Genomic DNA, 70,731 nt, shown 5'->3' on the forward strand with positions numbered 1-70,731 from the left:
CCCTCTGCACTTCTAGTCTTTTCCTCTCCCCACTCCAAAGTCGGGGAAAGTGCAACAGGGTGGTGATAAAAACTCAAATTCTATTTATTTAACACAAGCAGTCTAAAAACAGGGCAATTACCAATTGCAGGCAGGGCACACTGCAGGGGGGAGCCGTCAGGGTCTGCGAGGCAGGGGAAGGCATGCAGGAGCAGGGCAGAGAAGGAGACTGACGCCTGAGAGGCAGACCTGGGAGGCAGTTCTGGGCCTCCACTCTCCACAGCCAGGCTTGTGGCTTTGCCTCTGTTCAGAGCAGCCTCAGGAAGGGAGCCCCCCCCTCCCCCGTGCCCGCCCAGGACTGCGAGGCAACACAAGGCTGGGGTACAAGGGGCTGGGCAGATTCTGTGGCAGATACCTAAGCAGGGCGTGGTAGGAGCTGAGGAGGGTGGAGAGGCCAGGAGCCAGGGGACCAGGAGGCGGTGTCCCAGCTGGGTACAAGGCAGGGACTGAAGCCAAGCAGGACTTTCTCCAGATAGCTATGGGCAGTTCGGAATTTCCCTAGGCAACAGGAGCTGCAGGTCCCTGGTCAGCCACCTCCAGGGACCAGTACTAGGAGAGATAGAAAGTACTAGGTACTATTCTGCCCAGGCCCTATGGCTTGGGCTTTCCAGACATGGGTGCCCTGGGTGTGTGGAGCCCTGTGCAGGTAGGTGGGAGTGTAAATGTCAGGCATTCGATAGCGCACCCTGTGATCTCCTGATAGGGATCTGCTTGCTGGCCCTGAGGAATCAGCACCTTAGCGCATGCCATGCCGGGTCCTGGGGCCCTCCTGAACTCCTTCCCCTTCTCCCAGCCTGCCTGAAGTTCCCAATAACAGCAGCTGACTGAGATGTGTCCCCAAGCTACAGGGAAGTCCAGCATCAGGAAGCATCAGGGCTCAGCCTAATACCCTCGGGAGCAGATCAGTGCTGAGAGACTCCAGAGCACAGGACTGCCCACTGCCATCCACATGGAAGGTGCCAGTGTGGGTTCTGTGGCTGAGGATGTGTGCCATCATCAAGGGTGACAGACATGTATTAAAACTGTTAGAGGTATGCAAGTGCCCGTGAGCCAGCATGGCACCGAGGTGTCTCTGAGAGCCACCCTCTGTGTTGTCTTTTGCTAAAGATGTGGTGTAGAGGGTAGTCCCCCACTTCCCGGGTCTGGAGGTCTGGTTTTGCCCATCTGTCCATACAGGCAGGGGAGAGAGTAATTGTGTGGGACAGGTCTCTCCAGGAGCCCAGAAGCAGGGGTTGTTATCCTGTCCTGCACCGATGAGATGCTCTATTTCAATCACATAGTCTGAGAATCGGCTTCCTCATTTGTGAACTGAGGACAGTCACTCTGCACTACTGACTCCACAGGGTTGTTGTTAGCATTAAAGATGAGGGACATGAGCCCTGGACACTGTTGTTCAGTGGTTAGAGCATTTGGCCCATGCACCAAAGCGCATCCAATTCCCAGTCAAGGGCAAGTTCCTGGGTTGCAGGTTTGATCCTCAGTTAGGGCATGTGTGGGAGGCAACCAATTGATGGACCTCTGTTTCTCTCCTCCCTACCACTCTCTCTAAAAATCAATGGAAAAATATCTTCAGGTAAGAATTAACAGCAACAAAAAAGATAAGGGATGTGAGAAGACTTTATATGCCGTAGAGTGTCATATGAATGTAAGTCATTTGCCTTTTTAACTTTGCTTGGGAAGGAGTATTTGAAATAACTTTCTGGTAAAGACTTTAGAGCTGTCTTGTCTCAGGGGCTCAGAATCTTATCAAGGCCAAGGCCTTGAGGACATATCAATTTGGGTTCAAAGTCAAACTATTAATTGCTAGTTGAGAGGTCTGGGGCAAATTAGCTACTTGTCTGAGCCTCAGATTTCTGTCTACAAAATGAGCACAGTCATGGTCACTTGACCTTATGCTGGGCCCTCACCTGCTCTGGGCCCCAGATGCCTGTCTGGAAAAGTAGAATAGCAACAGCTGGTGGTGAGAATTAGATGAGACAGGTGTGGGAGGCACCTGGCCCCCACGGCAGGTGCACAGTAATAGCCTCTGTTCTTGCTCCCTCAGTCCTCTCTTCTGCTTCTGTTTTGGGGTCTTGGAGCCCTTTCAATGCCCAGCTTCCCCTCCCATGGGCAAATCCCCCCTGAGGACCAGAGCAGATCCCACCTCAGACTGTTACCATCTACATAGGGTGGGTTTCTGTATCAATCATCTCACAGCCTGCACCCTCCACTGGCTCCCAAAGAGACTGTTGAACTCTAGCTCCTGGTTTACTGTTGGAGTGAGTAGAGGGAAATAGGGCCTATGGTGTTTCCCTACACAGGGTTCTGTAACCACACAGAACCTAGTTTAGAAAGATGCCTCCCTGGGAGTATCTGATTTATAAACTCCAGCTCATCCCTTGAAGCACAGCTCAAATGTCATGTTCTCTCTTTTCTTTCTTCTGCACCCATCCATCCTCACCCAGCCAGGGCTAGTGCCAGCCTCCTCTGTGCTCCCTGCTCTGTGTACAGAATAGCACTGCCTTAGCATCGCCCCTTTACCTGCCCATCTCCCCCACTGGCAGATCCTCAGAGGTAGAGTGGAAACCACATTGTATCCTATCAGAGTATCTGGCATGCAGTATATGTTGAATTGTGTTCTTTGGAGAATGATCTGTGCAAGGAAATTGCAAGCTATTTAGTGAATGCATTTCCTTGCCTTGGCCCCAAAGGCAAAGGAGGGTCAGTGTATAAGAGAGAGGCCCAGAGGGTGACAAGGGAACAAGGAAAGGTAGCAGGGAAGTGTGTGTGTATCCTGGGAGGGCGTTTGTCAATCCCCAGCCCACACAGAGACAATGACTTCTGCTTTTAAAAGATTAATTGGTCTTTAGAAAGGCACCTGTGGCTGGTTGCAGCCACTCCACCCCACCACCATCCTGTCCCGAATCCCTCTCCTCCCTGGCCTGGGACCCAGGGACAGGGAGTGATCACTGACCTAAGGCCCAAAGGGTCTGGGACAGAGGCTGTGGGGGGCCTTGGAGCTGTCTCCACCTTGCCCACCAAGTTCACCCATGGAGGGAGAGAGAAGATGAAGAGGCAGAGACTTCGCCGAGGATAAGAAAGAACAATTGGTAGGTGTCCTCTCCAGACCTAGGGAGAGGAGGGGCCAAGTCTGAGTCTTGGAAAGAGACGCTAGTCATCCATTTAGGAGTCATGCTTTCTGACCCGGGACAGGAGAGCATCTCGAAGGACTGGGCCAAAGGTCACCTTCATGTAGCCACAGGCTTTGATCTATCTGTCTCCCTCCCTTACCTCTTTTTTAAAAAAATTTCTTTATTGATTAAGGTGTTACATATGTGTCCTTATTCCCCCATTACCCTCCCCACCCCCCACCCCCCACTCATTAAGGAGAGAGATGAGGAAAAGCAGAGAGGGCACGAGCATAGAGAGATGAATCAGGGGACAGCAAGTATATCTCCATAACAGTTCCCTCCATGAATAAAATGTTAGTGGCCCATGTGCTTTCATGAGTATGCTGCTACTATCTTTTCACAATCATGTCAGGGAAACATGTCAGAAACCATCAGCTAATTCCGTGGCAGAACAGTGAAGCAAAATTGGACGTTTTACCTGTACTCCTTATCCCTAAAGGGCCCAGCTGCCTAGTGGGGACACTCATGGCAATGAGAAAGCTGGTTGAGGTGAACAGAGTGGCCCTCAGGTGAGCCCAGAACCCAAGCTAGCCACTGGCCAATGTAGTCAGTGGGGGTAGAGGGTGGAAGGGCTGGCATCTCTGGGAGGAACTTCATGACAGTCCCCCACAGTTGACTTCACAGCTCCATCAGGAAGGAGTTAGAGAAGCAACAAACCCCAGCAGAAGAAAGGAGAGGAGTGAAAGCATGTTAAAAAGAGCGTGGCCCTTTAAAGACTACTTGTGTGCGTGCGCACACATGAGCAGACCCCTGTCACAGATGCCCGGCATGCACAGGTGAGTGGGATCAGGCACACCCAGTCCCTCCAGCTGCAGCCTGGCCTTGCATAAGCCACCGCTGCCTGGGGCCCCAGGGCTATAATCACCTCCTCCTCCAAGCCAGGATAATAAAGAAGTGGTACAAGCAAAGGAAGCAGGTGTGTCCAGTCCACCCCAGGTGGCTCCTGCCTGGCTGCCGTCCCAGCACAGAGACAGGGGCCACATTACCCAAACCACTCCATGTTACCATCAAAGCATTTCTTTCCTTGCACATTTCTCATTTCCCCCCATTGGCTTTTAAGAACCAGGTAGGCCTGACCTAGAGAAGTAAATGATCCTTGACCCTGCGTCAAGGTATTTTCACAGCTATCATTGTGTGAACTCAGGTGTGCAAAGGCGCCTTGTGGAGGCCACAGTTGGCCCTCGCTCCACCTCTATTTTTCCACCCAGTTTTGCCATGTGCACCATGCCCCAGGGACCCACAAAGTCTTCCCTTCTTTGTCAGCCTCTCTAGCTTCTGCCTCCCTCACCTGCAGGACCCAGACCTTATCTAGCATTCCTTCAGTATGGCACAAGGGAAGGACAGTGACCTCTGCCCTTCCTTCACAAGGCCACTGGCAGAGCCATTCCTGGGGCTCCACAACCCTCCTGACCAAAACCTTGTCAATAAAATACTTTGCAAACAGCTGGGAGGGGACATATTTATAAAGTCCAGGGCCTCCTGGGAGAATAAAACGTCCCTCCTCTGGCATGTGAGGTGCTCAGGAATGAGAATTTTCTGCCTTCTGTATTCCGATGTCACCAGGGAGGAGGGAGATGGAAGGGGAGAATGGTAACCGATTGGGGATACCCGAAGAATTCCTGAGGCAGAAACAGCAGTTTTTCTCTGTCCCCTGCCCTTCTATCTGGAGCCCCAAATGGTTGCCCATTGGGGCAAGAGCATCTGCCGGCCACTTGAACCCTTCAGCTCCTGGTTCACTCACCTTGTCTGTCTGTTGTGCAGCAGTGGCTATGCCTGTATCTTGGCCTTTCTCATCAGGCTCTGAGGCCTTGACAGTTGCTTTCAGAAGATACCACACACCAGATGGCTCAGTAAGATCCAGTCTCAGAGCTCTGGGGCTGTGGTTGTTCTTCCCTTCTTTTCTTCTTCCTCATAATATCCACTTCTTTCTCCTCCTTCTCCTTTTCTCTCTCTCTCTCTCTCTCTCTCTCTCTCTCTCTCTCTCTCACACACACAAATATGTATATATGAAATATTTCTCAATAATCACATTTGTGATGGTGCTTTGCCTTTCCAAAGTGTTTCTACCCATATCATCTGCTCACTTTTAATGATTGCAACCCCACTCAAAGGCAGGCATTTGTTACCTCACTGGGAAAACTTAGAATAAAAACAGGTCAATCATTCATAGATTCAGTTAATAGATATTTATTTTCCACTTCATTGTACCAGGAATTATGCCACGCACTGACAACACGATGAATGAGATGGACGTCATCTTTGCCTTAGAATCCACTAAAGAAGATGGACATTTAAACAAGTAAGTACAATAAAGTTCAGAATGTGTAATAAGATGATAAAATAGATGGCCTGAGAACATAGAGCAGGTGGACTCTAGCCCAGCCTATGGGTTAGGAACACCACCCCCACACACAAACACACAATCAATGTATAATCATTGAGACCAGTAGGATGAACACGAGTTACAAAGACAAAAGGGGGAATAGGTGCAGAAAGGTAGAAAGGTCCACAAATTGTGAAAGTCAAGAAGGAGAATATAGCACCATCAAGTAACTAATAATAATATAATAATTTAGCTTGGTGACAGAGTGCAAGAGGAGAGATATGTGAGGAGGCTGAAGAGGTTCTCATGGAAGGGCTTTTGAGGCAGAAGTTGCATTTTATGAAGGTCATTTTGGCTATAGTGTGCACTATGGATCAGAGAAGACTGAAACTATACGCAGAGAGAGCAGTTAGGAACCTAATCCTGTGATGCAGGCAAGAGATAACAGTGGCCCATTTTAGAATGCCAGTGGGATTCAGAGAGGCAGAGACAAATGAAAGGGGTTGATTTTATGTCATCGTATCATGGAACAATCTTCAAAATATATTAAATGAGAAAAGCAAGAACTTTTAATATACTGTACTATTTTCCTAATATACTGTTTTCCTAATATACTGTACTATTATATGTATTTATGTACATACTAGAGGCCCAGTGCATGAAAATTCACTGCTTGCTGCCCCAGAGAGGCTAAGGGGACTGGGCGCCGCCATCTTGTGGCTGTGGGCGCTGCCATTTTTGAGGGCGTGGCAGTCAATTAGCATACTCCCTCCTTATTGGCTGTGGGTGCCGCCATATTTGAAGGTGGGGCAGTAAATTAGCATATTCCCTCCTTATTGGCTGTGGGTGCCACCATCTTTGTGACAGCGTGAGGGTCAATTAGCATATTCACTCTTTATTAGATAGGATAATATCAGCTGCCTCTTACAAACCCCCTACTAGGGATCAGATATAAAATCCTGGGCATGTGCCCTGACTGGGGACCAAACTGTGACTTCCTGGTTCATAGGTTGATGCTCAACCACTGAGCTACACTGGCTGGGCTATTATATGTATTTTTAAGAGAAACATACATACATATGCTTGGATATGCAGAGAGTAATTTTGGAAGGATAAGTAACAAACTTTTATAAGTGAATGCCCCTGGAAAAAGCACCAAAAGAGCTGGGACAGAGATAGAAGCTTCCCCTCACCCCCGTATATCTTGTGTGCTCTTTCAATTTTGTACCATGTGATGTATTATTAATCACTACTAGTTACTTTTCAAAGGAGATGTTTTAAGCAAAGAATCCATAAGACTTGAGAAGTACTGGAGGTGAGAGTTGAGACAGATGTAGATGCACCAAGGATTCAGACTTGGGCAACTTTAATTCGCTTGGAAACATCGGTGGAGGAGCAGGTTTGGTGAGGAAGAAAAGTTGTTCAGTTTGGGACATGTTGAATTTGAGGTGTCTGTAAAATATCTAGGTACATATGTGCAATAGATAGGAATCCAAGCTGTTCATGCCTGGAGCTTGGAGACATATCTAAATTGAAGATAAGGGGTTGGGAATCACAAACGTGTGCATGTTAATGCAATCTATGAAGTGGATGGGACTGTCCAGGTGGTGGAAAAAACAGAGCCTATGGACCAAAAATATTGAAGGGATTGGTGAAGAGATGCAGACAGATTGGTATAGTATGTGGCTGTGGATATGCTGAGAGGTTGACTATAATCTGACAGATGATAGAGAAAGTTCAAGCAAGACTGAGTATTTCAGTGGATTTAACTACAGGTAGATAGATAACCTTGATGAGAGTGTTATCAGTAGCATGGAGAGGTAAGGTCACATCACAATGGATTGAGGAATCTGTGTAAGGTCAGTGGAAAATAAAGTCTTCTCTTAAGAAATTTGGCCCTGAAAAGAAAGAGAAAAAAAAAAGATGGGGCAGTAATAGCTAAAAGGTGGTGGTGAGGTGGAGGGTGTTTGCTACTTGTTTGAAGATGGAAAATAATAGAGCATGATTATTTGCTGACTAGAACTAGTAGAGAGGGAGAGGTTGAAGATATACATGTGAGAACATTAGAGAAGAAAGTGATAGGCACAGATGACAGAGAGACGGAAAGAAAACTGGATCTGGAACACAGGTGGGAATATAGCTGTCAACAGGAGAGGACATACTTCCAGGGTAAAAGAAAATACAAGGGATCATGGTGACTGACTGAACACTTTAAGAACCCATGCCACCTATGTACCCTCCATGTGTGTGAGTGTGTGCATGCATGCTTATGTGACCCTTCACCGTCCCATACTCTTCTGTGCTTTGCATGAGTATCTGGGTGAACCTGTTTATGGTTTTACAAATCCCACATATCTCTTTGCTGTTATAGACTATAGTCCTCTTAAAAGTTATTATGTTTTTTTGGTGAGGGAGATGATAGGGCTAGGATGAGAAGTAAAGGGCTGGAGACAAAAAGGAGGCTGTACCTGAGTTCCTATTATGGCACCCTGGACACCCAGTTACCTATGTCCTTCCTGAAGAGGGATGGCCCCTCTTCAATTATTATTATCTACCCAACAATTCAGCAAAGGGGCAAAGGGAGTTGGGCGTGGCAGGAGACATAGCTGGGAGCTACCTCTAGTCACAAGGATGGTCAACTGCTAATGAGCCACCAGAGGGACAGACTAGGGACAGTCCCATAAAAGAAATGTTTGGGCCATTCAAGCATTGAAAGGCATCATTTGCCACACATACTTAAAAACACACCATTATGCAAACAAGATTCAAACACTTTACACTCTGAGCCTCAAAAATCAAGGAACTCAGAAACAAAGACAAAAAAAAAAATCAACACAATTCAAACATGGGCAAAGGACTTCAATACACATTTCTTAAAAAATAAAAATAAAAAAAGATTTACAGATAGTCATTAAGCACACAAAAAGGTGTTCAATGTCATTAGGCATTAAGGAAATGCAAACCAAAATTACAATAAGCTACCACTTCACATCTATTAGAATGCCTACTCTCAACAACAATAACAACAACAACAACAACACAGAAAGTAACAAGTATTGATGAGGATGTGGAGAAATTAGAACACTGTATATTGCTTGAGGAAATGTAAAATAGCATAGCCACTGAGGAAAAGAATATGGCAGTTTCTCAAAACATTAGGAAAAGATAACAGTAAGATCCAGCAATTCCAGAAATTAGGTATGTACCCAAAGGAATTGAAACCAGGGACTTAGATAATTGTACACTAATATTTGTAACAGTATTACTCATAATAGCCAAAAGGTGGAAACAACCCAAATGTCCAACCATGGATGAATGGATAAACATAATTGGTATATGCATACAATTAAATTATTTAGTCTTTAAAAAGAATGAAATTCTTATACATGGTACAACATGGATGAACCCTGAAAGCATTATGCTAAGTGAAATACACCAGATACAATAGAACTAATATTGTGTGATTTCACTTTTATGAGGTGCTTAGAGTAATCAAATTTATAAAAGAAAGTAGAGCATTGATTATCAGAGGCTCTAGAGAGCAGATAGTGGGGAGTTAATGTTTAATGGGTATCAGAGTTTCACCTTGAGATGATGAAAAAGTTCTGTAGATAAATATTGGTGATAGTTGACCAACAATGTGAATATAATTAATGCCATGCAATTGTATACCTAAAAATAGTTAAAGTGATCATTTTGTGTGTATATTATAACAATAAATTAAAAAAATAAACCAAGGATAAAGAACCTCTTTTCTTGCAGTCTTCTAGTTGGGGTTTGGCTGCTAAGTGGGGAGAGAGCCCTTCAGGGCTATAAGAAAAAGGGAAGGGCCACAACCTCAGGGCCATGTGAATCCAGGCAGGCTACACACCTTACTACTTTCCAGTACCTTTAAGAAGCAGAGGAATGATCCAGATATTATTAGTCTAGCATCCCTATTTCATATCTTTGATGGCCAAGCCCAACTTTGCTAAGAAAAAAAAAAAAAGATACCTTCTTTTCCCAAGATGTAGGGCTTTCAGAAGATGTGTCAGACAACACATGCCTATTGCCCATCTCCAGAAATGCTTAGATGAAGTTTGAGACACGGTCTTCAAATATTATTCTGTCCATCCCCTCCCATTATTAACAGCATGGAAGTTAGATACTTATATAGGAAAGTGCCTCTCTCCCTGCCTCCCACCCCAGGCCACCTGGAGTTATGTCAAGAGCAACAGGAGTTCTAATCATAGATACATATTTTCCTCTCCATCCCCCTCACCAAGCTCCAGTCCAAGATTCAAGTGTCCCAGAGTGTTGCGGCGAAGGATCTCCCAACCCCGGTGACTGCTGCTGCGGGATGTGGTCCTGGATAGGGAGGGTGTTGGGAGGGTCAGAGAGCCTCTGGCTCGAGTCCCATTTTCAACCATAGAGGGTTGTTTCTCAGAAAGGTGTTCATCCTCCCTGTCTGAAGACTTGAAAGCTTCCACATAGCGAAGCACTCGCAAAGGATTTTGATCATGGAGGCTCTCAATTCTGAGGAGGGGGAAAGGGAAAACACTCAGTTGAGGTGGGGAGAGATGGGCTGTGGGGAGGAACAGAGGTGAATGGGGCACATGTAGGAAAGTGGACCAAGAGGAAAGGGAAGGTAAGGAGCAGAAGTGACATAAGAAGAGCACCCAGGGTCAAGTGAAGGAAAGTACAATAGAATGAAGGAGCTCTTGAACTCAGGATTTGAGTGTGGGTATGATGGTGGGAGAATATGAAAGAGAAAAAGAAAGCCAATTAATAAATAATTATATAATAAAAATGAGGTAAAATTCAGGACATAAATAAGAGGAGAGAAGAGCCAGGTTAGGAGCTAAGAATATAGTATGAAGGAGGTTAGCTTCAAGGTAAGAATAGAATGGGGATCATCTGGGAATAAGATTATAACAAGTTGAGTAGCCCATGCCCACATCCAAGCATAGATACATATATGTAGTTTTTCACATGTTACTGCCCTGATGGACATATAGCTTGGCATCAGCTATCGTCATTCCTTCTACCCTCCTGGGCTCCAGCCTCCTCCCTCAAACTGGATAATGCAGGGTCACTATATAGAGTGATGACTTCTCTCTAAGGTCCAATTGGGGATCTCAAGAATGGAGAGGAGGGTGATAAATGTGGAACTGGTCACGCTTGTTCCCATGGCATCACACACATTTTCAGTTCATGCATATACATTGTTACTCACCGCAGGAACCAGCGGTCCCCTAGCCCGTACTTGTACCCACAGATCCCAGAGCGAGGCCACAGAAAGCGAGGCATTTTTCTCTCCAGCATCACGGTGGTGGCCACAATCTGGACAGGGGAGAGAGGTAGAGGAAGAACTCAGAAGGAGCCATGTGGTTCAGAGAACACAGACAGAGAACCCAAGGGCAACTGTGGAATAGAGACAGCAGATATCATTGGAGATGACAGTCATTGATCCATTCCCTCACCTGTGCCAGGCACCATGCTATCTGCTTTACTCCTAATTCATCAGAAAAGGACAGATAACATTTTATGAGTGTTTTCAATAAAACAGTGACCTCTACATTACTATTTAGATTCATGAAAAGTGAGTCATTCCAAAGTAATCTCATTTGCTCTTTCATAGGAAAGCCATAGACCAATGATCCTGACTTAAATAAAATTATTAGATAGAATCTCTATGATCTTGAGGATAAAGTAAGGCTGCTAGTGCTCAGGGAACTTGTAGCAAATTAAATATCCTAACAAGGAAAAGAGTAGGTTAATGATGGCACACTTGGCAGGGAAAATTCTAGTGGCATGTCATATGTTCTGTACTTTGCCCTGCCCTCATTAATTATTTAAATGAAACAGAAGAAAAATTTATCAAATACGCCCGTGACACAAAATAGGGAGGGATATGTAATTTGCAAGGTGACAGAAGCAAAATAAAAATGATCTCACCAGACAGGAATGCTGGGCAGGAACCAATAACATAAAATTTAAGGAAACCAAGTATAAGGTTCTCCATTTACTAGTATATTTAAGACTCGAGTGTCTGTGTAAGTACAGGAAAACAGTGAAGGAGCTTAGCTGAGTAAGTTGGGTAACAGAGATGTGGGGTTCTAGTTTATCACAAGCTCAATTTTAGATGCTATTCATGGTATAGTGTCCAAAGCAAGGAAGGGCATGCCCACTCTTTATACTGCATTCCTCTGATTATACCAGGACCATCCCAGTTTTGAAAGGTCCATGATCTATTGGGGCATGAACAGGAGCATGCAATCAGGATGGGTTGGGGCCAGGAAGCTTCATTAACTGAAATGACTGATAATCCTTTAAAAAGCCCAGTTCTCTACTTTCCATTCTTACACTCTGTGTCTTTCTAGTACTCTACACTTCTCTCGACCTTCTCTCAGTTTCCTAGTTGCACCAAGTTCCTTTCAACCTCAGGACTTTCAATCATTCCATTCCCTTTCCTTGGATAGTTTTTCTTCCTCTTTATCTTGAAAAGGACACTTTTTGTTTTCCTTGCGCTATCTTTTAACCCCCTCACCTTCTCTGGTAACAGAACTCATCTTTCATTTTGATAATCTCTCCTTCTCTACCCCCACTCCCTCAATTGGAGTAGACTTGTCTGCACACAGTTCTGGTTAATTAGTCTATTCTCCCCAGACTCTTCTTCCACTACCACCACTGTCACTATCCAGTCCTATAACTCAGACTTGTTGCAATGAGATAGAACTGAGACTGGGATTGCTGGAGGGAAGATGATCTTTTAAAGGCACATTTCACAGCATCAGGATACAACATGAATGGGTCCCTTGGCATTGTGCTATGAAGAACACCTTCTCATTCCTTTGGGAGTTTAGAGCTTCCCTTAGAAAAGCTGGACAAAAGTGAACAGAACAGAAAATCTGGTATAGTGCCTGAAATGATCTGGACTCTAATCAGACATGCCTAAAGTTAGTTTAATTCTTTAAACTTTCCATTTGTGAAGACCAACACAAACTCCTCCCACTGCTTTTCTTAAGTCTATTTAAGTTTGATTTTCTATGCTATAGCCAAGAGTCCTGATAGATACAAATCCTAATCTCTATCCTTCTTCCTTGTTCTTTTTAACTGGCTAATTCTTACCCATGTATAGGGCTCCTCTTGAATGTCACTCCATCAGAAAAGCCTTTCCTAACTTTCCTGTCAGGCTCCCCTGTTGCACCCTGCTCTTAGCATCTTCTACTTCTCTGTAACATTTTTACTACAATTGTACAGCTTCCTGCAAAGTCATTAGTTTGATGTCTGTCTTCCCAACCTCACGTAAGGTCCATGAGAATACAGCTTGCATTGGTGTGTTCGTGCTTCTATCCCCCAGCTCCTGGACACTTCCCAATTCATAGTTATTATCTAAATAATTATTGTGAAATGAATGAAAAATTTGAGGGATTAACTAATAGCTGTATTCAAATATTTAAATAGTCCTCATAGGGAAGGGTGTGTTCTGCATTATACAAGAAGACTTGGGCCAAAGAATGGAATTATATGTTTCAGCTCAATGTAACATGTGCTTTTCTAATAACAAAAAAAACCACACACTTAAAATGTGAAATAAGCTTGCCTCCTCCTAATCACTGCCCAAATCCACATGATAATAAGATCCCAATCAGCATTTAAAAAGATATTGAATGACTCTCTGACCAATAAATGATTATACAATGGATAGAAACTCAAATAGAGAACCACTAAAGGCATTTCCAACTCTAAAATTTTATTAGCCTATCATGATATAAAAATCAGAACAGCCCTGCCAGTGTGGCTCAGTGGTTGAGCATTGACCTATGAACCACGAGTTCATGGTTTGATTCCCAGTCTGAGCACAATCCCCAGTGGGGACTTGCTAAGGCAGCTGATCATGTCTCTCTCTCATCAATGTTTCTATTTCTCTCTCCCTCTCCCTTCTTCTCTGAAATCAATAAAAATATATTTTAAAAACAGATCATAGAGAAGCAGGGCACAAATTAAAAACTAGGATATATAAGAACAAGACTGTTTCTATTTCTCCCTGGACTCAAAGATGATGGCTGGATCTACTTTTCCCTTGTGATCAATATCCTCAGATCTTGGGTGTTGATCCTACCCATTGCTACCATTTTACCCTCCTTTGTCCCCTGATCTATCCAAATGTATCTCTGGGTTTTCTGTGACTCTTCTAAGAGTCATCCACCATAACATAACACTCTGATTTTTCCCTCTATCCCCTGCTCCTTAGTAAGACTAATACTAGAAAAACTTACCTGAGCCCTCCAGAGCTCATCCCGCTCTTGAGCCACTCGCCAGTGAGTGTCACCCATCATGGCTATGAACAAGTTGAGCATAAGCAGTGTGGCGATAATGGCAAAGGCCGCATAGGTGATGTTGTACATGAAAGGCAAATCCACGTCATAGTTGGCAGGGCCATCAATGAGGGTGAGGAAAAGCTCAAAGGTCGTAAACAGTGATGTGGGGTAGTCATAGAATTCCCCTAGCTTGCTTGGGTCCTCTGTCTGGAAAATGATAAAGAACGCTGCTCCGCCCAAGAAAAAGGCATGGAGATTGAAGAAAAGAGAATGATCTCAATAAGCATTCATTCTACTTCCAACATATATCTCCATACACTTACATCCACATATACCAACTTACACACCCATAAATATAGATGTGTGAATGTATACATGTAAGTTACATTTTACCTGTGGACCTGGCTAATCCTGAGACATCCTATGCCAAGTTCATCACTCTGGATAATGTTAATATTTAGCATATCTATACTAATAAAAGAGTAGTATGCAAATTGGTCAGGACGCCCTCAGAGTAACGACCGAACAGAAGACTGCGTGGGGTGACCAGGCTGGCAGCAGGGGTTAGTGAGGAATGACCAAATGACTGAACAGCAGGCTGCATGGGGTGACCAGGTCAGCAGGGGGGTTGGTGAGGGATGACCAAATGACTAAACAGCAGGCTGCGTGGGGTGACCAGGCTGGCAGTGGGGGCAGTGAGGGGCAACCAGGCCGGCTTGGGGGGCAGTTAGGGGCAACCAGGATGGTGGGGGGGGGGGAGTTAGGGGTGACTAGGTTGGCAGGCAGAGGTGGTTAGGGGTGATCAGGCTGGCAGGGGGGACATTTAGGGGCAATCAGGCAGGCAGGCAGATGAGCAGTTAGGAGCCAGCGGTCCTGGATTGTGAGAGGGATGTCCGACTGCCGGTTTAGGCCCAATCCCTGGGATTGGATCTAAACCGGCAGTCGGACATCCCCTGAGGGGTCCCAGATTGGAGAGGGTGCAGGCTGGGCTGAGAGGACCACCCCATGCACAAATTTTGCACACCGGGCCATATATATACATATATATATTTTAGTTTTACCCTTTTATAGTTTCAGCTGCTGGTGCAGTTTTTTGGTCTACTGTTTTATGGGATCCTTATTCAATAGGGAATTCCTAAGACAGGAATAGTGCCCTTTGTACTGAGCCCTGGTCTTTGGGAGTTGAGGGGTTCCTCAAATATTATCTAGTACATCCCATTGTCTTATGGATGTTCAGTTGAGGACATTGAAGACTGGATTAGAGTTGCAGCCTTTGGCTCTTCCTTCCTCTCTCTGCCTAAAAACTTTCTCCTACTCTTTTGCTTTCCCTGTCCCTCCCCCTGTCTGCCAGTTTCATGCTGTGATCCTTTCTCTCCTCCCTGACATTCTCCCACTGCACCTAGGGCCTTCGGTGAGCCCCTGCTTGCCTCTCTCTGCACAATCTTTCTTCACAACTCTCTGTCTGTTTTCCTCTCTCATTCTTCAAACTCTCCAAACATTTTTTTGTGCCTCCTTTTGAGAATTCTTTCTCTTTTTTTCAACTTTGACCACACATTTTTTCAAAAGCACATTATGGGCCTAACCGATTTGGCTCAGTGGATACAGTGTCGGCCTGCAGACTGAAGGGTCCCAGGCTCGATTCCGGTCAAGGGCATGTACCTTGGCTGTGGGCACATCCCCAGTAGGGGGTGTGAAAGAGGCAGCTGATCAATGTTTCTCTTCCTTGATGTCTCTAACTCTCTATCCCTCTCTCTTCCACTCTGTAAAAATTTTTTTAAAAGCATATTATGTGTTATTGAATGCTTTATGTTTCTTCTTCTATAGTATACATATAGAAAGCTTACAGACTGCACTGTGTCTGCCTACATCATTTTCTGAAATCCACATGTGGCCAGTCTTTCGTGTTTAATGTCCCTCTCACTACAAAGCCCTTTTTCTACATGTCCTTTAAGGATCTTGCAGGGTGGGTAGTCAACATGAATGTTATTGGCTCAGAAACTCAGAGCACATGGGTTTACCGTCTAATCCAACCTGAGTGAACCTGGTTCTATGGGTGTCAGTGTGTGTTTTGACTCACTTTCCACTGGAATGGGGGAGTAAATGGGAGTAGAAACAAGAACTGAGAGCAAGCATGAGAGAGAATATTCTGAATTGGATCCAAGGATCTCGTGGGGGAGGGAATAGTACTCTTACCTGAGGCAAATCCCAGAATAACCACAGCCATAAGCCAGCAGAAACGCAGTAAATCTCCAAAAATCATCTACAAGAAACAGAAGGGGAGAGAGGGTGGAGAGATCCTTTTCCCATTTGCCTCTCAGCGGTTATCGCTAATTGATCAGGAGGTCCCTGGAGTTCCACCAGATCCACTCTGAGCAGCATTTTTCTTTTGGCTCCCACCCTCTCCCTCTGTCTGGGAAGGTCCGATGGATGAAGCCAGAGGAAACTTTGGGGAAAGCACTGACCTTCTGAATCATGATGCTGAAGGGACCTAGCATCTGGAATCCTCGGGCAAAATATATAACGCTGCACCAGCCCAGTACCAGACCAAGGGACATGGGCACCACCTCCCCTCTGGTGTTGGAGAGCCTCATCACCATGGTCACCAGCACTAGGGAGGCAGAGGTGATGCTGGGGGGAGAGCAGAGAGCAGGAAGTAAGGGGAAGGCTGGATATTCTAGGTCCTCTCCAACACAGTCATAACTTGGGTGGTACCTACACACTTAGACTTAGTCTTTCTATCTGAAACACACATATGGGAAAAGTCAGCTGAGGTCTAGGTTCCAGAGGGACCTAGAGCAATTCTGGTGAGGGAAGGCAGGGGGCTGGAAGGGACACTCACATGATGACATGGAATGGCCCACCAAGGACAGTCTGTCCAAAATAGCGAGAGGCACCAACCCTGAAGATGTCTGGGATCTGGGAAGAGGCCAGTAAAACAAAAAGACCATGGAGTCTGCAGTTCAGTCTGGACCTTCAGGTAGATGGCCTTAGCCTGGCCCCCATGTGTACCTCACCTCTAGGATCAGCATGATCAGAGCCCCGACGACGGTCACCAGCTCCCCGACCAGCCGGATTTTATCCTGTTCAGTTACATAGGCCTCCTATGAGGGGAAATTCAGGATGAGAAATGCTTTCTGATGGATGGAGACTCAAATCCTTTTGGGAAAGTGGTCTAAAGCAAGGGTGGGGAACATCAAGCCCACAGGTTTTATAAGGCCCACAAAATCATTTGGTCTGGCCCTGCCAAAGCATTATGGGTGAGTTAATTAAATGTTTGACCAAATATAGAAGACTAATTTTTTTTATACCAGGCTAATCTTTAAGTTGATAATTTTGTATGGCCCGCAATTGATGTTATAAATATTCAAATGGTCCTTGGCAGAAGAAAGGTTCCACACCCATGGTCTAAAGTAACTAAAGTCTATCCAAAATGAAGAAAAGATCACCTTTCCACACCACCACACCCTGAATGGTCTTGTCATTGTGGCTAACTCTGTGACTGGACATTAGTCTGTGTATCCATATGTTGCTTATACTGATAACTTGAGTAATACCCTCGTACGTCATCTTTTATACATATGTTATGAGGGGTAATTTATGATATATGTACCGAGAGGCTGCAATCACATTTCAGAGCATCAGGTTTAGAAAGTTATTGTAACAGGAAGAGGTATTAGTGGCTTGGAATGGTTTCAGCTATGCAGAAATTCCAGCTTTTCCAATCCCATTGTGGTTCCTGGCAGGTAGAAGAGACTATAAACATATCATAGAATTCAGTTTCCTGTGTGGAGCCAGAACCCACTCACTCTAGCACAACCTCAAATCAGTCACTAGACCTTCCTGAGCTTGAGGTTTCTCATCTGAAAATGGAAACTCTGATGCTTCCCTCCCCAGGGTTACTGTGAAGTTGGAATTAGATGATATATTTGGTTGTACTTCATAAACCATAAAGTACTATAGATATATTTATCATGGTTTTCTTAGGACTTGGCAATGTAGAAAAGAGCAGGCAAGGTGCTAGAGACACTATATGGACTTTAGTTCTGAGGAAGGGCCCCCATCTTGTCCTGAGCAGTAAGTGTAGAAGGTATAGTTCTACGTTCAAGATAAGAAGACCATCCTTTTTTGGATGCATATTATGTCATAGTGACTCTTTGCAACATTATACAGACATAGTGATGGAATTCTACAATAATGATCCTTAACTTTTTTGAAGTTCTGAACACATCTGAGAATATAAAAAAGACTACAGACCCTCCTTCTAGAAAACGGTTCATACATATGCAGTCCCCACATAAATTTAGACAAATAATTTTAACACATTCAAGTACCCTTTACACTTTTGAGAACTCTGTTCTCCACAGTCACATATCTGAATAGTGTGCCCAAGTTAGGAGTTGAGGGACCCTGGAGTCAGTGTGAAAGTTGATGATTTCAACTGGGGGGGATATGATTGCTCATGAGACATAAGGAAAGCTAAGTAACTTTACTCTGCTAATAAACTGGAACCGCTTAGCATCCCTCTGCAGGCTACTTCGGTGGTGCACTCACTGGTCCAGTGAGAGGCATAGCTTTTGAAATAGGAAGAGATGTCATATGGTAGGAGGTGATATATGGGGTTTGATAACTTTTTCTGGTGCCCTCCCAGCTTCCTCCCAGGTAGCCTATGCTTGCTCCCCACCCTTCCCCCTGGTGGTACATGGTTGTGCTATGCATATCCCTTCTGGGCATTTCCTTCAAGGCAATGAGCTCAGCCAGCTGGCAAGTGAGAGCAATCTCATTGGGCCAATTTCTCACTGAAGTCAGCCTCTGCAGGGGAGTGAGCTGCTGACAACACCTATGCAAAAGCAGATTCACCAGATTAGTTGCTCTTCAATATCATCATCATATAGGAACTTGGTACAATATCATTATACCAATACTAGGTACAATGCTTCAATATCATTATTAGGATATGTATGAGGATCAAATGATATGGTATAAAGAAAGTACCCAGCCAAAACCGGTTTGGCTCAGTGGATAGAGCGTCGGCCTACGGACTGAAGGGTCCCGGGTTCAATTCCGGTCAAGGGCATGTACCTTGGTTGCGGGCACATCCCCAGTAGGGGGTGTGCAGGAGGCAGCTGATCGATGTTTCTCTCTCATCGATGTTTCTAGCTCTCTATCCCTCTCCCTTCCTCTCTGTAAAATATCAATAAAATATATTTAAAAAAAAAAAAAAGAAAGTACCCACCAAGTGCCCCATGGCTCAGAATGTATAGATCAGCTCAGAAGAAGCCAAGGAGCTAGCCTTTAAGAGTAGGGCCAGACTGACCAGCAGATGGTAGAAATGTTTCAACTACATCATATGGGGCCAAGAAAGACTGGAAAAGAGTTGGTATCTGTGCCTGATGAACAGTGTGATATAACAACCCGTGACTAGACTTCAGTTACATTTTTTGTTGTTTAAAGAACTGATGATCTATAAACTTCTCTGACATTTATCTGTCTTGAGAAACTAGTTAATTTTATCATATAATGGGAAATTTCCTTTTCCTTTGTTTTCAAGGAAGCTCAGAGTTCTCTTTTTATCCTCATCCCTAGAAGCTACTTTGAATACCCTCTCCTCTGTCCTGAAATTCAGTTAATGGGCCTTGTTCTTTATCTTAATGTTCCCATGACATCAGTCTCCAATTGTAAAACATGCCAACTCCTTTTGAGATCACAGTAAGTAGTAGGATAAATAAGTACGTTAACTATAGAAACAAAATAGCACTAAATATAAAAATAACTGCATCAATGTCATATACATGTCCATACAAAATTTTTGAATTCATTTTAAAACTTTGTATCTTGACTCTTGCTGGTGTGGCTGAGTTGGTTAAGTGTCGTCTCATGCACTCAAAAGGTCACTATTCAATTCCCAGTCAGGGCACATACCAGGGTTGCAGGCTCAATCCCCAGTAGGAGGTGTGCAGGAGGCAGCCAGTTGATGTTTCTCTCTCTCTCTCTCCCTCTCCCTCCCTCTCTTTCTCTAAAAATCAATTAAAAATCCATATTTTTTAAAAAATTCTTTTTAAAATTTTGTATCTTGGTTGAGTATGTCTACAAAACTGCCACCAACCTTCCCTTGGCTCAATTAAGAAGAAAAGGAAGTAACTGCACAAATTGGTCAGGTGAGTTGTGGGAATGAGTGCACCCCTAGGGGACAGTGGGAGAGTGGCACCAGCTCTTCCCCAGAGATGAAAAGGTGAAACCCCAACTAATGGGAAATGTTGGGGACAATTTCTATCACCACCACCTCCTTCTGGAATTTCCCCTCACCAGTACCATTAGCTTGTTCAGCAGATTCCATTATAGGTATACAATCCCAGCACAAGTTCACTGGTGAGTAATAGAGGTGTCCAGAGACCCCAAGTGTTGTGTCTGCTCCACCTGGGATCTGATGACCCTAAAAAGTAGTTTCCTTCACCACTTTGTTTATACCAGAGAGTAGGGTGCCACTGTCTCCTTCCTCCATCATGTTTCCCTGGCTCACCCTTACTTAATCCTCAAGATTTAAGTCACAGCTCTCCTCCTGGGGTAGGTGACTGTACTGTAGGTCCATGGTGCCACTCTGTTCATAGCCCTCACACTGAAATCATCGGAGCACTCTAGGTCTCACCAGTAATCTTAGAGTTCCCCGAGAGCAGGGACATCTAACTCTGACTTTTCATCCACAACACACAACATAGTAGGTGTTCCCATAACAAGAAAGCAAAGAAGGAAGGAGGGAAAGGAGAGGGTGAGCAGGTAGATCATAGCCGAGCATGATCTGAGTGTTGCAGGAGAATGGTCAAGGGGGACTCAGGATGTGGGAATGGGGGAAAGGGTGATAACTAATTGGGCTTTTCTTGGATTTTCAGATTCCTAGCTCAAGGTCACTTAAGTAGGTGTGACTAATATTACACAGAAAATATTCCACCCCACCTCTTTAAAAACAAGTGCCTTCCAGAAATGACCAGAAGTCTTTACATCATCACATAGCTTGAAATTTCAGGTGTTGTCAACAGCTCACTCCCCTGCAGAGGCTGACTTCAGTGAGAAATTGGCCCAATGAGATTGCTCTCACTTGCCAGCTGGCTGAGCTCATTGCCTTGAAGGAAATGCCCAGAAGGGATGTGCATAGCACAACCATGTACCACCAGGGGGAAGGGTGGGGAGCAAGCATGGGCGACCTGGGAGGAAGCTGGGAGGGCACCAGAAAAAGTTATCAAACCCCATTCCTAGACCCACTTTTCCTTCCCAAGATCCCAGTCTTACAAAGGAATGAAGCTCCAAGAAAGAGTCTTATTGGCTCATAACAAAGAGTTACTCTGATCCTCTTAAATGTACAGGGGTTTCTTACTAGGCCTGCCCATCAGAAACAAATGAGAAGATTTTGTCATGACATCCATAGCCAGGCAAACACTGGGGACTCTAACTCAATTAGTTTGGATCAGAGACTTAGCATTTTTTAAAATGTAGCTGTTTCTTCTATATTTCAAGTTGAGAACCACTAGGCCAAAAAAGAGGAAAATCTCCTAATTCCTATCTAAGACTGCTTTCCAAGGATTTATTTCATGTCTTGGTCTCTGCATTTTCTCAGAGGAGTCCTTACCACAGAAGTAGGACCTACCCTATATCCTATCAAAAATGGTTCCTATGATCAAATCTAGAAAATAGACAGTAGCTTTGGTAGCTGGGAGTGGTAGGCACTTCTGTATGTGACTCCCTGCCCTTGCACTCCAGTGTCCCTCATCTTTCCAGGGAAAGATTAGATGTGGCCAGATAAAGGTGAGTGTGCAGGCCCAGGCTCAGGGCAAAGCCTAGAGACATACTTTTCTCATGCAATGGATCCCCTAAGAAGGAAAACTGAAATCCAGCACATTGGTCTGGAGGGAGAAATGGCCTGGCTTCATATTAAAGGGGAAGGTTCAGAGTGAAGCAGACCAGAACCCCATACCCAGTGCTGCCATCACTAGATGAGTGTCTTTGCCAAAGTACTTAACCTTTCTTGATTGACTTCAGATTCACTGTCTTAAAAATGGTGATAATAATATTATTTATTAATTAGGATATATATGAGGATCAAATGATTTGTAAGTGTTTTATCATCCAAAATAGGGTCTACAAAATTAAAGCATCATCCAGCAGTGAGCCAGAAATGCAGAATCTCAGGTCCCACCCCAGCCTTGCTTCCAGAATCTGCAATTTCACAGAATCTCCAGAGCACATGTAAAGTGCACCAAGCAAGCACTCAGTAGATGCTATTTTTACCTAGCAGGTTCCCTACTTCTCTTCATCTCTTTCCCTGTCTTTAATTTGCTGTGATTGTTCCACAAGAAGTGGTTAGGACCCCTGAGCAAAACAGTGTAGAGTTGGAGATCAGTGGGGTTTTCAAATAGCTGAAATGCTCTGGGTCATTGAGAGCTTATAAGAAATAATGGTGTATAGACAGATCAATCCACTGACCATGACAGGCAGAGGATGATTTTAAATGAATGGAAACCTGCCTGCTATGTCACTCCTGCCATGGTCTTCTCCCTTACTCTCTGTATCCAATCCTTTGCACAGTAGCATTGATTTTACTAATAAGTCTCCTGATGCCAATCCTTTCTCTCAGTTTCCCCCTCATAACCCAAGGACAATCAACCATTGTCTCTTGCATGCTAACCTATAATTACCTCCTAACTGATCTCCCTACATCATCCCTGGCCTTCTCCAATCAGTTCTCCACCCTACAGAGACATTTTTCTAAAATAAAGTCTAGTCGAGGCCCTCCCTTTAAAATCCTTCAGAGCTCTCCATTACCTCTGGATAAAGAGTGTGGCTTCTCTATCAGTATGGCCTGCAAGGCCCTGATGATCAGCAAAGGATCTGCCTGGACAGCCTCATCTGGAGGCTCCTGCCCCAGCTCCCTGTGCTCCCAGCCTTCCCTCAGTGCCTAAATGTTGGCAAGGCTCTTTCTGCCTTTGCATAGGCCTCTTTTCTGCTTCAAACTCACTTTGAACCTTTCTCTCTTACCCAGGTCTCAGCTCAGTTATCTTCCTCAGGGAAGGCCTCTCTGGCCTCCCAGAATGCCAGGTCCCTGTTACAAGCTATCTTAGTGCCCTCTTCTTTTTCTTATCATGGGAAAAAATAATGTAAATTGTAACAATCACACATTGTAATGAAACATCCATTCATCTAGTTAATGTAAACAAGTGTGCAAGCTCTCAAAGGCCAGAGTTTTGCTCAGACCATGTTGAATTTCTAATACCTAGAATAATATTTAGGCTCTATGAAGCTCTCGATGATTATTTGTTTAATGAATGAATCAGTGAAATTTTTTTGGTGGGGGAAAGGACAGAGGAGAGATTGAAAAAAATTTCAAGAGACAAAAAGGAAATTTGATGATGGAAAATCTTCTTCAAGAGATAAAGAGGAGATCTGATGGTGAGTGACTAATGCCCTCTTGCTGACCAGCACATCAGAAATCTAATGATTGGAGTGATTGACTTAAGACTGGACAGCTGGAGCTGAATCAATCTCAAAGATGGAAATTGATAGTTCTCAGCCTTGGCTAAGTATCAGGATCACTGAAAGAGTTCCTTATAAATACCAATCCAGGGCCTCACTCAGACATTCTGATTTATTAGGTGTGACATAGCTTAGAACTGATATCTTTACTAGCTTCCCATGCTTCTAATGTGCAATCTTGGTTAAAAAACATTGATCTAGAGGTAGGATCTGTTAGGACTAACAACCAAGCTGCCTGACTCCCAGACTTTGAACTGTCTACCCACCTGCAAACCTAAGAGAATCAGTGCTATAGTGGATGCAGTACTGCCCAAACCAAATAGACATTGAATGGAGATAGAAAATTAACTCCACTTAATTAACAGAGTTCTTGGGAACTCTGGAAGAGCATAACTTTTATGGATGAACAATGAGGCATTTTAGGCTTAAGACATTAAGATACCTTCAAGACTAGATTGAGATGAACTCCATCCTCATATACATCTGCTTTTGTGTAGTTTGTAGTTTTTTTATTTCACTTCAACTATCTTGAGATGGTGCTCTAGGCTGTTCTCATGGAGCCCAGTGACTGCTCCAGAACCCATGAGATCCACCAAGGAAATCCTACAGTGACTGAGACTGAAATCTTGTGTGTCCAGATTGATTAATTTAATTGGATGTTAAAGTATTCATTTATCTAACAGAAAGCTCCATGGGCTAACAAATCTGTCAACAATTGCATTAATCAAATCAACACATGTATTGGTACATTTTCATTTTTCCAAGACTTTCAAGTAACAAAAAAGCAGGAAAAAAAAGAAAAATTTCTATTAGCAACTAATCTGGTGAATCATGAAAGCAGAAACTTTCAGATCATGGTAATAGGTGTGGGAGCCCCTGATCTGTTCCAAATTGACTTAACTATTGAATGCAAGGAACACAAAAAGTCCATAAACTCAGGAGCATGTCTCAAGGGGCAATGCCAAAGAATAGGAACCTTTCATTGGTGAACTTTGCTATCCAAACCCCTTACAATAGCATTCTTAACCCTCTTCCTCCCCCTTCCCCATAAAGATAAAGATATTTGTAAGTCAAGAGTCTTCTGTTTGGGCCAATAATTACTTAAATAGCAGGGGGTAGGAGACGCTTCTGTATGTGACTCCCTGCCCCTGCACTCCAGTGTCCCTCATCTTACCAGGGAAAGAGTAAAAGAGAAAAAGGATAAAATAGGAAAAGAAAAGAATAGGAGAGAAAAAACTAAAGGATGAGTAGGCACAGTCAGCTAAAATTATGCTTCACCTAGTCCTGAGGCAAGGGGAGGGGTTTTACAATATAATTTAGACTATCTGGGTCAAAGGAACATGTTTGTACACAATTAGTCCTGCCCCAAAGAGAAAGAGTCACACAGGGAGGAGACTCAGTGTTAATTAATCACTTGGCATCACCCAACTGTTGGGCCAGAAAGCTATCTACATTCCAGATCCAGAAAACCCCTAAGTAAGCTCGAGACAAAGGAAGGCTGGGAATTAGTACATCTGCAGAAATAGGGCTGGGGATGTTGAAAAAGCCCAGCCACCCCCAACTCCTTCATGTTTATATTGTTTTCTACTTCTAGCCACTCACCCATTCACTTGGCCATCTTCTAAATGTCCTTAGTTCCCCAGTTTGATCTCCATACTAGGGGTCACTCTCATGCCAATTTTGAGATGCATGGGACACAAACTCCCCTAAGCACTCATGCCCTCCTTTTTTATGAGAGACAGGAGCTCTGGATACATGAGCATCTGTCTATGTATTTAGAATTGGTTATAGAAGCAGAAGAGATGGGGTGTCTTGATCTACTTTAGGGTTTAGGGTTTGGCCCTGTTCCTTCTCTGTGCATACCACTGTCTTTGGTCTAACTTTACTCCTTGGCCTGTGCAGTTTATGTTCTCATTCTGACACTAGTCCAGGCTGAGTTATACTCATGGCTGGTCCATCCTGTATAGAGCATACATCTCCAGTCACCTGCCTCCTACTTGCCTGGCTAAATTCTTCTTCCTCTGTCTCACTTTCTGCCTACATTCCTGCAGCCCCTTTCAGTTCTTTTCAGATCACCAGGACAAAAAAGTTGTCCTATGAAAAATCAACCAGCCCAATGTAGCTATGCTAGTTGAATGCCTATCTTCAGAAATACTCATTAGAGTCTACTCACTCTGCTATACTCAAAGGAGGGTTTGCTCCCTCGAACAGCGGACTCTTACATTTCTTCCACACCTCTACTCAGTGTCCTCACTACCCAGGTCTCTGAAGGACACCACAGGATGCAAGCCCACCAGAGTAAATTTGCTCCCGAGATTATTTGCTTCGGCCTGCTACACTGTACAGGTATCCTCCTGCAGCGTATCTGACAGGTGGTCAGACAGCTGGCACATTCTTGCCAATGTGCTCATATTGACAGAACACAGAAGAGAATGGAAGCCAGAGGGCTATGCTGCCCTCACAGAGCAGAAACAGGCCCAGACGTGGACATGGAGCATGATTTCCCTCCCTTTAGAACAACAGTGTTTCCCTTCAGGTTCACATTACAAAAGGCTGGTCCTCTCCCTACACTGAAAGGAATTTTACCAATGCACAGTATTCTTAACACCAAGAATCCTTTTAAAGTCAATGAGAGAAGCCACAACTCACTGGACAAGTGTATTTTTACTCAGTAAGCCTCCTCTCTGGTGCCCTTATCTCATGTCCAACTTCTGTCTGGGTGCTTAGGAGCCTGCAGCTGTTAGAGCCCAGTGAAGGGTGTCTTCCCTGGGTATTATCACTTTGGTCTCCAGCACCATCACCCCATATTTACATTCCCTTTCATCTCCTTCTGCAAAGAGTCACCTGTATCAGCTTCTGTTCCAGAAGGGTGATATCTCGGGAATCTGTGTGATTGCCACTACGAAACTTGAGGGGACGGTAGATGCAGCACATGGTGAAGCAGCTCATGTAGAGCACATACAGAGCACCCAGAATGCAGAAGTAGGGCCTCCCATATTTCCTCCACTTGAAGCTCACCAGCTGCTTCACTGGGGTCTGCTCCAGGATCTGGCGAGCCTGCCATGGAAGGAGAATGTAGTTTGGGGTGACCAACATAGTGAGCAGTGTGGGGCTTCCCACTGGGTCCCAGATGGGCAGGGCAGTCACCAGCAATGGCATCATCATTTTTTTTACAGACAACTAGTAAGCCTCTTCTATATGCAAGGGCTATGGGTAAAGTGTTATAGAAGTGAACACAAGACACTATAACATCATTGAGGCATTGAAGAATGAGCAGCACATAGTTGAGTGAAGGGAAAGTTCATAAGATCATTCCATGAAGTAGTAGCAATTGCCAAGGCAGGAAGGTATGAGAAGCCATTTGCAGATGAGATATGGTTGGGGATAAGAGATAACCTGTTGGCAGTGATGGGCAGGAGTTAAAATGAATGAATTCTATAATGGACAGATTATCCTACATCATGAATGTTAAGGTGGGGAGTTTGAACTTTTTTTTTTTTTTTTAACATAATGGGAAGCAATTGGGAGTTCAAGCAAGGAAGTAGTCAGATTTGTTCTAGAAGTCTTATGGTCTGGAGAAAAGCGATAGAGGACCCAGGTAGTAGAATGTGGCAATGACCTCTGATGTAACTAGATAGTGAAAGGTTAAAGACACAAATGTGAGAGGGTAATGGACATCTGAGAAAGTATAAAAATGCAAATTAAAAAAAAAAAAGGAAAATTCAAAGCACAGCTGGAGAGATTAACCATTGACAGAAAGAATATATTTTCCATTAAACCTAGAGAAGAGAGAGCGTGCAGTTTCCAGATATATGTGGCAGGACAGGGCAGGAAGATAAAGAAGGTAGGAGTCTGGGTCTTCTGATGGAACTAAGGAGGAAGGCAGTGAGGGATATAAAAGGAGCTGGAAAAGAACTTTGAAGGAATAGAAAACTAGCTGACAAAGACAAGAATAAAACCTATAGGAGAATATTGAGAGTCAGCTGAAATCAGAGACCAAGGACTTGTGGTGGCACAATCTATCAGAGGAAGTAGGCTCTAACGAAGTACACCTGTTTCCAGTAATATCCTTTGAGGAAGTTCATACAAACTAGCCACTCACCTTTTCTTCTATTCATTACCACTTAGTCATCTGAGTTTATGACTCTAGAAAGATTCCTAAGAAATTAACAAATGGCAAATAACAGAAGCTATATCTGGCCACTATCTTAGAGATTCCCGGTAGTTTAAGTATTTTCTCCTCTCTACCTGTCTTTAACATATTTGCCTTTCCCTCATATCACTCAACTTGGACTGATCATTGTTTTTCCCTCTGTAGAAAGCTCTTTTTTTTCTCATCTTCCTGGAAATTCCTAACTCGTCCTTAAAGACCCACCTCAGGCACTTCTGGGACATTGTCTCTGGTCCACCCAACCTCAATTTTGCTGCCATTATGCACAGTACAAACTCCTGGAATGGTATACATTGTACTCTACTGCAATTATTGAGGAAGGGGACTGTAATTGAGGGAGTTGACAGATACGAACTGTGTTTTGTTTAGTATTTCTGTATTCTCAGTTCCTTGTACAGCATCTGGGACACAGAAAGTGTTCAATATGCTGAATGAATGAATGGTAGTAAGCAACCTCCATTTGGAGAGTTCCTTATCTGAAATGTCAGTATGAAAAAAGTTAGGGAAAGGGACTAGAGCTAAGCAGAGGGAAAGTGCAGTCAGGAAAGGGGTGTTGATTGGACTTTTCTCCCAAAGGTTCCAGGAGTCTTATCTCCATATATTACCAGGTGAGGAAGTGTCTGGAACCCAGGATCTTAGCAAATGGATAGGCTCTGCATGAACACATGACAGTCCCTGATCCTCTATCTCATCCATACCTCCCTCTTCTTAGAGGAGACTACAAGCTCCAGAAAGGACACCTTCTCTCCCCAGGAATCGATCTCCGTGAGGTCATAGAGAGTGGAGGTCAGTGGGCCGTAGGTCCATTGGATGTGCTTCCGCTTCTGCATCAGATGTTGGAACATCTGTGAGAACACAGCAGTGAGTTGGAGTGTCAGTGTGTGAGAAGCTGGTCCAGGAGAACACCACCACTGAAGAGGTTGGCATTCATTCCTCAAGACTGACCAACAGTCGGGAGGTAGCAAGCCTTTGATTACATAAACCTTCTTATTATTTTTTTGTTATTTTTCCTTTCCACAAACCTTACAAAGATCTGAAAGAAGAGAACAGGCAAAGGGACCAGAACTTTGGGTTTCCAGTAGATATTCTAAAGAATGAGTCTTAGAGATTCCTGAGGCTGAGGCTTTTAGTGACAGAGTTGGAAGGGACTACCATCCTTTTGGAGAGTTTGGGGAGAAGGATCATGAGAACATGTAGGGTTGGAGAGTGTCCCTCACCACAATGTTGCCCTCTACTCCAGCCAGCTTGAAAGGGGTAAGACCCTGGTGATTGGGTACAAGGTCCAGAGACTGCAGGTGGCCCCCACGCCCGTCATAGGACAGCAGCAGGTTGTACATCTGGCAGGCAAAAGTCTTGTTGGGCTGGAAGACGAGGATGTGCAACACTGTGTTTCCTGGGGAGGATACCAGTGTCATGTGGCTGCTGGACCCTAGTCCCCAGTGGTCCCCATGCCCACCCCACAGTGGGCCTGACCATTGTCTCAGACCCTACTCTTCCACCCAGGTCCTTTCTAAGTCCTTTCCACACTCCAGTGCTTACCCAGAGAATCCTGGGCCCGGATGTTAGCTCCATGTTCAATGAGCAGACGCACGATCTCCTCACTGCCCACGCAGGCAGCAAAGGACAAAGGGTGCTCCCCTGGGGAGACAGAGGGCTCCATGGCATGAGTGCAGGCTGGGATGGGCACCTCCCCAGTGACTGCCTGTTCCTCCACACAGCTCAGCTCTGGACTTGGGGACACTTGTCAGCAGAACCAGAGGCAGGGATGGTGCAGAGGCCCTGGGGGAATGGGCTCTGGCCTTAAGCCCTATAAAGGCTAATCCTAGTCCACCCCACCCCCTCAGGCACAGAGCTCTCCTCATCCCATCCTCCCCTGGCTCTTGCCCAGCCCAGGCTCTGGTTCTCACCAAAGTAGATATGGTTGTGGGGGCTGAGGTGGAAAGCTGTGCCTGTAGCTCTGGCAGAGACGCTGGCCCCGTGGGCGAGCAGGGCTCGTACCAAGTTCACATTCTGGTTCATGATGGCCACGTGCAGTGCAGTCTGACCTGGTTCAGAGAGAGCCCTCAGTCATGGGGTCTGTCCCCATTTCTTCCAAAGCACCATTTCCTGGCTTGCTGGAGGTCCCTGCCACATCCTTGAATAGATTTATGCCCTTACCTCTGCAAACTGGGCTGTGGCTGAGGGCAATTAGTCCCTCAGGCTGTTTACTCATTGTCCCTACCTCTTGGCTTTTGGGGACAGGGCATAATTGCAATCACTCTAGTGTTGCTGTGAAAGAAATAGAGTCCTGTCCTTCAGGGAACATGAAAGGAGTTGAAGGGAAATAATAAATGGCTTGAGGAAGCTGTGGAAGCCAAGACCAGAACCTATGTATTCTTCCCAACTCAGGCCCATGCGAACAGACCCTCCCCTACATGTTTCCACCTTGAAAAACTAAAGGCTCCTCACCTACAAATGGCTCACACAGGGTGGGCTCATAGACCAGTTCCGGGGCAGCCTCCATCAGCACCATGGCAGCCTCCAGGTTGTCATAGAGGGCCGCTATGTGAAGTGCTGTCTCTCCCAGGGCTCCTGGAGAACAGTAAGACAGATGCATCAAACACTCCCCTCAGGTAACAGACCCCTTTGCAGAAACTCTGGGAGTTCTGGGCCAGAGGGGCTCCATCTCTATTACATTAAACTCTGAGCTTACCTCTTTGCCGAAAGTCGCAGCTTTTGTCCAGCAGAAGTTTCTTTAAGACACACAGGTCATTGGCCTTGGCAGCCTGAAGTAGTGGAGATTCTTGAATCCTGGGAAAAAATGAAGATGAGTGATGCAGAGACAGAATTGCAGTGAAGCTGAGAGCAGAGCTGTTATATCACACTAGGTCTTCCCATACTGGGGGCCTGGGATCATTGATTGGGAGACTCAGCAGAGGCTTGTAGTGACCAGGGGAGGAGGGCCTGGGCTGCAGAGTGGGTAGCCCTGGTGGCCAGGAGAGGAGGCCATCAAGCCTGGCTGAATCCATCTAAGCTGTGTAAATGTTTCAGGAACCTGGGGAGTTGGAGCAGGTCAGGGAGATGGAAAGTTGGTCCCCGGTTGACACTGGCCTGGGGAGTTTGTGAGATCAGAACTGGGCAGAGAGGATGAGGTGGGCCAGGTGTGAGAGCCGCATGTGTTTGTGAGTTGCTGACATTCTGATTACCCCTCTGGATTGTTTAGGTTCACATCCATGTGGGGGGCAAAAAGAGTTTGGGGTGGATTATGGAGAATCTATTCCTTCTGGTTGTTGCCCTCAAATTGAAGGGTCTAAATACCCCTGTTGTAACTAAGGGGGAACACAACCTGGAGCTTCTCAGACAGAGCAGCTTGGAGTGAGTGGGGGCACCCTGTGAGAGGCCCATCCCAGGGCACCTCTCTTAGCCAGCCTTTGTTTCCCCTGCCTGGATGAGCCAAACAAGAGACAAAGCTGAAGCCCACCCTGTTGGACAAGTCAGTATTAGCTGGCTGTGAAGATGACCACAGGGTCTGGCAGGTTGAGGGTCATGAGGGAGAGACAAAAGGCAAACAAATTGACTTGTGACCATGATGTCCCCCAGCCCCAGATTCCTCTTCCAGTGGCCCCATGAGCCATTGGAAAGGGTGTTTTACTTAGCGAAGCAGCTTTTTTTTTTTTTTTTTTCTCAAGGCAGAGTTTAGGTCTGTCTTCCCTAATTTAAGGAAGCACTTTCAGGAGGGATCAGCAGAGAAAGGGACAGCCCCTGCCCCATCTCATCTGGACCCTCAGTCCCAGCCCCAGCTCAGGGTGGCCAGGGCTAGGCTACCAGAGTTCAGCTCTGTGCTGAGGGCACTACACACAGCCTGTCGCCCCAAGCCTCTAGCCCACTGCCCCCTGCAGAGGGAAGGTCTGCCCTAATCCCAGTCCAAAGCAGGGACAGAGGTGGGAGGCCAAAGGTTCCATCTCAGGGCCTGGGGTGGGTGCTGCTGAGCAAGCAGAGAGCCTTTCCTGGAATGAGGGTTCAGATTGCACCCAGGCCCTGCTACACAATTTGCAAGGCCTGGTGCAAAAAGAAAGTGCAGGACCCCTTGTTTAAAATATAATTATGAATTTCCAGATGATAGCAGTGCATTAAATGGAGTGCGGGGCTTTTCTGAAACCCAGAGCCCTGTGCAACTGTAGAGGTCACCTGCCTGTGAAACCAGTCCTGGCTGGACCCCTGATTTGCCAATGTGTGCTCAGCTCATTGCCCAAGCTCCCATGTTCTCCCATGGAAGACAAGTCCCCCAAACACTCCAAGGCAGAGGCCCGCCCACAAGATAGGTCTTTGCCCTGCATGTGCTTCTGGGATCTGGACCTTGGGGCTAACTAACCAAGAAATGACCTGCCCCCAGGTGTATCAGCCCCACCTGCACTGAGTGTCCCAGAAGCAGACACAAGCTTTATCAAGGGCTATATTTCCAGTTCCCAGCACACCACCGCACATGCCCCACTCAATAAAAGGCAGGTAAATTGGTCACCAACTGGTGGTCCAAGAACCACTGGTGATCCGTGAGATCCTCAAGGTTGGCGACCACTGACTGAACTGAGGACTCTCCAGTGTCACCTGGGTTTCCCTCCTTGGCTGTCAGCTCCAGGTGAACAAAGTTCTCCTCCTCTTTCCCACCAATCCATTTCCATTTCTACTAATGCTTATTGCTCCCTTTTTCTTCAACCCACAGGGTCTCATTCCTTCCCCAGCAACCTGTTCTCCACCAACCTGCACTTGCCTGCAACCCCCCTAACATACTAGCTTCTTCTCTCTGGTCCCTCTTGTCCCCACCCTCTTCTCCCACCAGGTAGGCAGATGAGATCTCTGCCTCTAAATCTATGGAATACACATCAAGGTCTCCCTGTGTGGCTCAGCTCCATCCCCCACCTGTCACCACTAAGAGGGGCAACTTGGGTTTTGTGACTATAATGGTAGGTTGGGAGAAAGGGCACATCCAAGTGCCTGGCACTGAACTCTGGGGATAGACTGGAGTGGGCAGGAAGGTCTGTGGATCAGTGAGAGGTGGGACGCCGTGTGACTGGACAGCTTACCTCTTCTGTTGCAGCATGTGGGCCTCATCCAGACGCTGATCCCAGTCTTTCTCTCTGAACATCCATGAGGTCAGAAGTTTCTGGAGGTGGGTCCAGGGCCCTTTCACCTTGGGTGGAGGAGTCCCCATGTCTTCTCTTTGCAAGCACTGCCAGGTGATGGGACGTGGTGAAGAGGCAGGTCCAGGACTCAGCAGCTAGTGAGGAAGTGGCCAGGTTTGCTTGGGGTTGGGAGTGAGAGTGAGTGTAACTCCCGTGCTATTTGTGTGTGCAGCCTGTGGTTGTGGGGTGTGTGTGTGCATGTGCACTGGTGACTGGCTGCCCTGTCACGAGAGAGCAGCTTTACCTGGAAGGGGAGGAGCTGTTTCTAGAGTGAACCTCTGGGACACAGAGCCTGCCCTACAGCCAGGAGGGAAGAGGGGAGGGAACTTTGGCAGTGGGTTGGGGCTGAGACCTGGACAGGTGAGAGGCGGGGCAGAGCACTCTGAATGGGGAGTAAAGTGAGAGACCTGGAAGCTGGCTCCCACAAGCAAGGTGAGCAGTCAGTGGGATGCAGCTGATTAGAAAATCATGCCTGGTTTGAATCCTGGCTCTCTCAGCCCTTGCAAATCAGTTAGGTGAGCTTTCTGTGCCTCAGTCTGCTAATCTGTAAAGTGGGGGGAGCACCTCAGCTCTCTCATGGAAGTGGCTATAAAGCATGATCCTAAGAACTCAATGATGTTTATTCTCCTTCCAGAGATGAGCTTAGAAGCCCCTGGGGCTGCTTCTCTGAGTGGTGGTCATCTCTGTCCTCAACCCTGCAGCCCTGACTCACAAAAGGGGTCCAGGCCACCCCTCCTCTGTGAGAAACTCACGGTAACTCCTCTTCTCTTCCAGCTACTTGGAGACCCCATCAGAGGAGACCTTCAGAGGGCCCTGTATTTTCACAGCAGGAAGCTAGGGCAGGTGAAGGAGGTAGACCCACCCACCTTTGGGTCCCTCTCTGGGAATGAAAGAGCAGGAGGAAAGAGTAAGCCAAACTGTCTGATATGACAGTTTCTATTTCTCCTCCTGATTGTTTTCAAAGCAGTATATACCTACAACTAAACTATAGTCATTCAATAGCCCTAAGACGTAGGCAGGGAATAGGGAGGGTTCTCTTTATTTCATAAGTGAGAAGACCAAGATGGAGCTCAGACAGGGAGTGTGAGTACCCACAGCAAGCAGCAAAACTGGAACTAACTTTAAAGTTGAAACCTTAGCTCCAGATCACATGCCAGACCTTGTTGCTTCTTGGGAACCTTCTGCCTATAAAGATGTGAGAGATTTGAGTGGAGATAGGCAGGGGACCCTCCCCCTTGGGGGTCTTCAGGAACAGGGGAATGCTTCCTTCTTTGCTGTAAGAATGAAGGTGTTTTTTCTAGCAGTTGCAAGGTGAACAAAACAACCTTTAGAGAAGGACAGAAGTTGAAAGGAAAATCAAAAAGGCAAGGAAGAGTAGATGCTGGAGACAAGGAGAAAGCATGCTCTCACCCTAGGGAGGGGGAGGTGTGGGTTGACTAAGGGGAGGGAGTCACCTTGTGGGACATTTTTCTGTTGCGCTGGGGGTTAGGCAGGGTGAGGTGGTAATAGCCTCTGAAGCCTTGGGATTAGTCTAAGGAGATGGAGACAGCGATAAGGTTGAGGTGGGGGTTGTAGATGAGCTGATAAGCAGGGGCAGGCACAGGAAAGTAGCACCCAGCCTATAAAGCTAATCTTGGAGGGGGTGGGAGAGGGCAGGCCCAGTCAGAGCTGCACAGAGCAGGTGCACAGGGTCTCTCACCAAGGGCAGTGTCCTTGGGTCAGGGAGGAGAAAGGGGGCAGGCTCTTCACCCTCTCACTTGCCCTTCTGTGCCTGCACTGTGCTCTCCAGTCGAAGGGGCAGGTACCAGCAGCCTGAGGGGACCAGGTTGTCCTGAGGCAGGATATAAGAAGCTAGGAAAATTCTTTGGCAAGTGGAATAGGGAAACTGAGATAGATAATTAAACAGCAGTTTGCAGCCATCTAGTAAATTCTATCTTCCCTAAACCAAGGATACTTAAGAGTAAATGGTTTGGTCCTGGCCACTGTGGCTCAGTTGGTTGGGCATCATCCCATGCAACAAAAGGTTGCTGGTTTGATTTCTGGTCAGGGTAGCCAATCAATGTTTTGCTCTCATATCAATGTTTCTCTCTCTCTTTCCCCTATCCCTTCCTCTCTCTCTCTAAAAATCAATAAAAAAAAATCTTAAAAAAAAAAAAGAGTAAATGGTTTGCACTTCTCTCCAACAAGAGGTTAAGTAGCTTAAATCACCCTACTCAGGGAGACAGATAACAGAAATCCAATTAGAGCCATTTGTCAACCACACCCAAGGACAGATGAATTTAAGGGAATAAATCTCATTTTGGCACATCAGCATAGAACTGATGAATATTCTATTGAGATCCTCCGCTAAGACCTTCCCTAAACTCCCAGCCTTTAAAACCCCTCAAAACGAAGGTCCCAGCTCTTGCTCTCCCTCCCAGAAGCACACCCACACCTTTTCCTTCCCTTCTCCCTCTTCTTTCCCCACAGGTGTTCATTGCCTAAACTCTATAAGACCCCATGAGGCTTGCAACCAGGGGAGCCAGGGGCAGTAGCAGCTCCTCCTGGGTTAACCCTCTGACCCTGTCCTCAAGGCCCTCTTTCTCTGACTTCCCAGTGAGTGAAAGCAGCCCCACCTAGGCTAATTTTTCCCATCTAGGCCCTCTCCTGTCACTTCTTCTATGCTAAGCCCTTCCTGTGTTTCACTGTCCTGAGCTTTAATAACATACTTTCAAAAATCACCTGGACTCGTGTTATGGAATCTTCCCTGCCCAAGTCAAGAGCCCACACACTACCAGCTGGCCCTAGACAGACTTGCTCCAGGCAAGGTCCCCTTTCCAGTAACAGTCCCACCTGTCCCAGGGGTAGACTAGAGATTTGGAAACTGTTTTCTAATCTTTAAGGAGTTCTCTCTTCTCTTTTCCAGCTTTCTTCCCCACCACTCCTTCACCTCTGTCATCTACCGTATCACTACACTTTCTGTCCCTTTTCTCCTCTCATTCTTTTGCATGCTTTCTCAGCTTTCTGGGGCCAAAGACACCCACAGTCTCTCTCCCTCAGGCAGCAGCTTCAACCCTATGATGATGCCTTGACATCCATCGTGACTATAATGCCTTCCAGGTGCCCAGGAGGAGCAGGTCAGAGCAATGTCAGGGCCCAGAGCCGTTTGGTACCAAAGCAGCCAACCCCTATTCTGATGCAATAAGGAGGAATGCACACCTGGATTTTAATTGATAGGAAATATACTCCTACCCACATGCCCACAGCCACATAGGGAAAGGATTTGAATACCGTCCTTGAAAACATTAATAGTGATGCTCACTGGAGGGTGGAACTATTTGCCCTTTTTGTTTTTCATATTTCTTAAATAGTTCTTATTAAGAAAACAAAATTTAAGGGATTCTTGGTTCCTCCAAGGATGTATTCTTTTCAGCGTGGGAAGCTGGGAAGGAGGGTGTTCATTATAACCCGGTTCTTTCCACTCCTGCCTCTTCTGCAAGACACTCCCCACCACGGCTGCCTTCCCCATTTATGCTCACAAGTTGGGATAGCTTTTTTTTTTTTTGGCCAGGAACCAAGAGGCTTCGTCCTCCAAATAGCCAGGAGGACATTAGTGATTTTTTTCTACCCATGCATCGTTCCCTGGATCTGCAGGTCAATGAGTTCAAGGTAGGAATGAGCAGGGTCACCTGCTTACTTTAATCTTCCCACCCCCACCATCAAGTGACTTCTTGTGCCATTCCTCAGTCAACCAGTCACCTGGCTTGGATCACCAGGAAGTATATGAAGTAGGCAACATGGGTAACATCTGTGGAAATAAATTTCCACACGCAATCCCCTCTCCCAGAAAGATATGTGCTTCTGCACACATCCTTACCCCTGCATTTGGTGGTTCATTCAGGTGTGGAATGCATGGGCACCAGGAGTGATGTGAGCTCATTGGGATAGATCAAATGTGTCTAGATTTATCTTCTCCCACTCATCCCCATTCACGTACCTCTCCTGTATCTCATGACATATATCTGTTCAGGTTTTCAGAACAGCCCTCTATACTGTTTCCCCCACCTCATCCCACCCTGCCCCACCCCATCCCAACTCACCCTTAACCATCGTCTCTGTCCCAAGAAGCAGAGGAAAATTAGCCACAGCCAGTTACTTCCAATAGGTATGTGCTCACCAGGTTCATGGGCAGGGTGGGCAGTGGGCCACTGAGGCAGGTTTCTTGAGATCTGTTAGGTGGACTCCTTGTCTCTCTGCCACATTGCTTCTTCTCTGAGGACTCTAACTCCTTCTACCAAACAAGAAGTTTAGTGAATGAGCCTCTAACAAAGTTTTCTCTGTGACTGAAAGTACAAGAGGATGTACAATGAGAGAAAAGGCTGTTCCAGTCTATCAGTACAAGAGGGCAAAGTCTAGGAATGAGGACAGTTAGGGGAGGAGGAAGAAGGAGAGAATAGGTTCAACTTAGGCCCAGGATACCCTGCATTCTGTAAGTCCTATTTCCCTTTGTGTCTGTCTTTCTTTCTTTTTCTCCCTCTCTCTCTTTCTTACACACACACACACACACACACACACACACACACACACACACACACAAGGCCCAGATGGACTCTTTTTCCACCCTCTACCTCTTCCCCTTCCCCTCCTTAATTTTCAATGGACCTGAGTTTTAAGCACAGCCCAGAACTTGAGGATCCTTATTTCAGGCATCTGGTCTCAGCCCATCCTATTCAAGCCACTTTCCTTTGAGAAAGGCTGCATGGAAGAGTGGGAAGCTGTGACATTCAATAATCCTGCTCTGCCCCTTATTTTCTCTGTGATTGTGAGTGGGTGAGTCATTTCTTTTGTGAACTTTAGTAGCCTCATCTATAAAATGGGATGATGACACTATTCCTTTGAGACCTGGCTGCTGTAAGGATGCAATGGATGTGAAAGCAGTTTGCAAACTCTTAAGTCATCTGTGTTGATCTCCATAGTCATGCTCAAAGGCTTGGTGGTCCCCTGCTGACTACTCGCCACTTTTTTGCCCAGTGATGGAACTCTCTAGTGAGCTGGAATGAGTCATCCCATGGCTGTGATATCACAGAGCTCATGAGGTCAGAGGTCCTATAGAAGGGAAGGGAAGAAAACGGTGCTGGGAAGGGGTAAGGGGTGGGACTGGGACAGGGGAGGGAGGTGGCAGGGAGCCTGCTGGGCACTGGGGAGTGGGGAAGGCCACAACAGTGGATGGGCAGACCCATGACTTCCCTGGGCTCCCAGCTCCTCAGAGCAGCATTACTGGCAGCCATCTTACTGCTGCTGTGGGTAAAGGGGGTGAAGCCTCAGGGAGGGAGCCCAGGCCGCAATGAGAGGAGTCAGAAAGAACAAATACCCTCTACAGGTAAGTAGAAAAGGAGGGCAACCTCGGGAGGCTAGGGACCGGATCTGTTTGCAGTCACTCTTAGATGATTTATCAGGCCAGAGAGAAATCTGAGATAGGTTTGGGTTGTGATAGAATATCCAGGTCCCCTACTATTGTAGTGTGAGGGTGTCATGTGAAAGGGTCTCGAGCAGGGGAGAGCCCTATTCAGGGGAATACTCCAGGATGGTGAAAATTGCATGGAGCTTTCATGGACATGCATTTGTCTGGGAAGAGTATTTTTGATTTTCACTCTTTTTTAAGATGGTCCCTCACTCCCAAATGATGTAACACTTTGAAGGACACAGTTGAGTTGGAAATGGGGTGTTTGTGCTCTTGGGTTGGAGCTGTGGTTTCACACAGATAAGAAGGGACCCCCAGATGAAGCATCACCTCTCTGGTCAAGGACAAGGATATGGATAATTGAGTAAAAAGCCGCAGGACCTAACTTTCCCCATATTCTCCAACTTCTTCCCATTTCCTGTACAGGGGCAGGTTAGGATCAGTGTTTCAGCACCTTCCCCCTCTCCCCTGTTCCAGACCAAAATCAAGAGCAATTCGAAGAGTACTTTGTGGCCTCCTCAGTGGGTGAGATGTGGCAGGAGGTGAACATGGTCCAGCAAGAGGATGACAAGACATCGGAGATGGAGAACACAGCTGTTCGTGACCACCTATTCGACCTAGCCTTGTGCTTTAATGTGGCCAGTGTCCTTGTTTTTTTATAAGAGACATTGAAGATGAGGTGGCAGCCTTTTTCCTGGATGAGGACCTGGATATCTACCTCGGTTTCATGATAGCTTACTGACCCTCTCTCCCCTGGGCTTCAGGTCATTACTCCCAAGGAGACATACACACAGTGTCCTGCCCCTTGTCTGCCCCTGCTCTGAGCTCCATCCTTCAGGGCCAGATACACCAGACCTGTGCTCTTCTCTCTTCCACAACCCTCCTGGCTTTGTTCAGCACAGCAGATTAGGGGGAGGAGATAGCTACAATAAAAGTAATAGCAATAAAATCTTGAAACAATTGGGGGCCATATTCCTGAGACTTAACCAAAGCCCTCCTATTTGAACTAGTCTGTTTAATCACCCAACCTCTGACCTTTAGACCTACCAGTTCACCAATCATTGGTTCTTTCATTTTCTCATGTCTGTGGAACTCTGCTTCAAAGTTTCTCCTTTATCTTTTCTGACTTTTAGGTAGTGCAAATCAGGAAAGAGTCTTAAGAGATAGGCGGAAACCAAGTACCAGATTTTATTTTTGGAAAAGGGGAGAGGAGACATCACCCTGATTCCATGGATGGGGCAGGGAGATATTGATACATGTGTATTGAGGTCTCTTTGGTAGCCAGGTTACCAGAGTTGGCAGCGTTCTGAGGGGTTCAGGAGGGCACCACGTGGACAGTTGAAATGTCTAGCGAAGGCTGGAATGTTGCTGAGAGGCCCATGGACTCGAAGGGTGGGAGGGCTGTGAGTGTCCTGAGAATCCTGTGTGCTGAGCTTCCTACACATCACCTGGGAAGAAAGAGGTTCACAGAGAGTAAGGAGAAAACCAGGATAGATAAGGGTCAGTAGGTAAGACCTGGTGATGAGGTGGTGCTAGGAACAGCAGACAAAGACAAGCAGGGATGGGAATGACCAAGGACCATGAGGAGAGAGGAAGAGCATTTTCCAATTGTAGGTCATTTAACCTGGCACTAGGCATTCAGGGAAGGACCCCAGGTGTGGAATCAGACCACTTGTAAGTGACTGAGAGGTGAGGTCTATTGGAAGAACTCTGTGACAAGGTTTTTAAGTATATTGAGGAATTGGGGGCAGTGTCTATTGAGGGAACACATGGTACTTAGGGGCTCACACTTGGGAGTGACATCTTTGAAGAGAAATGTAGCCTATAGACAATCTGTTAAGACTTGTTTTTCATGGGTTTGTATTTTCAGAAGAAATAAGAGGGGGTGGGCCAAGTTGAGCTCATCCCAGGGAGGGATTTAGAAGTAGAGATTTTTTTGTTATTGTTTTTTGAAGGAGATGCTAAATTTGGCAGAAAAAAAAATTGTGATAACCTGAAAGGATGGGCCCAAGCAGACATGTATGAAAGGACATCTGTGGCAATGGTGGGAGCATTTGAGAAAATGTGTATCAGGAGGCGGAGATTCTTTAAGCATTACCAATAGGGTATTTATCTGACATGGAGCAAGTCATAGTGGGAGATGGCGACCACCTACCTGGGCATAGCTTCGGAAGAAGAGTTGCTGGGGGGTGAGGTCTAGTTTGGGCAGGGTGGTCTCCCCACGGTGCCATAATAGCATCTTGTTGTATGCCTAGATATGGGGGTGGGATGAAGAGTAGCCCTTAGGCTCCAAACCTGTGCCATTTGGAGGTCTGATGCCCTGTACACAAAACCCCAAACCAGTTCATAGTCCCCTTTCCCAAGTTTTGCACTGACAGACAGGTCTGAGCCAGGAGAAATGTACTTGTGAGAAAATCTATGGTTATCCTAGAAAAGAGGGATCTATTAGGTAGGAGGGGGATCCCCAAGTGACCATTGTTCAGTGGGGATGTGATGGGCAGAAAGCTTTACAACTATGTATGCATGAGAGATGGCAGAAGGAAAAGTCAGGGACAGGGTGTCTATTTTGTTAGTGAAAAGAGATTCTGACCTTTGGGATGTGAGTTACCTGCAGTGCCATTGCCAGCCCCCCCATGTCTGCAGCATTCTCCAGTACTGTGTGGGAGCTATTGAAGGAAGTTACATTGTATAACGGAAAGGCAGCATAGTGGTGCTCCAGACACAGCAGCGCCTCCTCTAGGGCATGGGTATCACAGGCTGGGCAGCCCCCAGGGAGTACTGTTGAAAATAGGGCAAGGCAATGGAATGTTGAGGCATGGTGCAGGGGTGAGGACATGGGAGTACCACAGGCTGGGCTGGCTCCCCAGAGCATTGCAAAGGCTCAGGACTGTCCCACTCAGAGCCCTCACATACTCTTCCTTTCTCCTCCTTTAGGGGCCTTCACCTGGGTTCTCAATGACCACCCCCCAATGGCCCACTGATACCCACAGAGCTGGTCAAAGATGTGCAACAGCTCCCGGGCCATGATGCTGCCAGCAGCGCCAAAGTTCACGGCCCTAAAGAGACAGGGCTTATCTTACCCCCAGAACCCTTCAACATTTTTAATCCTAATCCTCCAACCACAAGTCCCATCTATTGCCATCCCCCCACCCCCCCCCCCCACCCCAGCTACAGCTGCTCATCACTCTTAGGAAACATCCTGCCCACACTCATGGAATGGCCCATACCTGGGGTAGGCAGGATGGAAGAATGGTGGTTGGAGGAGTCCAGCTGGAAAGACCACCATGTGGTCAGTTATTGAATAGTAAGCATTGACCCCCCAGGGGGACACCTGCCACCTGTGGGATGGGTACATATGAACACCAGCTCCATCATTTATTTGCCCCCCCCCCAAGATATATTTAGTTGCCCCCAACTACTGTCACTGTTCCTGTTTCCCTGAGCCCCTAGCTTGCTCTCTTGCTAATCATGGATGTACATCTCTGGGACACAGTGTCTGTATCTCCTTTGCTCTCATACCTGTGGTGGGGAAAAGGCTGCAAGGAGCTCTGGACAATTCTAGCTTGGCGGGATCGAATACCACTCAGGAAGGACTGCAGGAAACTGGGTCCGAGGTGTACCTGGGAGGAGCCAAGAGGTGACTAGTGTACATGCACACTGACATACCCTGATGGCTACATTTGAACCCAGACAGATTAGCCCTACACACAGACATCCCCAGTACAGTGGAAACCAGCACACTACCACCACACCACACATGGGCTAGACAGGCTTCACATGTGTCGCCACACAGATAAACACCCTCAGGCAAGTCACAAGAATGCACATGTGCATGTGTGCACACACACATTATGACCTGAAAAGGTTCCATTCCTCTGCTGGCAAGACCCACAGTATCTTGCCCATAAAGTCCAGCTAGCAGGAGGGCAAGAAGGGGTTGGTTCAGATCACCAAAGGAAAATAGTCTGCCATTTGGGTGGGTCAGGGGTGAAGAAGTTGAAGACTAAGGTGGAGCTGTCAAGGGCAGGGACCCACATCACTGTATTCCTGTCTGGCCAGCGCTGGCTCCATGGCCCATTCTGGGCCCCCCATCTTCACCTGCAGCTGGGTGACCTGGGGAGAGACACAGGTAGAAGGAATCTAGCTACCCTGAGTCTATCAAAGGGAAGTTTTCCTGCTCACTACCCTGTCCCCACCTTTCCTATTGTCACTAGGGTATGTGTGCCACATGGTGGTGGTACCCTTGTGTCTTGGGTACTCTCCTCCAGCCACTGTGATCTCTTGATACAATACTCAATCCCTCCCCCAACCCCAACCCCACTTACCCCTGCACATAATCAACCTGTCTTTTACCCCAGCCTCACCCTGTCCTGGGCCTTTCTCCGGGTCTCCTCATCCATCCAGGGAATCCTTCTGAGGCGGGTGATGAGGGCATCCTTGATGGCAGTGAATAAATCCATGGCCTGTGGATGCGAGGGGGCAGGGACAGAGAAACAGGATGAGGGCCAGTCTTGGTCTTGGGTCCTGCCCACCCCAGGTCTCTAGAGGCCTTGGTTCTGAGGAGCTGCCAGAGAAGGGGGCAGAGCTCAGGAAGAGAGTGGAAAGTGGTAATCCCTAGGTGGCCAAAAACCCAGAAAGATCTGTGGAGACAGAAAGGGAAAGTGGGAGCTGGCCACTCCTGAGGGTTGACAGGGGAAACAATGTCTTTTTGTGGGAAGATCTCAGCCTGCCAATGGAAGGAGACGCCATCCTTACTCTGGGCCAGGCAATTCACTCAGACAGTGGAGGGAGATGAGGACTATCTCTGCTCTCAGGAACTCTTGTCCTCACACCCCCTTTCTTTCTCTTTTTTTCCCCTCACACCTTTTTTCTTAAGGCATGCTTTTCCTCTTTCCATCTTCCTGGGGGTTTCAGCATCCCAACAAGTTGAAGTCTCACTAGCTTTACAACCTGACTATAGAGTTATTGCCATTTACCATCTCATGTATAGCTTTTCTTAATGGAGGGAAATGGATGACAATATCAAAACCTGAGTTCAAGTCCTAACTGCTATTTGGTAGCTTTGGGCAGGCCTCTCTGTGCTTCAGTTCTTAAAGTATTAGGATGATGCTTGTACTTAAAGTAGTTCAAAGGAAGTTCTTACAAGAGTACCAGGCACATGATAGGTACTCAAAAGTATTCAGTAGTTATTTATTTTCACTTCTTAAGATTATATCAATCCATCCTCATGTCGTTTCATGTGTTGTTAAAAATCATAAACAGGGAGTAGCCTTAGAGGTCATGGAGTTCAGTTTTCTCATTTTCTGGTTGAGGAAACACAAGAGCAGGAAAGTTGGGTGACTTGTTCAAGTTAGTGCATGTTGTGTACCCTTTATGTCTCATAGTTAAACTGTGTAAACCCTGGGGACATAGCATGTCCTTCTTTGGGTTCTCTCTCTGTGACTGCCTGACTCCTTAAATACACAAACCACTGAGAAGGACACAGGCAATAGAATTAGGAGAGGATATGTTGGGTGGGGAGGGGTGGAGGGACATGGGCTGGGGAAGAGCCCTCACATACAGCACTTTGGGTGCTTGGGCTGAAGGCCTCATGAACAAACAAGGCTGCCAGGGTAGGCTCGAAGAAATCTCCAGTATCCTCCACGCACTTCATCCATCGAGGGTAGGCGGGCTACAGAGACAAAGTTGGAATGAGATGTTCCCATCAAGGGTCTTCCTCATCTGTTTTCCCAGGCCAATCTTATCTAGTCCTCCTCCCAACAGAGACTGTACTCTTTTCTGAACGTTCTGGGTTTGTCTCACTTTATTCTGTTATCCCTTTTGGTGGTATACATGGGTTCATTGCTACTTAGCTAACCCAGGCTTAGTTCTCTAAGATTAATCTCAGAAGCCTGGGTTGGGCAAATCATACTTGTTTATTGCCTACTGAATTTGAAAGCAAGGCCTCTGGGAGGTATCCTTATGAAGGATGGAAAGGCTCCTGGAAACCTCTCAGGTCCCTTGGCCACCTTGTCCCCACCTACCACAGGCACTGCTCTGGAAACCCAACAATGACTCCCCTTCCCACATTTCTTTGCTTAAAATGCAAATTAGAGAAGGTCATTTCTCCCTCCCTTCCACGACCCTCCCCACTTTCCAAATGGTTATCATGGATCACATGGCAAGATCTTGTCTTATAAAGAAGAAAATTATCAGAGTAAAATTATTGAGGTTCAGATAGGAGAACCTTGGTAGGAAAACAGTACTAAAGAGAAGACTAAAAATGTGAATTCAGAAAGCTAAGAAACTTGCAGCCAAAGCCAGATGAAATGAAGAGAAAATAGGATGAGACGGGAGAGATCTTCAACCTTAAATGCAGAGAGATGGTTAGACAAAAACTCAAGAGGCCCTTGGCAGCTGGGGCAATTTTTAACAGTAGGACAGAAAGAATAAGAAAAAGAGGGATGCTGGGGAGGTTTTGATGATGGACTTGTATGGTTTTGAAAAGTTGACCAAGATACATCTACACAATGGAATACTATGCTGCCATAAAAAAGAAGGAATTACTACCATTTGTAGACACCTGGATGGAATTAGAGAACATTATGCTAAGTGAAATAAGCCAGTCAATGAAAGAAAAATACCACATGATCTCACTCATTTAGGGATAATGAAAAACATTATAAACTGATGAACCAAAAGATAGTTACAGAGGCAGTAAAGCATCAAACAGAGTGTCTAATTACAGCGGTAAGGTTAGGGAGAGGTGGGGGAAATAAAAGATCAACTGAAGGACTTGTATGCATGCATATAAGAGTAACCAACGGATGCAAAACATTGGGGGGTGAGGGCAGGTATGGGAGTGGGGTGGGGAGGGCAATGGTAAGATATGTACACATATAATACCTTAATAAAAAATTTGAAAAAAAAAAAAAAAGAAAAAAGAAAAGTTGACCAAGAGGAAGGCCCAGAGATGACACACGGCAGACTGCGAAACATGACCAATGGGCCACAGTAGGAATATGAGAGCTGGCCTACTGGAAAGCTGAGCTGAGACTTTGAAAAACCAGCTAATATGCTAAAAATTGTGGGGTGAAGTCACAAGATTTCATTCCTGTAACTTATTTACTCCCCTTAGATCTCCTCTTAGGATGCCACTAAGCTTTCTGGCCCTAAGACTGGAGAGAGAGTTTATGGGGCTCCCACAAAAGAGGGACCAGAAAGAGAAGGCCAGCATTGTCTTCAGTGAAGAAGAAAGTCCTGAGCCTTGCTGTTAGGACATTTATCATTTTTTGGGTGGCTCCAGACCTGGTTGCCCACACTGTGTGTTCTTGTCCCCTCACTATGAGGCCTGCTAAGGACCTTGTGAGGAGAAGGCACTAAGACACTTTCTCTAGTGTATTAGTTGGAGCGCTGAAACACAAATTTGAAAAGCAAACACAAGTGGAAAGGAAACCCCGGTCTGATAGTGAAATGACTGGGTCAAGTGCAGGCTCTTCTGACCATCTTTAAGGTCCATCCCCCACAGGCCTCCCTATGTCAAGCTTGGGGTGGGAGCTGGCACAGAAGCCAACAGCATTGGCCTTGTGCTTGGTGGTGCCTCCCCTTTTCATACCTCCTGGTTCTTGACTTGTTCCCTGATCCCTTTCTCCGGTGCCTGCCCCTTTCTCCAACAGCCTTTGCCTGCTCCATGCCTGTCTCCATAGCCCGGGCCATGGCAGGCCTTGACCTGATTCCTGGAGAGTATAGATGCCACCTCAGACTACCCATTGTTCACCCCTGTGCAACTCTGGGAATCATTAAACTGACTACTTTTTAACACTTGGAAAATTATGTGCAATGACTAAGGGCTAACGCAGGATCACTGAGCACAAACAAGGTCAAAATAATAGGGATTTCTGTGGTTAACAGGTTCATCACGTGAGGACATACTTCAAACCAGTAGTCACAAACTCAAATAGGGGCCATGAGGTGACATAACTGAGAGAAGCTATCCAACATCAGAACCACATGGAGGGGTGATGGCAAATGGGAGAGAACATGTCCAGTCTGGGCTGAACTGCAGTCAGCTGTTGCCCTGGAGAAGGCGAGCCCAGCAATACACAAGCTTCACGTTTACAACAAAGGGCTGAAAATCAGATTACTGGCATGCCATCTCCTAATTTTTGAATGTTGGTGATGAATTAAACATCTATAAAAAGCTTTAAAGACCAACAAAACACATCGATAGGTTAGATGCATCCTCTAGGACCACCTCAATACCTCCTCCACACAGAGAATTCAGCATTTACTAAATGTTGATGTTTAACTTAAACATTGGTATTTCAGATACACCAGCTACAAAAGTGAGACGGATATCTGTTCTAACTTCATTACAGAGTTGTTTAAAAGATGAAGTAAAAGAATCCATTGAAAACACTCTGTAAATTCTAAGATGTTACTCCTCTGGCATTATTTTTATTTCAAGGAGGCATTTGGTAAAACCACAAATTAAATCCTTGAGAATTAGATTGGAGAAATTTATGTTAGATGATAGTATAATTTGAGTGGATTCTCAACTGGCTGAACTATAACAAAACATTGAAAATTAATGACTCCAAGTTTGTATGAGGTTCCCTGACCAGGACTACTGAAAAATCTTTCTTCATCCATTAGAATATAAGTGTCTGAGCACAGAGATTCTTGTCTCTTTTGTTCACTGCAGTCTAAAGTTCCTAGAGAAGGGTCTTGTATCTAGCAGGTGCTCAATAAATATTTGCTGCATAAATGAATGGATGGATCTATAACCAGGTCTTCAACAGCCTGACCTGATACTCTTCCTTTTTCAAGATCTTAACAGTAGTCTAGATGAAGATACACTATAGAATGCAAATGACCCAAGGTGGGGAAAAAAGGCAATATAATGGGTGATTGGAAAAAAAAGGATGAAATTACCTGAATACATTGGGAAGCTGGGCTGAATATAAACAGTTCACATTTAACAGGTACAAATGTAAAGTCCTACTTTTAGTTCCTCAAATTCAGCTTCTCAAATATAATAAAACCTGGATTAATAGCCATTTTATTGACTATATATTCACAATTAATCAACAAAATATGTTCATATAATGAGACCTAACAGTCTTTCTAAATAAGGACACTATAAAATAGAATGCATTCAGAAGAATATGGTCAGAAATCTGTACTTAATAACCATAGAACAGAATCATGAATCAGATCAAATTAAGGCTTAAACCTTGGTAGTGTCTGACTCATACCACGCATCTGTCAGGAAACCCTGTTGCTTACTTTCAACTTACATTTTGTTTAAAAGAGGAGTGAGAAACATCTGGCGAGCGAAATCATTTGGTCTGGCCCTGCCAAGGCATTAGGGGTGAGTAATTAAATGTTTGACCAAATATAGAAGGCTACTTTTTTTCCCCTTTCTTTTTAATTAAAAAAAAAATTTTAAGGCTAATTTTTAAGTTGATAATTTTGTATGGCCCATGAATGATGTTATAAATATCCAAATGGCCCTTGGCAGACAAAAAAGGTTCCTTACCCCTGTTTTAAAACATAAAACAAATAAATCCTATAGGCCCCTTTTTCATGCAGAGAAAAGCCAAAGTCTCTACAGTGACCTATCAGGCCCTTTATGCTCTCTGAACTCCTCCCTATTGTTATCTCATTTCCATTCTCTGTTCCAGTTGCACTGGCTCCTTGCAGATCCTCAAATTCTTCAGCATGCTCCCCAAACAGCAGGCATAGTCCAGCCTGCTCTTCTCAGCCAGAGCCACCAGGAGGATCTGTCATATTACACCACATTTTAGCCAGCCTATCCCATGCCTTGTCTCAATGAAAACTTCAATTCTCTAGAACCTATTTCTATTCTTCCCCTTTTGTGGAGATCCCACTGTTCTATCAAACCGACGCAAGTCTCTCCCTGTTGGGAACTCCAAGAGTATCTGTTGTCTAAACCAGAGTTTCCTTGGAATGCAACTACGCCCTTTCATTTATTTGTTGTACAAGAACAGAGTTAAGTGGTTACAACACAGACCATATGGACCACAAAGCCAAAGATTTTACTCTCTTGATCTTTATAGAAAGAACCCATTTTCTGTACCACCCACTTATTTCTCAATTCTGCACAGTATGTGGTTAAAAACATGGCCCTGTGAGCCAGGCACATTGTTTTGGTGTCTGTTTCTTTATTTATGAGCTGTGTAGTCTTGTAAAAGGTATTTGTTCTTTCTGAGGTCCTCTGAGTGTTTCTGGGAGGATTAAATAAAACAATTTATGCTAAAAGTTGCATGCAATGAAACTATAAAACAGTAGGTACACACTGTGTATCAGCTCTTATTATTATGTGTCATATTTGGTACTGTTGCTTCAAAGAGGTGAAGTGGCTTCCCCAAAACCACACAACCATTTGTTAGTAGAGCTTCATTCAGCTTTTCAGTCCACAAATAACTATATACCATATAGGAGATATATATATAGATAGATAGATATAGATATAGATATAGATATAGATATAGATATAAATATAGATATATCCTAATTTTAGCCATTTGTAAGCCTTCTGAGTTCAAGTGTGAGTTTCAATGTTGGCACTCTTTCCCCATTCAAGACGTGCCATCAGGACACTGTTCTAGAATTTACAGGAAGCTGTTGCCAGGGATTTTGTAGCAACCCCAACTAATAGGAGTTAGGACTCTGTTCTTCTTCATCTAAGTCAAGAGAAGGCTGAGCAGAAGGAACCTACTTGGGGTCTTAAGTGAAAGTACTAAGAAGAAGAGTTTTTGTTTTGTTTTGTTTTTAGCACAATGATTAATCACAGAAACTCTGGAGTCAGACTGATAGAGTTCAAATCCTAGCTCTATCAGCTTACTCAGTGTACTACCTTGATAAGGTTTCTTTTGTGCCTGGATTTCCGTCTATAAAACAGGGACGAAATGGTGTGTCTAACTCATGGAAAACTTGTGAAGATTAAACCAGCTCATCTATCCAAAAGACTTAGAAAAATGTCTAGCACATTATAAATTCTCAATAAGCAATAAATATACTCCAGTACCCTGTGCATACATCTTCCCTCTTTGTATTCCACAGATATTTCAGGTTGCCAAAGCAGTGAGTTTCTTCAAGGCAGAGAAATGGTTCATAAATTACTAAGAAAAAACCCCACAAAAATGCAGTGATTTTTAAGACTAAACCGAGGCCTTTGTAGAGGTTGGGGTGTCTCTAACATACTAGATACCTCCAATTGCATTTGGATGTGTCCAATCCAGATTTCAAAGTTCTCAGTAAAGAAGTGTCTCCACATCTTATAGATAAGATGTAGACTTCGATTAGTGAAGTGTGTTTGCTATACAGCCCCTTCCTCGGATACATCAGGATTTGCACCACGAAGCCCATAGTGTGACTCAACAGATACCACCGGATGTCAGAGATGAATTCTTTGTGAAGAATATGAGCAACAAACACTGGAATCACCAGACAAAGGAAAAGCCACTGCTAGCTACATCTGTCTCTCATCCCGTCCTCAAGTCACAGAGTTCAGGATAGCTAGGAAAATAGTTTAAGGGAAAAGCAGTTCTTGATAATTTTAGAGCTCTATATTCAAACTTTAACACTCAACAAAAGGCCATAGGCTAGACATAGCCAGATGTGTGCCTAAAAGGTCTGGTATTTGGTACCTCAATTCTCAAGGTAAGCATTGCATGCCAAACCTGTCTGCTTCCATAGAAAGCCCAGACATTGAGAGGCATCTACTCTTGTGTCCCCTACCTGAGAGGAATAGGCCAAAATTTACCCCTCAAAATGACAGATGCTCCTTTAGCCCCCAATCTGGGACAATTCATGCCCTCCTGTCCTCACCACGGGTGGCCGTTCAGTCAGCTCCCGCAGTTTCTGGTTCAGGGATCTGCGTGCCTCCTGGAATTTACTGTCCAGGGCTGGAGAAAGGGTCCCCACCAGCCCAAAGATCATGTGGCTCTGCAGAAAGTCCCTGTGGAGAGAAAAGAGACCCACACACCTCATGGCTCTGGTGATCCCTCATGCAAAGTCACCCCTTGCATAAGTTTCCTGGATTCCTGGGAGAAGCCCCTTCCCTCTGTATTTATAGAGAACTGTTTGTGAAAAGTAAAAGAGAGCTTTTCTTGGTTTGGGTTGGAATGGGGTTGAAGAATGATGAAACAAAGAACTAGGCAGACTTCTCAAGTCACAGGGAGAGAAAGATCTGGACTAGATGAAAACTGGACTTAGATTTCACAAAACTGATTCATCTACTTCTATAACCAAGATCTCTCTCATCTTAAGATGTATCTTCTAAGCACAACAAAGCTGGGATCAGGGACCTTTCTCTGGCTGCTGGCAACTCTCTTACACATTTGATCTGTGCCTTTATGTAAATCTGCTCATGCACATGAATGCTTGTCTGTTTCCCTCAGAAAGCATCTCTAGATGTTGCTGTCAATGAGTTACTATGAAAAAGGGCCCAAGTCCTTGGAAGAAGCCCCTTTAGGTGGTGGCCACACAGGTATCAGGGATGGAGGAAGGCCCAACACAGAGCCTCACCCTCATGTCCCCCACCTTCTTTGACTTCCTGATCTTTCCCACAAGGCCTTCACATATGAGAAATGGCCTCTGCCTCAGCTTTTCCCCCAGAGCACCCCACCCATTATCTCCTCCATCTATTCCTCTCATATGCCTCTTCCTCCCGCCCACACTCATCAGCAGCTGACGAGACACACATGGACAAGCTAGTCCCATGACTTGCCTTCCAAAATCTCCTACAACTCAGAGGCTCTTCACAGGCTTGGTTCTACTCCAGCAAATTCTGTGTCTTGCCAGACACCAGTATTCCTCATTTCATGTGTGTTTTTCCTTCCCCAAGCCTCTCATCTTTCCTCCATTCCCTCTTGGGTTGTCAACCCCAACCCTTTTCTGTCTCATGTGTCTGTGAATCCCTCCCATCTTCCTGGGAGGCCCTTACCAGCCTTCATTCTCCAAGTTACCTGTGTTCCTGAGACCTCTGGGTCTTCGACTCTTTCCTCTGCCCTGTACCTCCCTGATCCCACTTGGAGCAAACCTGTGGCTCAATAGCTGTTTTTCCACCAGTTGTGACATGTTTTTCAAATAATCCAGGTCATGTACCATGATGGTCTGGGAGGGGCTCAGGGACATCGGTGTGAATGTTGCTTGGAGGCAGGATAACCAGTTGATGGCAGGGGCCATTTCCTTAGAAGAGGGACACAAAGGCTGAGGGGAACAGAAAAGGAGGAGAGAAGGAAGAAGGGTTTCCCCACCTTCAGGGTTTGAGGGGGATTGGGGAAGGGGGTGGTTAGGGGAAAGGATGGAGCCAAAAATGTTAGCGATGGAAAGGAATTAAGGGAATGAGGAAAAAGAAGACAAGGAGGTCAAGGAAGTTTGAAAGAGAGGACCTTATACCCATCCTCCTCCAGTCCCCGGTTCAAGGCACCTGCAGTTGGTCTATAGTGACAATCTGGAAGAGCTTTCCCTGTGCCTGCTGCTGCCCCAGGGGCTTCAGAAACTGGAACAGTTGTGAGGTAATGGAGATGGACAAGGAGGCATGCTCTTGCACCTTGCCTGGGTCTCCTCCCAGCAAGGTTCCCAGCTGATTCAGGTAAGTCAGGTATTCCCGCACGATCTGGGGGAGGGGTAACCTCAGTCATAGGCACTAGTGGCCCCTGTCTTTCTCCTAGAGTCAAAGGTCAAAGCCTTTGTCCACCGCTCCATCTTACCTGGGCATAGATCTTCTGTTCCTGCTCTTGCTTGAGGGGGATGTCAAACTCTGGCTGGTCTATCTGGACACAAGAGAGACTGGAGAGAAAGGGGTAGTGTGGAGGAAGGAGAGGACAGGTGTGGGGAGATGGGGACTGTGCCATGGAAGACAGCCTCAGGAGATGGAATGCAGAGGGCACAGAGAAGGAGTGAGAGTACAAAAAGAAGGAAAGGACTGGGTGCAAGGGGATGGGGAAAATGTGAAGAGAAGGTGGGTATTTCAATCAGTTTTGGGGGTGCTCAGTAAGAGAAGCATGATAATGGTGTCCTGAATGAAACCATGTCTGTGCTAGGGCCAGGCCTAGAGTATAGGAGTGAGATACCATCTCAGATGCAAACTTTAAGAGGTAAAACTCAGTAATCAAGGCAACTAATATCCTAATTGATATTTTTAAAAATAAAAATGAATGCTAAAAATCCATGCTGAGTAAAATAACAAGGCTTTGTTCACCATAGATTTTTTTTCCCCAAAAAATGAGGGGAGAATATGAGCTGAGCCCTGAAGTGTGTTTGATTCAAATGTATTTTTTATTTACTTTTTAAAAAAATTGTAGATGTTTTTTAAAAAGTCTACAATAGAGTTTTAATCCATTTTGGGGAAAAATGTATTTTTTTTCAAAAAATCCACAATATACAAAAATTTGATATTTTGTTTATCATGGATTTTTCCATTGACTTTCAGTTTTTAAAAATTTCATTAACTATAATTTATTACGACTACTGAGTTTTAAGGACCCTTTTAAATTTTGCATACTAGCCAAGTGGCTTGCTCACCTCCCGTGCCTCAGCTTGGTTCTGGCACTGGCATGTCCTTGATTCTATTCTGGATTATTTCTCCTACACTTTCCTTGTTTTTTTTTCCAACTTCAATATCCCATTCCCACCTTGAGCTATCTACATTTCCTTGACCTTGAAAAAACTTTCACTTGACTCTCTTGTCATATTTTATGTCCAAGCTAAAGAACTAAGTCATCTATATCCCTGCTTCAGCTTCCTTATCTTCCTCCTAAACTCTGTATGACCTGTGGCCATTGTCATAACCCTTTCTGATGTTGTCTCTAGTAGGTTTCCAAGGCTTCCTTCTCATTCCTTATTCTCTGAGCTCAGAAATCTTAGAATCAGAAATGACTCCTCTTTCCCAAAACTGCCTCCTCCCATGTCCTGTGTGGCTCACTTTGTGGTTAGTCTGACTCCTACCTCGTTGCCTATTCTTGCTCCTCTCTGTCCCCACCCCCTCACTGGAGTGCTCCCCCTGCAGTCTATTCTTTCTACTCATTCTACTCCCCAGAGTCCAGCCAGTCTCAAGTTGATAGTAACCACCATCTTCCCATTCATACAAAATCAAAACTGGGAAGACCACTTTGCAGCTCTTCCATTTCCTTTATGTACATTCAATCAGTCATCAAGTCCTCTGGACCATGATCACAAGGATAAAGTCACTTAAACCCTCACATCTGGCCTTTCCTTTCCATTTCTACCATAAGCATCTTAGCTTGGAACCTCAAAATTGCTCATCTCGATTCCTCAGCACCTCTAGGTTGGCCTCCCAAACTGCTGACTCTACTTAAGTTCAGTGCACAACCATTGTATTTGAAAGACTTCAGTTGCAATTTTTTTTTCTATTATGTCAAAAGTTATCACCTAGATCTGGCTTCTTAGGTATGGAATAATCAGCTCAACCTCATGTCTTCGGGCTTATTTTTACCTCTGACGGCACCCCATCCCATAGCCTCTGTTCCCCACCCCACAGAGGAGTCACACCATTCCAGGCTTTTTTCTTAGTTCAGGACTTCCCCTAAAAAGCCCCTTAGGTGAAGCTAAAGGACTCTTCATGTTCTTTAGCTTCGCCTTTACCTTTATGAATCAACCACACTCCAGGGCTCAGCTCATATTCTACCCTCTCTGAGCCTTCCTTAACTATTTCAAATTTTAACTAATCCCCCAAGTTCATTAAACTTCTGAGCACACCCTTTGGAACTGAAGTCAGAATACCATATACTGATTATCAGTTCTTCTTGTATATTTATCTTTTATAAACTTGTGAAGTTTTTGAGAATGGGGTCAAATATATAGCATCACATTGCCTGCCACAATACCTATGCCTCCAATGTTTTTATTTATTTATTGCTCAACAAACACCTGGTATAGGCCTGGCCTTGTGCTAGGTCCTGAGAATCAAAGGTGAATAAGGTGTGGCCCTGTTTTTAAAAGGCTCACACCCTTCAACACAGTGTTAAGTGCTGAGGGCATGGAAAAGGGGAGGTCGAATGGGTTCTCTATCTCAAGTCAGGATGTCAGTGAAGAGATAATAATGTAAACCAAAATTTGACAAATATGTACATTTTCCAGGCTGAGCATGGGGAATTGGGGAGTAGTGTTGTAGGCAAAGGAAGTCATATATACAGTGGACTGAGGAGTTGTGAGTGAGCATGGCTTGGAATTTAAGGGGCAGAAGGAATGTGGCAGGAGATAAAGCTGGAGAAGTCTGTAGGGATCAGACTAAAAAGGCTTGCAAGGTTTTGCTAAAGATTAAGAACTAGATGACCTGGTGAGTCAGGGAAGGCATTTAAGCAGAGATAATAGCATAATTAGCTCTTGATGTAAATAAGAAAAGGGTGATAATGGAGATAGGGGTCTAGTTAAGAGGCTCTGGGATAATCAGATAAGCAATAAGGAAGACCACAACTACTTATGTCTTCCTTGGACTGGCCTTGCTGCTCTTTTCCCTAATCTTGCCTAGAGTGCCTAACTCTCACAAAGAATAATTTGCCATAAAGATAGGTCTTTTCCCTACATTGCACATTTATCCTTTCTCCCCAAACCTGCAACCTTCCTCTAAGAAACAAGAGGTTAGAACTCCAGGCAGGCCCAGGTCTCACTGTGTTTTTGCCAGTACATCTCTCACCTGGATGACTGGTGTGTGTGGAGGGATGGGATGAGGTCCCAGATAAGCTCTGAAGAATGGGAAGTGACCATACTGACTCATCAGAAGTCTCAGAGTTCGGTTAAAGTCTAAGGAAGTCCAATTACCGGAGATTGGCCAGCCTCCAAGCTGGGAAGAAGAGAGACAAGGCTCAGCAAAGGGGTCTCATCTCTGACACCTGTATCCCATTCCTCAGATAGCTACTGCTTCCTGACTTTTACTCTGAGCTCTTTGATCTCTCTAGGGCTCCACCTCTATCCTTCTTTCTCCAATTTGACCCAAGGTCCTAATACTTCCTCAGGGCATTTCCATTTCCATCTTTCTCCTAGAACCTGGGGATCCACCCTCTAGAAAATAAAATGGCAACCCTGAGCATACATTGATCCTACATAACATGTATCCATAAGAGTCATGCCCCATGTCCTACCTCCTCAATCACTTGTCTGAGGGGACCAGCCCCTGCAGCCTCAATGGCACTTGTGTCCATGCAGGAGTTGTAGAACTGGAACGCTTTCTCCTCCCCAGGCCCCAGATGCCAGGATCCTGGGGCCTCTGGAAAAGAAGCATGGGTGAATTAAAGGAGTAAGGCCAGTGCAGAGACAAGCAGTGAAGGTATGAGTCAGGGAGCTTATAGGAAAGAAAGGAAAGGCTCATGGGGAAAGGGAAAGAAAGGGAAGAAAGGAGAGGTGAGGAAATTTGGGGATATGGGAAGACTGGACAATTTGCACTGGATCAATTAGATGGAAGAATAACAGCAGGGAAAAAGAGTGTGGAGACAATGAGGAAAATAAAGGGAAGGTGAGAAAGAAAATGAGGAAAATACAGGGAACAAAAGGAAGAGAGAGAAATGAGTGAGATATGAATAGAGGAGAGAGGGTAGAAATTGAAGACAGGAGGGAGATGAATAAAGAAATTAGAAAAATTTAGGACATCAAAGAACTTTGAGGATTGAAGAGAGGAAAGCTCATAATGAAAGGGTTAGCAAAGAGAAGAAACAGGGTAGGCTCCCCTAGTTCAGACTACTCACTCTTTGATCTCCCTAAAATAAACAAACACATGACAATAACCCAAACACATATCCATTAGAATCATCCACCCTCTAATATCTAACACCTCTCCCTCAGTCCTTTTGATATCTTTTCATTCCATTGTAGGCAATAGAATTTATCCTAAGCTGCCCTAGCTGGTGTGGCTCAGTGGATAGAGAGTCAACCTGCAGACTGAAGGGTACCAGGTTCGATTCTGGCCAAGGGCACATGCCCGGGTTGTGGGTTCGATTCCCAGTGGGGGGCATGCAGGAGGCAGCTGATCAGTGGTTCTCTCTCATCATTGATGTTTCTATCTCTCTATCCTTCTCCCTTTCTCTCTGAAATCAATTAAATAAATAAATAAATAAATAAATAAATAAATAAATAAATCCTATATAATAAAGAGGTAATATGCAAATTGACTGTCATGCCCTCGCACAAGATGGCTGCCCCCATGTGGTCACAATATGGCCACCACAAGATGGCCAGCAGGGGAGGGCAGTTAGGGGTGACCAGGCCTGCAGGGGAAGGCAGTTAGGGGCAATTGGGCCAGCAGGGGAGCAGTTAGGCATCAATTAGGCTGGCAGGGGAGTGGTTAGGGGGTGATCAGGCTGGCAGGCAGAAGCAGTTAGGGGCAATCAGGCAGGTAGGCAGGCGAGCAGTTGGGAGCCAGCAGTCCTAGATTGTGAGAGGGATGTACAACTGCCGGTTTAGGCCCGATCCCACAGGCATCGGGCCTAAACCGGCAGTCGGACATCCCCCAAAGGGTCCCAGATTGGAGAGGGTGCAGGCTGGGCTGAGGGACACCCCCTCCCAGTACACGAATTTTGTGCAATGGGCCTCTAGTAAATAAGTAAGAAAAAGAGATTTTTTTTTTAAAAAAGAATTTATCCTAAGCCTATTGTTTCTTTTCATCTCTGTACCTTAAATGAAAGCATGCCCCCTCACCAAGCCTACTTCTACTCTCTGCATCATAAAGAGAGCACAGCAATGCATTTATTTTTCCTAAATTCCAATTGGTACCCCCAGGGTTTTTAATTTTGTTCTGTTCTTCATGCCTATCTATACTCATTCCTTATACACAGCCATATAAAGTCTCCTCTATCACTTCTTACCCCACTATGCCACTTCTTTCTCACCATCATCTCCTATCATCCATCCGCATTATCCCACTTCTTCAAGTTCAGCTTGCACTCCATGGTCCCAGGTTTTAGCAGAGAACAGATGATTGTCAGGGAATGGGGAGTTTATGGGAGGGAGAGGATAACATGATAAGGGGGCATTATAGACAAGAAGGATTTGAAGGCTAGAGACTGAGAGTGATGGAGAGAAGAATTAAAGTGCAAAAGCTCTTGAGGAGGTGCTGGTGGGGAAGATACCAAGCATGGGACAGAAATTGAAAATGTAAGGGAGATAACAAAGAATATGGAGGTTGGTAAAAGGGAGGACTTGGAGAGAGTGTAGTAATCACAGATAAATTGGAAGGAAAAGAGGATGGGATTTAGATAAAGACCAAGTGAGGGACTGGAAGAGATGGATCAGAGATGGTATCGAGGTGAAAGGTACAGTGAGAGAGATGCAAACCTGGGGAGTGTTCTGAAAGCCCACTAGTGATGGTGCAGACCAGCTGTTCCACAACCACACAGGTTTGGGAGTCATGATGATTCTAGGTTCAGTCACCCATTTTCAGAGAGAATCTTTGCCCTGCATTCCTTACCCAGTATTCTCCGAAGTCGGCTCTTGTTCTCCTCAGCAAGGGCCTGAAAAGAATTACTGGTTCCCTTGGCCTTTCCACAGGCAAAGCTGAAGAAGTCAGTGCAGGGTGCTGCACTGGTGTTCTCAGAGGCCAGGTAATGATCCAGGAGATGCAAACATATGGGCATCTCACAGGAGCCTGTGGGGGAAAAGCTCAGAGCTGGGAGAAAAGAGAGATAAGGGCTCCCCCAAGGGCCTGGGCAAAGGAACACCTGGTGAGGACCAAGGAGAGACCTGGAAGGGGGTTGATAGAAGGGTCAGGATGAGTGGTGAGTTAAGTCAGTGGGCATGGAGCCTCAGAGTGATGGACAGATGACTGAGTGAGGGCTGATGGGGTTATGGGTTAGGGGTTCCAGGATCCTGCTTACGAGGTCCACAGCTCCGGAAGATATAGAACAAAAGGACAGAAGAACCAAGGAGCAGGCCTAAAAGCAGGACAGCCATTAGCATCCTCCTGGCCATGGTCCACCATCTGCTCTGTTCAATGGGCTGCCCCTCTTCTGGAGGTCTCTGCATGCAGGAAACCAGGTGATGAAAAACACAAAAGGGAGGGGAGGATGGAGGAAAGGTACAGGGAGAGGGGAGAGAATAAATAAGTTAGTGCCAGAGCCCCCTTGTTTCAAGATCATTCTTCCTAGCTGGGCCCTATAAGCACCCCTGGGAGATGCATAGACAAGAGATGCTGCCTGTCCTGGGTAAGGACAAAGCAGGCCATGAAGGGTGGGATGCTAAAGCTGGAAGGGTGTCATAAATCTGCCCAGTGCAGGTCAAGGACATCACTTACCTCCTGGCTCCAGAGAGTCCCCATTCCACTCAACAGGTTCAGTCCCCGTGGTCTCCTCACACTTGTCCCCACCCTCCTGAACTGGGTGAGCAGGAGGAGAGAAAAGCTGGGTACATTAAGGAAGGGGGTACATTAAAGAGAGTTATATCAGGTCATTTTCACACCTCCTCCATGCATATTTTCATCCCAGGACAGTGTTCCCAAATGGGCTTCAGAATGAAACTCTCCCAAGGATGTACCACTAGTCCCCTACCCCCATCGTCTCCTGTCCTTTCTCCTTTCTACTCTCCAAGCCTCCCACATCCTCCTCTCCAGTGGCAAGCAGGGCATTCTCACACAGCAGCTGCCCCCACTCCCCAGCTGAGGCCTCTGACTCCAAAATGAAATGTGTTTTTTTTTCTGTTTCAGGGGACTTGCCGTCTGTCTGCCTGTCCGTCTCTCTGTCCTTCTCTCTGTCCTCTCTGGCTCCCAAAATCCTTCCTGGTTGTGGTCTGGATGTTGAGTCTGAGGAGTAGGATTCAGGAAATGGCCCCCCTCCTTCTCCCATCCGTTTTTTGGTCCTGGAGAAGGGGCACTTCTGCCACTGGATGCCCCTGTCCCCATACACACACCATTGGCCTCTGGGTGGAGCCTGGTTATCAGTCAAGAGACACCCTGGCCTCTCCTCCTTTATCTTAGCTTCTCAGGGTAGGCAAAGGGGGGTGGTCCTCACTCCCCAAGCAATCTTACCCTTGGAAGGCTCCTCTTGCCTTGCTCTGCCCCTTTGCCAGAGTCTCTTGTCTTTATAATGTTCAGAAATAAGTCATGTGCTACTTCCTGATATGTAGGTTCTCCAAATTAGAGTCTTTCATATCCTCATTTACCTCAAATTGAATGGTAAACATGATTCACAGTGAGAAAAAAGAAAACCCAAGTAACCCCAAACTCTTTTTAAAAAGTCCCCATTCTCCACCATCTTAGCAAATTCTTAGCCTTTTCTTATATTCCATTGAGATGTGAGAGAAACCAAAAGTGGAAAAACCAGGTTCACTATCTCTTATCCTTTATTGCATAAATGGTCTGATACTATTGTATTGCTTTTAGAAACTCTGGAACAACATAAATAAACACATGCAAATTATGATAGCTATCATTTGTTGTTAGTCTACAATATGCAAGGCAATATACTAATCATACATTACTTCTTTAGTCCTATGCTAATCTGTCAAATAAGGTATGGTTACTTTGTTTTATAGATGAGGAAATTGGAGGTATAGCTTGATTAAGAGATTTTCCCAAGATCACATGATTAGTATCTAGTAGGACCCAGATTGAAATCAACTCCAGGCTGTCTAGATCTGGAATTCCTGCTTTACACATCATTTCTATCTGTGAAATAGACTGAGTATACTTGCTGAGTCTATCAGGTGAAGAATGGTAGAACCAAGACTCATACAGAGGGCTGGGGGAGGTTAGATCACAGGGAAGATATGGCCTGTTGAGATGTGAATGCCTCTAACTGCCATGTTGCTTAGAAGAGGAAAGGGAGAAAAGCCCAAAGCAGTCTGTCTTAACAGTCCCAGGGTAAGGCAAGCATTTGAAAATAAAAGAGGCAGAAAATTACAACCAAGGATGCATTATTTTCTAGATAAGATGCTCTGTGTGTGTGTGTGTGTGTGTGTGTGTGTGTGTGTGTGTGTGTGTGTGTGTGTGTAACTATAGGTAAAGGGCCCTGGAAAGTGTGGCTCAGTTGGGTGGGCATCATCCCATGCACCAAAAGGATTCTGGTTAATTCTCAGCAGGGCACGTGCCCAGGTTGCAGCTCAATTCCCAGTAGAGGGCATGCAAGAGGCAGTTGGTTAATGTTTCACTCTCACCTTGATGTTTCTCTCTCAGCCCCTCTCTCAAAATCAATTTTTAAAAATCTTAAATAATGATAAGAAAATTAAAGAATTGAATTTGGGGTGGGGGAGAAGAGAAGAAGTAGAAGGAATAGCTTCCAGGTTGGAGATATGACTGAGATTCCCTATTTCAATTTAGAGTAAGCTTGCCCTGTGGTGTGACAACACAATCAATCAGTAACTAATAAATGTTCTTGGTAGCAGATGCTCTAAATTAAGAATGAGGGCATCAGGCCCTAGCTGGTTTGGCTCAGTGGATAGAACCTCAGCCTGAGGACTGAAGGGTCCCAGGTTTGATTCTGGTCAAGGGCCCATGCCCGGGTTGTGGGCTTGATCCCCAGTGAGGGGTGTGCAGGAAGCAGCCGATCAATGATTCTCTCTCATCATTGATGTTTCCATCTCTCTCTCCCTCTCCCTTCCTCTCTGAAATAAATTATATATATAAAAAGAATGAGGGCATCAGGCCAGGCAAAGGTGTGACTCTTTGGACTCCCTGGAGACCAGATATAGCTAACAGCTATCTATGCAGATTTCTCCATGCTCTAATATTGGATATCTTCTTCCTGAGTCTTATGCTCTTGAAAACCCCTGATAGTTTCATCTAGTTCTTGAATTTAATACATCTTGTTGATGACTTAGTACATAAACTCTCAACCTTGATTTTTGTGTTTTTCTACCCAAAGGATATCTACCTCCTGCAATCTTTATCTATGGCCCTCCTGAGATATTAGTCAGCTAGTGTTGAAGATTCAAAATAAAGGTATTGGACCCACAGACCTTTCTGGATTATAGGACCTAACCTGAGTCTGTCAGGAGTTGAGGATCCAAGGTGTAAATGTAAAGCAAAGTTCTTAGAGTGTATATAAGTCTAAATCTGTATAAGCAAGTGCAAGCACAAACTCTGAAAGATAAGTACTAGGCCTAAAAGAGGGGGCAGAGCCAACAGTCAGAAGCATAACCAGAAGGAAATTAAGAGGTCAAGGTCAATCTTAAAATTATTAGAGTTTTTTTTTGCAAAGGTAGGGGAGCATTATGACCATTTACGTGAGTGGAAATTCTGACTTACAGTTCATAGATAAGAAAATGCCACATTGCCATGTGGCATGAGATGCCTTGCAATGCTTGAGGGCACATATAACAAGGGCCATCATTTATGTGATATGAGTATTTGTAGGCGATCCTCACGTAGAAGATTGACCAAGTTGGGTTCCTGCCATTTCTTTTTTATGTAGATTTATGCTGGTCTTATATAAGGTGATAATATTTCTGCTGCCACACAGGTAGACCAAGCCCCTCATCCTAGCTAGAAAGCATGTGAAATTTTCAATAAAGTGGGTGTAATGGTTTGGGTTTAATATCTAGCAACGATTCACTACTCTTCCCCTCCCACTATAAATAAAACACTTCTCCTGGTCCATTGATGTTAGACTTGGCCATTGACTTGCTTTGGACAGTGGAATGTTACTAACCATGATGAAAATGAAAACTGAGTCTTAAAATTACTTGCATGGTTTGGCTTGACTCTTGCATTCAGGTGGTCCTTTATGGGAAAACATGACTTGCTTAGGCTCTGCTCCTTCAGCTTGGGTTCCTGAACAAACACATGCAGCAGACCTGCATAAACCTATGCCTAGATTCAAGCCCATCCAAATGCAACCTGAGCATGCTTGAACACAACCTCCATCAGTTGACAGCAGTCAATACACGGATGCTTGTTTTTGTAACCATTGAGCAATTTGTTATAAAGCATTATCATGGTAGTAGTTGACTAAGACAGTGGGCTTAGCAAGATGTTATCCAAATTCTTTGTGAGTATACATACATGAATTTGATACCTGTGTTGACTGAAATTTCATTTGTCAAGAATAATTCCCTATATCCCTGTCAGATTGGGAAGAAGGAAGTGGTAGCATGGAAAAATACCAAGAAAAATAATGAACAAGGATCTTCTTTTTGAGATGTGTCAACATGTACACTTTCAGACTTTAGTCTTTGGGTATTGCCTTCAAGTTTTTGCCATCTTCAAATATCAAATCAACTATTACCTAATAATGTTTGATGGATTTACTAATTTAATTTGACAGTGATTACATTTTCTTATTCTAATCCTATATCTATAAAAAAAGATGCACAGGGTAGTAAATATTAAAAGTAGTTTTTCTATTGTTACTTGAATTTCTTTCAAAAACCATAAATTGTACTTTCTCAAAGGTGATCCCTAACTCTCATTATGGCTCCCTTTGAAAATGCAATGAGAATGTCCTCAAACCTGCCTCAATGATTTGTTTTTTCCTCCTCTTGTCAACTGCCCCCCAGCATTCCTGGGACATCAAGACTTATTCGGACTCATTCAAAATTGGGTTTATTGCTCCTCAGAAGGTAGCTTCTTTGCTGTTTTCACTGAAATCTAGTGATCCTAGAAGTGAATTGCTAGTGATGTACATACCTGAGAGTACCACATTATGTAGATAAATGTCCCATCCTTGATTTGGATACCTTAACCACTGTAGATAGTAGCCGATTATATGAACAGATAACAAAGACACAATCTTCCAAAGGTGAAATAAGATGTTTGAGAGTTTGGAGAATACCAGCCCCAAGGCACTTACATAACACGGTCAAGCAATGAGGGGTAGTTTAAAGAGTTTAGATAAAAGAAGATTCTGTCTAGGAAGAGACTTCCAAAAAACAGAATCTTCATGACTGAGAAGCTCAATGGTTAAGGGTTTGGCTTGACTCCCAGTTCTGATAATTATTGACTTTATAACTTTGGGAAAGTTTATTGTACTTTCACGGTTTCTTGTCCATAAAATGAGAAAAATAATAGCTTTTAGAATTATAGTGAAGACTGAATTTGCTAAGATGTTGGAAAATGGAGACTTTTTAGAGTTTGGGGATATACTAGGGTTTTCCTTCTCCTCACCGTGAATCATGTTTATCATTCGCTTTGAGACAAATGAAGATGTTCAAGAAGTTAATTAGGAGAACTTGACATAAGTAGCACATAATTTATGTCTGAACATTATAAAGACAAGAGACTCTAGATGGGTGCCTGCCCTGAGATGCACAGGTTTGGACACAAGATGCACTTCTATGGATGTGCACTTTCCATGTACTTTCCATGTTCTGTGGATCTCATGGAGTGAATTGGCCATCAGCTGACTTGGAATGTACATGCTGCAGGGCTTCCTGCCAAAAGAAAGGCTACCCAGACAGGAGTGGTTGGACACACACCCTTGGGAGTAAAAATTAAGGCAAAATTAAGAATAGTAAACCAAAGGAAACATAATCCAATTTGGAGAACTTTGATCAGATGTTCCTAGTAGGAATAACTCTAAAGAGCCCACAAGAGAGTGTCCCATGTGGGAGAGACAACTTTGGACATCAGTCTCTTAATTTGCCAAGCCAGAGGACTCCAACACCAGATTAAAAGTAAAACTTTTTTCATCTTTACTTCTCCCCCTTTCCCAAGCATCAGCCTGAAAGGAACCACAACTTCAGTTGCAAGTTAGAAAGGAGATAGATTGAGAAAGAGGAGATTCTGACCATGAGCTGCATTTCCCACTGCATCCTTCAAGCCTGAGACAAGTGCAGACAGGTGAAGGACAGAAATTTTGAAAGAGACAATGATCCAAAGTTTGTGTGCCCTTTTTAATACCAGGAAATGACTGGGGGACTTCTTATTTTCTAAAGTACCTGGGAAAAGCTCCTGAATCTCACTCAGAGGTGCTGAACAAGTTGACAGAACAGGTTTTGCAGGAATAGTTGTAGGAAAGAATAAAGACAATTCTGCTTCCACCTTGCTGAGTCTAGCTCCATTGTTAAACCAGTCACATTAACTTCATGACCAAGGACAAGGAACTTCACTTGTTTCATCATGTGGAAAATGAGGGGAAAATATTTACGTATGATTTCATTAAATCTATCTTATTAATACAAATGTCATTAAATATTTAGCACTGGATGGTCCTATTTAATGTTCAGTAGGTTTTCTGTGTTGTACAAAGGATTGATGAACAACAATTTTCCCACTTAGAACAATAGGAAATCAAAGAATAGGACAGGTTTTGTGGCCTTCCTCTGTGAAGCTTAAACACACACACACACACACACACACACACACACACACACACACAATATGACTGGTTTGTTTGGTAGTGCACCAGTAATTTATTGCTCCATAATAAACAATGCCAAAATTTGGTGCCTTAAAAATAATTTTTTTGGCTCTCCAGTCTATGGCTTGGCAAATTAAGTACAGCTGGAGTGCCAGCTGTGCCCATTTATGGTGCTTGGTTTCAAATGACAGGCCAGCTCAGAGCAGCTTAGTCCAGAATGGTCTCACAGTTTGGTGGTTGGCTGGAACTATTGGCCAAGGTATCTGAGATCTCCCCCATTGAGCAGACCCAGAGGACAGCTCAGGCTTGTTCCCATGACAACTGCATTTCAAGAGAGCAGAGTAGAAGCTGCAAGGCTCTGGAGACTTACATTTGAAATGTGTACAATATCACTTTTGCCGTATTCTATTGGTCAACACAAGTCTCAAGGCCAGCTCAGGTTCATATAACCAAAAAATAAACTCTACCACTTGAAGCGATGAATTGTAAAGAGTTTGCATCTCTGTTTAATATGCCACAGGGAGAAGATCACCGAACTAAGAATCAGAAAATCTGTTTTTCAATCCTACATTTTTCATAAACTAGTTGTGATTTTTTAAACCTAATTTTTCATATCTGTAAAATCTAGTACTCAAAGCCTATGATTCTAGGTTTCTGATTTAGTCTCTATTTCTTTCTTCTATGGGGGCCTTAGAAGTTTCTATAAGTTTAAGGCCAGAACATGAGCATCAACTACTTAGAGATAGATAACCATAGACCAGAGAAGTAACAACCTAAGCCCACCCACCCCCACTCCTGAAATTTTTAGCCACAGGGATGTGAGCGGAAGTGTCATGTAGTTGCTATTTTTTTAAAATAAATCTTTACTGTTCAGATTATTACAATTGTTTCTCCTTTTCCCCCCCATAGCTCCCCTCCACCCGGTTTCACCCCACCCTTTGCCCTTACCTCCCCACCACTGTCCTCATCCATAGGTGTACGATTTTTGTCCAGTCTCTTCCTGCACCCCCCATACCCCTTTTCCCCTGAGAATTATCAGTCCACTCCCTTTCTGTGCCCCTGAAACTATTATATTCACCAGTTTATTCTTTCCTCAGATTTTTAATTCACTTGATTTTTAGGTTCACTTGTTGATAGATATGTATTTGTTGTTCATAATTTTTCTCTTTACTTTTTTCTTCTTTCTCTTCTTAAAGAATACCTGGTATTCATATAATACTGGTTTGGTGGTGATGAACTCCTTTAGCTTTTTCTTATATGTGAAGCTCTTTATCTGACCTTCCATTCTGAATGATAACTTTGCTGGGTAGAGTAATCTTGGTTGTAGGTTCTTGCTATTCATCACTTTGAATATTTCTTGCCACTCGCATCTGGCCTGCATAGTTTCTGTTGAGAAATCAGCTGACAATTGTATGGGTTCTCCCTTGTAGGTAATTAACTGTTTTTCTCTTGCTGCTTTTAATATTCTCTCTTTGTCTTTTGCTCTTGGCATTTTAATTATGATGTGTCTTGGTGTGGTCCTCTTTGGATTCCTTTTGTTTGGGGTTCTGTGCACTTCCTGGACTTGTAAGTCTATTTCTTTCACCAGGTGGGGGAAGTTTTTGGTCATTATTTCTTCAAATAGGTTTTCAGTATCTTGCTCTCTCTCTTCTTCTGGCACCCCCATAATTCTGATGTTGGTATGCTTGAAGTTGTCCCAGAGGCTTCTTACACTATCTTCAACTTTTTGGATTCTTTTTTCTTTTCCGGTTAAGTGTTCTTTGCTTCTTTGTATTTCAAATCTTTGACTTGATTCTTGCGTTCCCCTAGTCTGCTGTTGGGTCCCTGTATAATATTTTTTATTTCAGCCAGTGTATGTTTAATTTCTAGTTGAATAGTTTGAGCAAGGATATCAGGGTCTCTGGGTGAACCAGCAAACATTTTAGGACAACTTAGCAGTATGAGTTCTACTTCCTCTTTTCACACCATACTTGTTCTTAAGGGTTGTCATGTGGCACAACTGATAGAAAATCATTCACATCCTAGTCCATGTAATTGACAATCCTTAGAGTTGTGCAGTTCACAACATGGTCATCTGTACTAACAACTCTGGGTTGGTAGATGTTAATCTCATTTTTCTTAAATAGTGACATCTGTTCATTAGTAACACTGGAGTCAATTCTGAGAGATAGGAGAAATTACAATAGCCTAAAGAAAAAAAGTAATTTTTTTTTCACAGAAAAAAAGTCTGTAGAGACACAGTTCAGGGCTGGTATGCCCACTCATCTCCATAAAATCCATAGCCACACAGACAATGGATTCCTTCCAGCTCATGAGTCTACCATCCTTGGAGTGTCTATCTTATCCTTATCATCTATGAAGCAAATACTTTCCAGGCAGAAGAATGGAGGAAGGGACAAAATAAATGGAGAGGCAATGGGAAATGCCAACTATCTCCTAAGAAAGATTCCAATAGCAACTACAGGGAGAAACCAAGATGGCAGCATAGGTAAGCACCTAAACTGCTGCCTTGCACAACAATTTCAAAACTACAACTAAAAGACAGAACGGACATCATCCAGAACCACAGGAAGTCTGGCTGAGTGGAAATTCTACAACTAGAAGGAAAGAGAAAAGCTCAGGGAGAATCAGAGGAGTGGCAAAGGGCTGAGGTACGGAGATACGCGCGCAGAGAGGCTCATACAGGGGGAGTCTGGACTGTCAGGTAGAGAGAAAGGCACACGGAGACTCGAAGACTTGGGGGAGCCGCAGTGGGCAGGGGTCTGGAGGCACATGCGTGCACGCGTGATTGCTCACAGAGAAGACTGAATGCAGAGGTCGCTGCAGGCTTTCCCTAGCAGAAGGGAAAAAGCTACCCTACCAACTCAGGGAAGCAACGAAAATGTGGAGACAAAGAAACAGATCACAAATGAAAGAAATGGAGGAAAACAAACGACTGGATATAGAATTCAAAACCACAGTTATAAGGTTTTTCAAGAATATCCTAGAAAAGGCCGATAAATTTAGCGAGACCCTTGAAGATAAGAAAAAGGATTTTTCGGCCTTTTCTAGGATATTCTTGAAAAACCTTATAACCGTGGTTTTGAATTCTATATCCAGTCATTTGTTTTCCTCCATTTCTTTCGTTTGTGATCTGTTTCTTTGTCTCCACATTTTCGCTGCTTCCCTGAGTTGGTAGGGTAGCTTTGTGTGGTAGGTGTCCTATAGGGCCCAGTGGCTCAGCCTCCCCCAGTTACCTGAGGTGGACACTCTTGGTGCACCCCTTTGTGGACTGTGTGTACAGCCTTATTGGAGTTAAGTCTTGATTGTTGTTGGTATCACTGGGAGGAATTGACCCCCTGTTGGCTGTGAGGATCAGCTGTGTCTATGCTGGGAGAAGTTCGGTCCTGGAGACAGCCTTATAGGATCAGACTTGCAAAATTGCAAAAGCCTCTGTGCTCAGCTTGGATGGGGCGGAGTCTCAGGGCAGAGCAGACAGTCTTGGCTTCCCGTCAGCCCTGCCCTTGCGTGCGTGCCTCCAGACTTCTGCTTTCCACGGCTCCCCTGAGTTTCCGCCTGACAGTCCAGATCCCCCCCACCGCCCCGTAAGAGCGTGGGTCCCCAGGGGCTCACCCGGAACTGGGTTTCAGTGCATTCGGAACTGGGGTTCAGTGCAGTCAGGAGCTTCTGACTCCCTTCCGCTAGGGAAAGCCTGCAGCAACCTCTGCATTCAGTCTTCTCTGTGAGCACTCGCACGTGCGCACATGTGCCTCCAGACCCCTGCCTGCTGCGGCTCCCCCAAGTCTTCGAGTCTCCATGTGCCTTTCTCTCTACCTGACAGTCCAGACTCCCCCTGTATGAGCCTGGGTCCATGGGGTTTCACCCAAAACTGGGGTTCAGTGCAGTCAGAACTGGGGTTCATTGCAGTCAGGGGCTTCCTTCCCCCTCCTGCCAGAGAAAGCCAGCCAGGCACTCAGCTGCCCTTCCTCTCTGTGCGCGTATCTCCGTACCTCAGCCCTTTGCCACTCCTCTGATTCTCCCTGAGCTTTTCTCTTTCCTTCTAGTTGTAGAATTTCCACTCAGCCAGACTTCCTGTGGTTCTGGATGATGTCCGTTCTGTCTTTTAGTTGTAGTTTTGAAATTGTTGTGCAAGGCAGCAGTTTAGGTGCTTACCTATGCTGCCATCTTGGTTTCTCCCTGTAGTTGCTATTGGAATCTTTCTTAGGAGATAGTTGGCATTTCCCATTGCCTCTCCATTTATTTTGTCCCTTCCTCCATTCTTCTGCCTGGAAAGTATTTGCTTCATAGATGATAAGGATAAGATAGACACTCCAAGGATGGTAGACTCATGAGCTGGAAGGAATCCATTGTCTGTGTGGCTATGGATTTTATGGAGATGAGTGGGCATACCAGCCCTGAACTGTGTCTCTACAGACTTTTTTTCTGTGAAAAAAAAATTACTTTTTTTCTTTAGGCTATTGTAATTTCTCCTATCTCTCAGAATTGACTCCAGTGTTACTAATGAACAGATGTCACTATTTAAGAAAAATGAGATTAACATCTACCAACCCAGAGTTGTTAGTACAGATGACCATGTTGTGAACTGCACAACTCTAAGGATTGTCAATTACATGGACTAGGATGTGAATGATTTTCTATCAGTTGTGCCACATGACAACCCTTAAGAACAAGTATGGTGTGAAAAGAGGAAGTAGAACTCATACTGCTAAGTTGTCCTAAAATGTTTGCTGGTTCACCCAGAGACCCTGATATCCTTGCTCAAACTATTCAACTTGGCATTATTTTTATGAGCATTTTTAACAATTAGAGTCCTTCCAGGGAAACAAACCACTGTAGGTATTTCAAATAGAGGATATTCAATACATGTAATTGGGTACACAGACGATAGAATAATTGAGAAGCCATATGGATGAGGGGACAATGAGACAACCCCTAAATCATCAACAAAAATCTACTACCATCCTTAAGGCTATTGGAATGAAGGGAAGGATATTGTTAATAAAGCCCTGGATCAGGGATCACCCAGTAGAACATGAAATCATATTGGACATGAGCAAACTGGGACTGTAGAAGAAAGGGCTGTCCAGTGGGAGTTGTAGCCACAGAGGAGATACAGCTGCCACTGGAGATGCCCTAAATCAGAGAGAAAAGGAGAAACACCCTGGCTTTCTCTCTACTTCTACCCTATTCCTCTTGACTGCATCTTCCTAGAAGTCAGAGAGGAAGGGGCCTTGGGAAACTTAGTTCCTTCTAATAAAGAGTATGCAGAAGAGGTTATGCAGAAGAGGTCAGGTCTGATCTGCGAACAAATAAATCACTAAGAGTTTTTGGTTCATTTGTAAAGCTCTGAGCTTTACATGCACTACTGCTTTAAGACACAGATGATCAAGAGTGACTCAAAGCTGGGAAGAAAACTCTATCTTCTCATGAAGAGAACTTATCAATATCTTGATAATTAGATGTTTCTTATTTTCTGGAAACAGCAGCCTTGGAATGGACATTGCTATTCTCATGACACTATAATTTATAGATCTGGTACAATCTTTATCAAATTTCCAATAGCATTTTCTTACAGAAATAGAAAAATCCTAAAACTTATATGGAACGATAAAATATTCAGAATAGCCAATGCAGTCTTGAAAAAGAATAACTCAGATGTAGGCACCACAGTTCCTGATTTCAAAATATATTACACAGTGATACAAATCAAAACAGTGTGGTATTCTATCAATGAACAAATGGAATTTAGAATTAAAAACATGTTTACCTTAGCATCCCCCCAAATTAATTTCTGAAGTATAAATCTAACAAAACATGTAGAAGATCTGTATGAGAAAAACTCCAAAACTCCAATGAATAAAATTATGAATAGGAAAACACAATATTGTTAAAATGTCAGTTTTTTTTTCTCTATTGATCTATAGATTTTATGCAATTCTAATCAGAATACCAGCAAGTTATTTTGTGGATTTTGACAAACTGATTTTTAAAGTTTATATAGAAAAACAAAAGATCCAGAATAGCCAAAATTATATTGAAGGAAAAGAACAAAATTAGAGGACTGACACTACTTAACTTCAAAGGCTTAGTATAAAGTAACCATAATCAATACAGTGTGGTATTGGTTGAAGAATAAAAAGATAAATCAATGGAATAGAATAGAGATGGCAGAACTAGATTTCCATTAATATTGTCAACTGATCTTTGATAAAAAAGCAAAGACAACCCAATGCAAAGAGAGTCTCTTCAACAAATGGTGCTGGACCAACTGGACATCCACATGCCAAAAAAAAAAAAAAAAAATCTAGACATACCTTTATACTTTTCACAAAAGTTAACCCAAGATGGATCACAGACC

The 70,731-nt window shown here is 44.8% G+C and overlaps 3 protein-coding genes across 4 annotated transcripts; 1 reads left to right on the forward strand and 2 right to left on the reverse strand.

Moving 5' to 3' along the window:
- Positions 1 to 5,382: 5,382 nt before the first annotated feature.
- On the reverse strand, positions 5,383 to 32,898 carry TRPV5 (transient receptor potential cation channel subfamily V member 5). Its single transcript, XM_080665582.1, has 15 exons — positions 32,586 to 32,898; positions 30,218 to 30,315; positions 29,974 to 30,096; positions 29,433 to 29,570; positions 29,065 to 29,163; positions 28,743 to 28,918; positions 28,224 to 28,370; positions 26,199 to 26,411; positions 16,850 to 16,936; positions 16,675 to 16,751; positions 16,298 to 16,463; positions 16,029 to 16,095; positions 13,794 to 14,062; positions 10,748 to 10,854; positions 5,383 to 5,483 (listed from the first exon to the last, which is right to left on the reverse strand). Exons 1-15 carry the CDS (start codon positions 32,711 to 32,713, stop codon positions 5,474 to 5,476), a joined length of 1,905 nt encoding a protein of 634 aa, XP_080521708.1. The 5' UTR covers positions 32,714 to 32,898; the 3' UTR covers positions 5,383 to 5,473.
- A 5,003-nt stretch (positions 32,899 to 37,901) lies between these two features.
- Positions 37,902 to 38,786, forward strand: LLCFC1 (LLLL and CFNLAS motif containing 1; the record flags this gene model as incomplete). The annotated part of the gene is made up of 2 exons (XM_080665170.1): positions 37,902 to 38,043; positions 38,602 to 38,786. The coding sequence occupies 2 exons, from the start codon at positions 37,902 to 37,904 to the stop codon at positions 38,784 to 38,786; spliced, it is 327 nt and encodes a 108-aa protein (XP_080521296.1).
- A 503-nt stretch (positions 38,787 to 39,289) lies between these two features.
- Positions 39,290 to 59,166, reverse strand: KEL (Kell metallo-endopeptidase (Kell blood group)). Of its 2 annotated transcripts, XM_080664941.1 has the most exons (19): positions 59,105 to 59,143; positions 58,376 to 58,481; positions 57,960 to 58,101; positions 57,554 to 57,730; positions 55,236 to 55,360; positions 54,791 to 54,937; positions 51,846 to 51,908; positions 51,563 to 51,751; positions 51,173 to 51,321; positions 49,960 to 50,089; positions 43,685 to 43,795; positions 42,489 to 42,587; positions 42,160 to 42,237; positions 41,644 to 41,744; positions 41,352 to 41,462; positions 41,113 to 41,180; positions 40,733 to 40,902; positions 40,280 to 40,375; positions 39,290 to 39,572 (listed from the first exon to the last, which is right to left on the reverse strand). In XM_080664941.1, the coding sequence occupies exons 2-19, from the start codon at positions 58,397 to 58,399 to the stop codon at positions 39,411 to 39,413; spliced, it is 2,142 nt and encodes a 713-aa protein (XP_080521067.1). In that variant the 5' UTR covers positions 58,400 to 58,481; positions 59,105 to 59,143; the 3' UTR covers positions 39,290 to 39,410. The 2 variants fall into 2 exon arrangements, with proteins under 2 accessions (XP_080521067.1, XP_080521068.1); XM_080664942.1 differs by lacking the exon at positions 51,846 to 51,908 and having other exon boundaries at positions 59,105 to 59,166.
- Between the last annotated feature and the right edge of the window lie 11,565 nt (positions 59,167 to 70,731).

Source organism: Plecotus auritus (genome assembly GCF_963455305.1).
Source record: "Plecotus auritus genome assembly, chromosome: 4".
NCBI classification, from domain to species: Eukaryota; Metazoa; Chordata; class Mammalia; order Chiroptera; family Vespertilionidae; genus Plecotus; species Plecotus auritus.

Bases quoted from the DNA above. Each gene is read 5' to 3' on its own strand.
- TRPV5 (XM_080665582.1), bottom strand. From the start codon at position 32,713: ATGGGGACTCCTCCACCCAAGGTGAAAGGGCCCTGGACCCACCTCCAG. The intron at 28,371-28,742 runs GTGAGGGACACT...GTGTTCTCACAG, and splicing joins GAGTAGAGGGCAACATTGTG to ATGTTCCAACATCTGATGCA. The intron at 26,412-28,223 runs GTATGGATGAGA...CTTCCATGGCAG, and splicing joins TCTCCTCTAAGAAGAGGGAG to GCTCGCCAGATCCTGGAGCA.
- KEL (XM_080664941.1), bottom strand. From the start codon at position 58,399: ATGGGGACTCTCTGGAGCCAGGAG. The intron at 42,238-42,488 runs GTGAGGCTGGGG...GTCTCTCCCCAG, and splicing joins GGAGAAAGGCCCAGGACAGG to GTCACCCAGCTGCAGGTGAA. The intron at 41,181-41,351 runs GTATGGGCCATT...CTGTCTCTTTAG, and splicing joins TTCCATCCTGCCTACCCCAG to GGCCGTGAACTTTGGCGCTG.